The 60,948-nt window shown below is 37.1% G+C and overlaps 1 long non-coding RNA gene across 1 annotated transcript; it reads right to left on the minus strand.

The window, feature by feature from the left end:
- Positions 1–28,313: 28,313 nt before the first annotated feature.
- On the minus strand, positions 28,314–60,360 carry LOC149918126 (uncharacterized). The gene is made up of 4 exons (XR_016466400.1): positions 60,230–60,360; positions 50,803–50,891; positions 45,678–45,866; positions 28,314–28,612 (listed from the first exon to the last, which is right to left on the minus strand). It is a non-coding gene; the product is annotated as an uncharacterized LOC149918126 (long non-coding RNA).
- Positions 60,361–60,948: the final 588 nt, after the last annotated feature.

Below are 60,948 nucleotides of genomic sequence, written 5' to 3' on the forward strand. Positions count from 1 at the left end.
CACTGCATAAACAGAAGCTATTACAAGTCTGTATGGTTCTTGGAGCAGGGTTATGCTGAAAGCAGCACAAGAAAAATTTTTCACATTTGTGCAAGGTTCAAAGCAAACAAAGCTTTTTTGGTGACTTCAACAAATGGGACTGTCATATCCTCGGTTTACCCTGTAAATAAACAAAAAATAGAGAGGATCGCTGTATAAGGCTGCAGTTAAAGGATTGAAAACTGACAGCAGATACTGCCTCTCCTCCACATGCATACTCTTAACCATGCTTAGTGGTGGATACATTTCAATTTAACACATTCCTGTCTGCTTTGTGAATCGGTACCCAGGCTTGCATGGGGAAGCCATCAAGGCAAAGGATGAAGAAATAATCACTGGGCAAATCTGGCAGCAACATTACACGTTCTGAGAGAAGATACAGACCTAGAAACAGGTGGCAAGGATACAGACTCACAACAAAGTCTCCCTGTGTTGGTGGCAGTGGTCAGGGAAAGGTATTGAAAGGAACTGACTGCTGGCAGCTGCCAGAGATCTGGAGGCAGCAGTGGGCAGGAGGTTGCTTTGTCACCCCCCCCAAATTTGGCAGTAAGTGTGAAGGACTGGAGAAATAAAGCTGGGATTTATTGGGAGGGAGCAGATTTACTAGGAACTTGTGGGCAGGGGAGCGCTAACCTTCTGCTTCTCCTTGGAGCTGATCTGATCCTGGGGTGTGCAACTTCTCTTTTCCCTGCCTTTACTGCTGTCAGGATCTACACAATAGGCACCAGGCTGTGGCACTCTTTACTCTTTATTTCCTCCCTTCCCCCCAAGATATGCCAATGTAAACAACTGCCTACTTCTACCCAAACTGAAAGCCAGATCTGCCTCTAATCATGTTGGGTGACTGCTGACATGTGTAGAGTTTGATATTTTGATAATATTATATGTCCATGATACTGCTTCATTACAGTTATGTCCTTGGCTATAATTCTTTCAACAAGTCACTTTTGTACAGTCCTTTGAGTTACAGGAAGGCTTTGTAAGGCCACGCTTGCTGCAATGATCAGATTACAATTCAGAAGATTTGGAACTCATTGCTATTTCATATCCCTCCAAGAAAGAGCAAGAAATGCATTTATTTATCTCACATTTTCTTCCAGAGGAAATTGTATGTGTGTTTGAGGGAAAGGGAGAAGACTTTAAAAATATTTTTCCCCCCTGTCCAGCTTTACTTGTGGTTTGAAAGTATTACAGGTTTGTTACCATACCACGTTCTACTCCTCCATTTTATAGACCCAATTATTATTTCCCTAATCACTTAACTAGTCAGAGAGAAGATTGTTAGAAGATTACATGCAAACTACTGTGCTGATCAGCAGGCTGTACTATGAATCAGCAGGATTTTTCTCTCTGGGTCTAGAAAAATGGATGCTAGATTGTGATTTTAGTTTAATTTCCTCAAAATCTGTCTTGGGATTTGAACAGCTGGATCTTGTTCTTGTTTTTTGAATGATCAAAACCAGCAGCCAACTGTATCTTCCACAAAATATAAATTCTCTGCCTACGTCCTGTCTACGGTTCACAAAAGTTCTAGAGCGCTGCTAAAAATGAAAGCTTAGAGCTGCTTTGAAAATGCATTTTGTGATCTGCTAAATCTTTTAAAAAATTTCCCATGTTTTCTTAAAGTAACTTTTTCCTTCAGATTAATCAGAACTTCCCATTTGTTACATTAGATTTCCTTGTTACATGATATACATTGTGATGATGTTGAACAGCTTTCAATAATCCTATAAAAATTTAAAGTGATTTTAGAAATAGAGCATTTTGGCTTGAAAATATGCCCAGTATTTTTGAGATAGTAGCAGTATTCACAAAGTTGACCAATGTTTTCTAGAAATTTCTCCAGAGATTTCTAGAAGCAAACTTGTGCTTCTGTTGTGAATCCTAAAAATGGGAAACTATACCAGTAAAATATATTTCTGTTCTGCAGATGAGATAGGAGCGGAGTGCTCTTTCTGAAGATTCTAAGTCTAGTCTAAAACACAGTTTCTGTACGTGCACAAGTTTTTTTGTATATGCATGTTTATCTAGAAGAAAATGAGGAAGCGACTGATGTACCTTCAGTGTCCAGCATTTCTAGAAGATGAACATTTTGAGTTTGCTAGGGCATACATCTGATGACCTTATCATAATTCTGAGCAATTCTAGGATTCTAAATACCTGGTGTAGGGATCCTGCTTTGGCAGGGGGGTTGGACTCGATGATCTCTGGAGGTCCCTTCCAAACCCTACGATTCTGTGATTCTGTGATTCTGTGATTCTGAGCAACTCTTGTCCTATTGCATGTAATGAGAGATGTTGATGAACAAACTGACAGAAGAGCAACTGTGAGTACAGTGACTTAATCTCTATGGAGAATTGTGGGGTTTTTTGTTTGTTTTTTTTTTACATAATCTTATCATTAGACATCACCAGTAATCAAGACACTATTACAATCCTTTTAGAGGTGGGCATGATTATGCAGTTCTCAATTCATATGTATTCACTTTGTTATTGACATTTAGCCTTGTAATTCTGTAACACAGTGGAAAGTACACAAACAACAATGTAAGAGCAAACTCCCAGACTGCAGCGAGTGAGGATAGACTCAGGTGTAGCAGCCATAGACACAGAAATGAAATAATCTGCTTATCTTCAGAAGGGCTCAGATACACAGGCACCTCCAGCAAGATACCTTTGTCACCCCATCAACCCTTCAATGAGGTCTAGGAAGGAGTGGATCCTGGCTTCCCCCTTCTGGTCACTCAGGTACATTATATACACCTGTGCTCCCCTGGGTTGGCCCTACCTTCCCAGCAGATCCTCAATCACAGTTTCAAGCTGTGACTTAAGATTTTTGCAATAGCCTAGAAGTAGGGTTATTACAGTGTCTCCAGATGGTACGCTGTCTACCTAATACTTTTTTTTTTCAAAATGTTTAGTGTGGATGGTATTTCTCTTGGAGTAGGGTCTTTACTAGTCATACTCACACAAAATATAATTTATTTTATTATTTCAGCAGTATTTTGTATTATTTTGATTCCAAATCTAGCAGCCAAGTGGCATAACTCTCTGTGTTCCCTCTCAAAATGGTTTCTAAGCCTGAATGTTGCAATTGGAGTTATGTAGATTTTACATGGGCGTAATGCAAAAGCATACCTGAAGAGCATACAGCTGAGTTCAGCTTAGATCTTCATCATGCAGCTATGCAGATATGTTTTAAAGTTCATACCACTGTTTTCTAGGAGAATGGCAGGAACTTTCCCCAAGCATGCAGAGGTCTGAATTCCCATTATAGTTGATATAGTTGAAGTTCATGTCAGACCTAAAGCAAGTTTGACTTTTCTACAGTATCTTCAAAAGGAGCTCCCAAACATCTAAAATCAGATGAATGTCTCTTCTTTCTACCGTGCTACTATCATAAACCACTAAAAACTATGAATGTGTAGTTTTGAGTCAGAGCTTCAGACCTCTTATTTTGTGTATTAGCTCAATCTATCTCATTATCTTAATTTCTTGCTTTATGTAAAGGAGGAGAGAACTGAAAAGCCCAATGCTGACTCTGCAGCAGTAGGATCTTGGATGCAAAGTGAAAGACACAAGACTGAGAGCTTGAAATGAGAGCAGCTTTGTTCTTCCTCTTGCTAACCCCATTAGTGTTTAACCCATCGGAAAAAAGAATGACAGAAAAACCAGGCAGAGACTAGCACTACTGCTGTCTGGGTTCCTAGTGAGTACTCAAACGACCAAACTTTTTCTGAAAGTCTCTCTCCCATTTTGATTCTATCCAACTCATCTATCTGAATAAATTTCTCCAGCAGATGTTAAATCAAAACTTTTTCCTTGCAAGAAGCTTTGTTTTGTTTTGATGATTCAGCACAGTTTGAGAAACATTTCCAATCAGTATAGTTAGATAAACAAAGAATAAAATAGCGTTGGGAGAATACAATTTACATAGTAGTAACTTGGTTGATTACAATGTCAGCTGCTGTTCTTTCATATATGAAATTAAATAGTCACAATTCTTTTTTCACTTAGTGTTCCCAGTTTGAACACTAGAGATGGATCTTTTCTTTCTCAATGAACCTTTTATCCTTTTTCTGACATTTATTCTTTTTTTATTCAATTAACCCAGAAATAAAGCTTCTGGCAAAGCAAGTCAGCTGCTGTCTGCCGAAAAGAGACATACAAATCTTGTCACATAGCTTTTATTTTTATGGTCAGGAACCCTCAGGCCTGGTATTAAGGCAACTTAGGCTTGTGTGGAACTTTACTGTCTCCTGCACGATCTGAAATAAGATTACATGATGGAGAAGATCAATTTACTGAGGACATTTAAGCACAGAATATTAAGCTTTTTGTGCAATCGCATCTCCTCTCTAGTTGTGTGGCAGAAAAGCTAGCTACAAGATCCTTGACAAATTAGATATTACCACATCTAACTGTGTATATTTAAGCTTATCAAACTGAATCGTTGCATTGTAACCGTGCTCTTATGCAGACAAGGACTCCATTTAATAAATGCACTGCTATTTAATAGTAATTAATCACCCAACTAAAATGTCACATTAAGGTCAAAGAGACCAGAAGACAAAAAGAAGAGAACATTAAATTCAGCTGACAAACATAGGAAAGGAGAACATAGAGCCAAAGAAAGTTCTGGGACATTGGCACTGGTAAAACACTTGATCCAAAATTCTTAACTTTCTGTTCACTTGAGAAGGACTCACATTCACTTGGTTCAAAGCAAGGTCATTTTTGTAACTTTTAAATGAAATTTCCTCTTTGTGTGTGCAGTGACAGCCCATTGCAAGCTTGGAATTGGTGGTGCATTTCATAGACGTTACGTTCTCAATATTTGCAGTTTCCTTCCTCTCTGCTTCTCTCTCTCTTTTTTTCTTTTCTATTACGATCCTCTTCATTGGGGTAGAATTTTCCTCAACATATCCTAAAATAGAAACATTTTGGAAATCCAGCTTTTCTGAGGCAGAATGGAAGAAATTAATACAAAGGAGGGAAGAATAAAATACCATTTCCTGTTATGTACCTTCCTAATTTGAGAAGCAATTTAGAAATGCCTCTTAACATTAGCAAATAATGCCAAAGTTCAAAAGTATACTGCAGCAGTTTTTTGTTTTTTGTTTTTTGTTTTTTTTTTTTAAAAAAAGTGCTGTTGGAAATAGAACTAATATTGAGAAGCTTAGTCTTAGGGAATATTTAAAGTAAGATATTTCATGTTAGAATTGTGTAACACTTTAGCATTCAGCAACAACACCAAGGTAAAAGTTGTATAAGAGGATTATACATGGCCAGTTTTCTTCTCATAAACAGAAACTCTAAAATACGGGGCTCCATTTCAGTGTGAGTACATTTACCACCTGCAGAAGTAAAACTTTATGGAGTTCTTTGTCCACCGTTAATTTCAATTCTTCAATATAAGCATATGAGTAGGTTTTTATATGTGGCACTATATACCTAATTTACATTTTTTCCCACTTGTCCTTTTTCTTTCCCTTTCTTATATAAAATGCAGAAGCACACAAGCATTATCCACTTTTAAAGGCATATTTTGAAATGCCATGCACTAAATGTACTACTTTCTGTGCATGAAGAAATGAGCTAGTAAAATAGTGTCAAGCACGAAAATGTATTATTGTCAGCAGACATTACTGAATTCAGAACAAACTGCTTCTAAATAGCATTTATCATTTCTCCTTCCTGTTCCAGAGTTTTCAGTTTCACGTCCAAGAATTTTTGTATTAGTATTGTGAAAAGAGTAATTCTTCAAAAATTACTCTACTTTTGGCAAGATCTATCTTTATAACTTCTGCTTCAGTCCAAAGAATTTTGGCCTTTCTGAAGGTTAAATATTATCTTTCAAAATTGTGTAACTCTGGCTTTGTCAGGAAATGTGTCCATTTTCTAAAATAACCTTTTATTTCATTACCTTTTACAGGAAAAATTTTGAATTGGCCAAACAATTATAAATAATTTGTTCAAATATGATAGCCCAAACCCGTTATATTAAGTTATTTGGTGTTAATTTCTCACACTTGCCTACACAGTATGTGTTAACTTATACTGGTCATGGCTGTGACGCATTCAGGCAAATATTTTCAAACAAGAGACGGAACCTCAGTTTATAGTGCTGCTTACCATGCATGGATGTACATTTCAGTCCCAAATGAAGGTTTAACAATGGAAGATTTGAGTGATCTGATGTTAAAAACTGGATGAATTTTACAGGGACTATGAAAATGGTACCATTCTCTCTGATTTGTCAGTTTGTGATGTAGAATGTATGTGAATGTAGAACACATTTTTTTCTTCACAGTTCACTGTGATTTCTCTCAGCTTCTGTGGAAATCCTATAGACAAGTCTCTCTCTTACTCAGACCTGACAGTCCTCCAAAAAAAGCTCTCCTTCACATGTTTGGCAATATGAATTAAAAGATTATATTGTTTATTTCACGATCCAGTAATTTCCAAACTGTGATCTGCACTGCAGCCTAGCAGGCCATCTTTAGTAGTGCTGGGCAGACATAGTCTGCAGCAGACCCTGTGCTCAGGAGGGACTCCACTAGGGAATGCATCCTCTGTAACAGTGCAGCACCACAGCCTCTTCCAAACTGCATGACCCATAGCACCTAGCACATGAAAGGGTACTACATTAGACCTTGCACATAGATGAATGAGCAGATGGCAAAAAAAAAAAAATAATAATAATAGGGGACCTACTCTCATGAAACATATTGGTGGGAGAGAAATGAAGGTTACCTGGATATTCTACATGCTAGAGATTCACAGCACTGGGAGGTAACTTCTGAAAAATAATTCCACTTGTTGTGCATTTTAATTAAAAACAAACAACCAAAACAACCCCAACATGTGTAAGACTAAAATAGATAATTAAGTTTGTCCTTGAAGACTATTTTGTGCTTTATTTGAACTAAAGAGAATTTGGCTACACTGATAGCTCTAGCAGCAGGTTATTTGCCTTGTAGGCTATTTTGAGCAGCTACTGGAAAGCTAGCCATTTTATAAGTGTATTTCACAGGTTATAGCTCAGGAAGTTTGGAAACTTTGGACTGAAGTAGAATATTCACCAACATTTACAACTCTTCTGCTCCTCGGCATTCTTATGATGACCGCCTGCTGCGCTCTTCTTGCTTGATTCACACACCCTGTCTCCGGCTCTTTTTTGGCTTCATCTCTGGATCCTGCCAGTCCTTCCCACCCTATTTCCTGCCCTCACTCATCTTTCCAGCTCCTATAATCTCTAATTCTGCATCTCTAATTCTGCCTCCTACTTTTCCTGGCTTTGTTGGACAGGACAGAAGTTTTCCTCTGTCATGCCTTTGCCTAGGAGCACACTGAGAGGGGAAGAGCTTTGCTGTCACTTCTGTCCTTTCTGGAGCCCACTCTCTCGCTATCTGCTCCTTCAGGGAAAGCTTTGTTCAACTCCTTGTAGCTCTAAATTAAAACATGCCCTTCTGACAGACTTCTTAGGGAGTAACTAATTCTTTTATGTTCGCCCTGAGCTGAAGAAGTTTTGTGCTTTGGTTAAATACTGGTGTAAGTATATTCCTGTTGCTTGGTAACCTTGCCAAAACACTGTAAGCAAATGTTCCGATTGGATGCTTTTGCCCTTGCTCTCTTGGTTCTAGCGATTTTGTCTGTAACAAGTTTGTCTACTGGAAAAACAGAGAGAAGAGCCCTATCTAATTTATTATGAATATCTCCCTAAAATGTGCAAGTCTGAACCCGTCACAAGGAATAGATTTCTTTCTTTAAATTTCATATATTTTAAGAAATTTAGAGAAATTTTCTTAAAAAAAAAAAAAAAGAAATATCGAGCAAAAATCTCGTTATAAAATATATCTTTTTCTTTGGCCTAGATGTAGATAATACTGTGCTTCATTTTCTTGCATGACAGTGACATAGACAATGACATGGTGTCTTCACTTTCTCCTTATGATTTGCCTCTACTGTGAATAGCTTATCCATGGAACTGTTACCAGAAGCTGGGGCTTCCTAAACCCAAAAAGATATAGAGTTATTTGCTTTCTAAATGAAATAAAGCTTGACTTTCATCTTTCTACAACCAAATGCTACTGTGTCAGGAAAGAAAAAAATAATTTTAGAATTAATTCACATTTAGTTAACACGATAAACAACTCTTGAGCTAGTATCTGTCAAACCCACCTGCATTTGACACTTTTTGATAGTGACATAAACTATTACAGTTGCCTCACTTCAAATTCTTGGGAAGTTATCTGCCACAGTAGATCTCAGTGCAGAAATAAACTGAGATCCAAAGACTAATTTCATCTTCGCTAAGTGTTTGTAAGGGGAGATGATGTCAGTGCCTACCCGTAGCTATGAAAACCGGAGTACTTTGCTATCTGGATTCCCACCCTCCCCATCACCATGGCCTGATTTAATTGGTTCCTATTTTCTGAGCTGAGATTAATGCACGAATCTACCCATGATGTCATGAACTGGGACAAATGCTTCTGAAATGCCTATATGTTGTACAACCCACTCTTAATGCGGACTGCTGGTTTGCAAGGTAAGACCAAACCACTCTCTATGTCGTCTTCTCTAGAGGCTTTGGTGACAATGGAGCCCTTGGAAAATGTGACCTCACAATTTCTGCAGTAGGCCCTGTGTAACATTGGAGCAAATGTGCTGAAACTTGTGGATGCACTGCCACAGCTCACAGAGGTTCTTTCTTCTTGAGGCCTTTTTTCACCTCTTGAGCCCTCCCTTTACAACCCAGCCTTTCTGTGGGCTTTTGGTGCTCTCCAGCCTGGCCACGCAGGGTGCTTTTTGTTTGTTTTCTTTCCCAGATGCAGGCGACGCTCCCCCTCTTGGGGCAGTGCATGAGGGAGATGGATCACACTCAGGTAACCAGCAGTTCAAGGAAGCCCTTCACTGGGTTGTTTACACCAGCGCCTTTTAGAGCAGCCATTTAGCTCCTACCCAGGCCCGCCCCACTGACCAGCTGTAAGTGTAAAGGCCGCCAGCGGACCTGCGGGTCGCTGATAAATGAAACCCCCATTTGGCAGGCAAGGAAGCCAGGATGATAAGGATGTTGATTTATGTTTTATCTATCACTACATTTTCAGTAAAGCTGGGCAGCCAGCCTTAACGGAGTGGAGGCTGTTATCACCTCCCCTTAGCTCTTTAAGTGCGGCAGACTCTTTGGTTTCCCTTGCCCAGTCCTGCTCCGTTAATTGCGAGGGTAAACAGGACACGCGCTTCAGCCGCCCTCAGTGCAAAGCCAGTGGCTTTGGGCAAGGGCAGGGGATGGGCACAAAACAGCGTTAGTAGAAGTTCTCAATGTTTCCTAGGCTTGCTTCTATCTTTTAAAAGGTATTACATACTTTAAAGCAAATGTAATGGTTGGCTTAATTGGAGATGGCTTTGGTAGAGTGACTGTGGCTGCCATTTATGTCAGTAGTGAGTTTGCCCTTTAGCTCTGCGCGCCTCAGTTATGACTAGTCAGCGGAGGAAAAATCTGACAACATTAATTACCGGGGAAATAAAGGTTGTGAATTATATGCATGATTATGTACCATTTTCTCCTCATTTTGGAGGTGAGCATTATTTTTCTGAAAGCATTGTAAGTTTTACACATTATATTTAATAGCAAACACATTTTTTGCTCTGAGAAGAAATGCGTGCCTTTGGAGGCCAACAGAAGCGCCCACAGAGAAGAGAGTGGAAAGAACTGGGAGTAAAATGTAAGCACTGAAATAATAGAAGTATTCTGACACAACCAGAACATGGAAAATCTGAAATAAAAAGCCCTAAGCAAATCTTGTTACATCCCATGTAAAATGTTAAAAATACATTTCTCTCCCATCATAGACTTCTATCTCTTTTTCCTTTATCCCAGTTTTTGTCTCTTTCCCCAAATATTTCATCCTACCTTTCCAGTCTGTCATTATATTATTCCTAAACAAAACTAGTGAGAAAAAAAAGAAGCTAGTTCCTGCTTGAGGTCAGTGGGAACTCTGCCATTGACTTTAAATAGGTCCAGCAGTGGGCCCAGCAGAGCATTTTATAGCTTCCTTTATTTATCTTAGGTTTTATTTTGAGCAATGTGTCTTTTGTATGACTGCATTATTTCCACAGTGAGCACTGTAATAATGGCCTCGTATACATTATTATATACACACATACTGAATAAAGCATTATTGATAGTTATATTCTTTTAAACAAGACAATTTAGCAAGTATGGTACTAGGATGTTTATCTGATGCTGATTCAGTGCAGGATTAGTGTTTTGTAATTCTGTGGTTGGGGTTACTCCATACCTGTTATCAAGTACTGCTGATTACTGAGAAATAGGTGATTAGCAGGAAGACAGTAGAATAAACCATTAAGGTTTATTCAGGGAAGCCAAGGCTGAAGTCTCTTCAATATTGTTAATATGCATACATCCAATCTATTCTTCTTAATGTGACAGAAAGAGAGCAGTGGGCAACCACTCTCCAGACTGGAACATGACAGGAACCATCCCAATATGTTTGAATTTAGTATTGCCAACCTGGTAGGCCAAGGATAGTCATGTGCAGTTTGACAGAAACTTGGCTGCTATACAGACATGTAAGCAATAGAGAGTGCTAATCATTTGTTACACGATTCACCAGTGCTAATGGTGGAAGGTACTATTTCTGTTTCTCTTATTGATCAGTCTTGAATCTTGGATTCTTCTGAAAATCATGTCCAAGGAACCCCAAAAAGGCATTTCACACACTGAAATAATTTATTACTGTTACATATGCTTTGTATTCAAATCATGAATAGAATAACCAGCAACACAAATAAATTGAAAAGATAAAGGTAGTTTCGCTGCACAAGTGGATGCAGACATCAGTCTGATCCAACAACCTCTCTCAGTCTTGTAAAAAACTATGGTAGACTGCAAGCTGGATAAAAGCTTCAGCTCACACAGTTTGGCAATAAGGGTGGATCAAAGGCATATTTTTCTTTCAGTCCTACCGAGGGCTGCTCTGGATCTGCCATTCTTGAGACACACACTGGTCTGAGAGAGTGGCACCTCTTCTTTGAACCTAGTCAGAACAGCCAACTGAACTCATCTGTGTGTACTGCATCAACAAGACAAAGTTATGCTTGTACCCATTCTCTTTAGCTTGGCTAAAGTTAAAAATCAATTTTCTTTCCTGTTAGTACAGTTACATTACACTACTTATACAGGAGCACTGATACTGCTGAGTCTGTCTTCCACAATAAATTACAGCAGCTGTCTGGAGAACATGTAACATCTTTACTTCTGGTTGTCACAGAAAGAAATCTACTGATAGTTAAAACAGAAGCATTTATGGAAACCCATTGGTGAGCAGAGGCTGAGGAGGCTGGGGCTTCAAGCAAGTCACTCTGCTCTAAGCAGAGTCACACAGGCATTATGAGACAGTCAGGGTGAAGGCTGACTAATCAAAACATCCACAAAGGTATTGGTCACACTACTTGCACCCAATTATGTTTCTGAGGATGAAAACAAGACGTAGTCATTAGTTACCATAAAAATATTCTGTTGACAATGAATTAACACCCTAGTGAGCTCCAGGAAGGGACCACATACTCGAGAGGACATCCCTAATAGCAAAATAAGAACCTAGTCTGACTATAGCTGAGTAAGAAATTTTATGAATATCTTTGATTATTTTTTTTTTAGTTATTGATAAATTTTCCACAAACCACCATAGTTACTTTCCAAAATATTTGTTTTCCCAGGTTTTTGCTGAATACTTTTTTGCAAACATAACCTTGGTATTCATAAATAAATTTGTCTGAATGCATAGTTTCCTAGTAGTTTTATTATTTATTTTTGTGGAGGAATGAATGTGTCTCTTAGAATTTGAATCTTGTAATACATGTACAATCTGGAAATGTCATATGTTCTTGTACAAGTTTTAGGTTCTCTTTTTTTCCAAGCTTTCCTACCAGTAATCCAAACATTCATGAAAAGTGGATTGAGAAAGTGTCAATAACACCAAAATAAATTCAGTGTTTTCTTCAAGTGATTATCCAGGAACATTTTTGAGGCACATAGCCTATATAAATAAATAAATAAATAAAGATAACCAATCCTTCCCATCCTCTTATGAGTTCAGCTATTTTTTACATTGTATTCCATTGCACGTCCCCACACCCGCTTATTTGCCCAAGTACAGTTTGCTGCTAGCTGAATCCAGAGTGGCTGCCTTGCCCCAGAACAGCTGCTGATGCTCTATATTTGCAGCTTCCTCTCGGTCTCTGATACTCTGTAAAACTGTTTATATTCACCATAAAAGTATTTTCACTCTGTTTGCACAGTGACCACGTACCACAAACATTCCCTTTACCACTAACAATTGTGAAATGAAAATGTTTACAAACCTTTATTTAGTGCCTGTAGATGCATTACCTAATAAACTGTATAAATTTTCAGAAGTGTGTATGTGTATGCATACTTGGGTACGAAGAAAGTACTTGCTAATTTTTCAGCGTGGCAGAAAAATGGTGATGCACTTTTACTAGGGCTACTCTACAACTGCATGCATTTGATGTCTGCTGCCTGGTTTTATTACTCTTTGAACCTTATTTATGGCCTGTGGAAGAACTGACATGTGAATTAGGCAAACTATTTTTGAAGCTTTTTTTGAAGCTCTGGCCATATCTATTTGAGATCATGTGTTTTAGCCTCATCAAAGTGAACTTGCTGTTTCTTCTACCTCAGATCAGGTATTTGGCTTCATTCGTCTTGCACTGCTTTAACACTACTCATAAACTGTTTACACTTTTCTCCCTGCATTGTTGTAACCTAATGCATTCTGCAGGAGAACTTGTCCCACAGCTTTCATTATGCTGACACATTTGAAAACATTTTCTTTAATATTTGGTGTGCAAAGATGTGCCTTCAAAGGAACTCTGCTCCATAAAAGAGCATCAAAAAGTAGATATTAGTTCATTGAGTTAATTTCTGCTACTTCGATTCTGAGATGGACTTGTTTGCTGTTCTGTCTGTGGGTGACTGGTCTTTCTCAGACGAAACACAGGATGGCTAGGCAATACTTAGAAGCTTTCATCCATTCCTTTGCTACTTTCATTCAGTATCTCACACACAGTATGCATTTACAATGCCAAATCCCCTTTATCGCATGCTCAAAAACAGGCTGTGATGTGTTGCCAGCGGGAACAGTGTGTAAAGGGGTAAACTCTTGGAAAGGAAAGCTTTGCTACATAGAAATTATTCAGACCTGGCACCATAGGGATTTGTTCTTCAACTGGTCTGCTCTTGAGGCAGGGTTGGATTTAGGCTGGAAAAAGGGAGGTACCACATCTCTTTGAGTTCTGAGGATCAAGAAGTTGATTTTTTCCTGTTGCTTTGGGTAGCTTTTGAGCATGAAGTTTGGCTTAGAATATTTATTCCTTCTCTTGTGACCCTAAAGCCCTATCAACACAGTAGGCTAGATTTTTTGATGCCTAGGCCTTATTCCCAAATTTTGTGTATGTGGAAAAGGTTTTTTTTTGGTTTGGTTCTTTTTGTTCATATATTAGTGAAAAGTAATGCATATGTGGATTCTGTATTTTCACAATTTCTGATGATTTAAATTGAATGCATTTGGATTTTTTTTATTTTGTCTGTTTGCTAATTTATTTATGGGGACATAAGGGAGGCCTTCAGTTATATCTAGTGGTGCAGTTCCTTTTCCTGCTCTCATCAAGTGTATTAACCAGTACTACAGGGAGCTTTCTCATTACAGACAGGTTGCCTTCTGTATGACAAGTCTCACACTCCAAAAATTGGATCTAAAAACACACAAGCCAGTGATACTTATATATTTTTTCCTGGGGTTTCTTTAGTAGAACTGTCCTGAAAATTGCAAGCTTTTTGTCATAACAATTTCTGAGGCTACAATGTGTTTGTATTTCATATTGAAGCAAGAATAACATCTTTCAAAATGTTTATGAAGATTGTCTCCAAATCTCTTGGCTTGCCTGGCCATAGATAACTCATTTAAAGAGAAGCTGATTTCAGTCTTTCTTAACAGTGAGGATGTTTCTCTTTGAAGTACTAAAGGCATTGCACCTGCTCTTATTCCCACTTTTATAGTGCACAGATAGGTAACATGATACTACTAAGCAGCATTTTTCCAGTGTTCACGCTGCAGCATGTACTTCTCTATTATCACAGATAGAAGATAGGCTTCAGTGCACAGAGGAGCAGGGTTTGCATTTTTTTTAGTTTGTCTTTGGGAAAGCAGCCAGAGCTACCTCATGCACCCTAAATTTAGAGGGGCCTCTGCTTGTCCAAAGCAGTTCAGGATATCTGATACTATAAAAAGTGTGATAGAGATAGTTTTATTGCTTAAGCATCCCCATCCATAGCTATAGGAATAACGAACTTTTCCTTGAAACCTGTAGACTGCATATGTTTTAGATTAGTTTCATTTGTGTTTTTGTAGGCTTTATGAGTTTTTTTAAATAATTTTCCTGTTTTCTGAGTAAATTACATGAAACATCTGCCCTAAATTTAATCTATGAACCTCATAAAGGGAAAAGGCAGACGTTTTATGACTGATATTATAAAATTTAGATAATTATCTTGTTTGTTTTAGCAGTTTCTATTTTGGTCTCTGTACAGTATTCTTCCATTAAAAAACAATTTTTATCTGGTGTACTGGTCGAGGGGAACAGCCAACGATCACGTAAAACGTGTATTATAATGCTCATGTTAATCAGTAATACTCTATGTATTTTTAACTGTGCTATATTTACTGTATAAGCATAAGTCTAATTTCAAGTCTGTTATATTCTTCTTAGAAGAAAAAAGAAACAAATGTCTCTACATACACAGCATATAATTCTGCTAACCTTCACTAGCAATAGCACTTATGAAAGTGCAAGTGGCGTATACAAAATGTATCTAGAGCAGATAATATAAGGCATATTAATGGTAGCCTTTTTTACTTCCATCTGCATCAATGCACTGAAGTTCTGCCATCTTGTATCTGCTTAGTATAGAAATCTTTTTAATGGAAGATGGAAATATATTCTAGGGAAACATTATCATATGCATGGCTGTTCTTATGCTCTTTACTAGAGATCTGCCACTGTCTGCTGTACTAGTTTAAACCTTCGGCATGCCCTGATGTGGTTATCCTGGCTCCTTACGTGGTTACTCTAGCTTTTTTTATTGTCAAACACAGCTCATTCCATTAACATTGCCAGATACAACCAAGTATTGGAGTTAAGATCCAAAACTGATGACAAAACATTTTACTTAGGAAAAGATGCTGATGATTTAGCTTCAAACAGAAAGTCTTTGGGGTTCTGTTGACAGTAGGCTTCTGTGAGTATAAGCAGGAAACAAACCTTGATAGAGTTGTAAGTCATCCTCCTCCTCTTACACAGGATCACAACCTTTCAAAGCTCATATGGTTTGGATGTTTTAACTGCCTTGATCTGTTTTCAGATGATAGTTGCTTCATAAGCCCTTCTCAGGACTTCTTTGAACTTTTCTAAGTAGGCTATCACTTTTATCTTTTTGCTTGTTCACCTTTTTTCCTATTTCTACAGTTCTTTTCTCAACCCCCAAGAAAATAACTACAAAAGTTATTTTGGACTCCTATTTTGTTGGGCCATGGGTCATCTTGTGCTTTGGGATACTGTTATGATCAGTAGGCCCAACACACATTTCACTGAAGTACTGTCTACACTTGGAAAGACCGGTCATTTCTGGCTTTAGAAAGGCTCACACGATCTTTAAAAAGCAGGTAAAATGTAAATGAAAAACAAATACCTGGCAAAAAAAAAAAAAAGAAAAAAACAGCAAATTTGTGTCAGAAATGTGAAATCAGTGCATTTTCCTGAGGACTTTGTATATTTCAGAGGAGCTCAAAGGAAGGTAAGAGAAGCATGCACACTATTCTTCAATTCAGGGAGTCTGCATTCTTTTCCAGTACGTATCTATGAATAGAGAATTCATTCATTTGGAACTTGCTAAGTGGTGCCAGAAGGGAACAGAAAATAATAGCAGTGCTTAAGCTTTGACTGTATGAATGATATACAATTTGTGTCCAGAATCTATTGTAGTTTATTGAAACTTGCATTAAGATAGCTTTTCCAGATTTTTTGTGTTAATCTAAAGACAATGACAGCTCCAGGGTTATGAACTAGTTAAAATTCCACTAATTTTACCTTATTGGTAGAATATTCTATAGCAGACTCTCCTACTTCATGTTCTCATGCTAGCAGTAAGGAATAACTGAATAACACTCAGCAAGTATCTAAACATTTTTTCTTGTGTTCTCCTTGAGGGTTCTTGATTTTCACAGATTCATTTTTAATATGGATTTACTGAATTATTTTTTTTTCTCTTGATCATTCCATGTTTTAAATTCTTGGGTTTGTTAGCTTCTCTTTGTTATCTTTGTCATTACTCCTGCTCTCCAGTTGGATAAACACAATTTTTAACCACCTCCCTGATCAGTAAGTTTAAATGGAAGAGACACTACAGACCAAGCAGAGAGGTCTATGACCCCATCTGGATTTCAGGCTCTCACTACAAGCTGATACCACAGCTTCACAATGAATTTAAAACATGTAAACCAATGATGTCAGTGAGAGATGCAGTCCTGCTCTCCCTACTTCTCAGGCATTTTCTGTCTGTCACCCTGACACCCACACCCTCATGGTCACACAAGCATCTGCACAAAACCTGTGCCAGTTTCTCCTGCAACCTTCCACACTACTTGCTGCTGTAGTAGATATGTAGCGGAGCCATGAGAGAAGCAACCTGCAGGGACATGGGGACTTTACTTTTCAACATCAGTGGCAGTCCATTATCTTAAGCTGATCTTGAGATTGCAGTCAGAGTAACAGTCATAAGAAAATGTAGCTGCCTGCCTCAGAATGTGGCAACTTGCAAATTTCCTCCATTACATTAATCTCTGGTAGGTGGCTTTGATATTTACCTCCTCCAAAGAACAGAGGAATGGTTGGTCATATGGTGTCTGATTTTCAGGGAAGCTGTGCTCCAAATTGTCACTGCCTACTTCCCAGTCAAGTTAGGATCCCTGAGAAAATGGTCTTTCCTGTGTTTTGCAGTGAAAGAATCATTCTTGTCTGCGATCTGTGTACAGGCAGTAAAAGTGCTGCTAACTGCATATTGAAAATAGGATCTCAGAAGCCAGAGAAGGAGCAAGAGTTTAAATAAAATGCCAGAAGATTCTGAGGCTTCTGTTTTGTTGCAGTATGAATGAAGCCAGAAGGCATACACTTTGTTATCCTGCTGTCTGAGCATCTGTGCAGCCCCCTGCCATCCCCATCAGGGACAGGAAAAACATTTTCAGGAGAGGTAACTGAGTACCCCTATTCTACAAATGTGTAAGTCTGGTATAAGCCGATTTAGAGTGCAAAACTAAAATATTTTCTCCTTTATACACTTTCCATCATTCCATTTTATTGAGTATTTGTAATGCCAGAAAGGATTGCCAAGCTTTCATCTGCTTAACTTACATGCTGATTGATGAGCTTGATAATATGTGTAGTTTAATGATATTTACACTGTTTGTCCAGCTAGGTATATTAAAAGAATGTTGAGAAAATAGTAGACGTGCTAAAATCCTACAGTAACAGCTCATACTTTAGTGGCGTTTCGTTGTGAACAAAGTCATTTTTCAGCCGAGTCATAAAGTAGCCTAAAAACAAGTGTGGCACTGTTTCCTTCAAATGAGACTGTTGCCATGTGACCACCATTCATCTGACATCATTACTGACATAGCTTTCGTTAGTATGATATCTGATTAAGGCTTCCAGCCATGGTGGAGCCAGACTAAGTAGTCTGAGCGAGGTGGCTGAAGAAAGTTAATGTGTCAATGTTACTATTGGTGAGAGTGTCTGCCCAAAGTTTCCTTTGGAGAACCAGGATGGAAATGATTCTTGATCTTTCTAATGGGAATCTTCTGAAAATATTTGAAGATCTGGTAGTAATTAAAGATGTGCTGAACTCCAATGGGAGATGCAATCTATTTAGCAAACCCTTTCTGTGAAAGGAAATGGGAATATGACTAAGAACTCAAAAATCAAATGAAAATAAAATTCACGAGCAAGAGAAATGTAACAGATCACATATTTACAGAAACTAATTATTTAAATTGCTGTCTTATACACGCCTAAACGCCTAGTTTATGTGTAAATAAAGAATAATCTTTGTTTAGGTCTAGATCTGCAATTCACATATGTAAAAAAGTCTTGAAATTCTCATTACCTTTGAAACAAAGAGTTTTCATTAGTCACTGTAATATATGCATGTAGTATTCATCTGATATCAGATAAGACTCAGTACTTCTGAATTATCTTTCAAATTCACAATAATTGGTAGTGTTGCTAATAATTAAAAAACAAACAAATTCTGATTAGCCTGCTAAATTAAAAAGAAGCAAAAATACAGTTTTCTTTGTGCAATGGAATGACCAAAAAAGTTATTTTGGCAATTTTATTTCTGGAATCTCCCATTTTGTTTGGTTTTGTATAAAGGACTTCTGCTACTATTGTTTACATTTTCCTTTTTAAACAGGAATACAGTAGGTTATTTTTCATGCAGAGATGTTATAAAGCTTGATGTGTCTGCTATGCTTCAAACTGATACAGGACTAAGATCCATCCTATACTAGTGGGACTAAGACCATAACTAAGACCTTCAGAGAGCTAGAAGCATTAACTTCTCACACCTGATGCTAAACAACTTCAAGCAAATTGGGAGCGTACTTCATATTGTGAAAGGTGACAGACTAGTAAAAACTACAGCAGGATATAAGATTTCAATTGCCTATCTGCTTTTGGAAAATGTAACTTTAAATGTCAAGGAGTTAAGGATTTGGCATGGGGAAGATGTGACACTAAATAGTAGTTTACATATTGCTTGAAGAAAAGTTTTCAGGTCAAAGAAATGTTTATTTCTAATGCTAAATGAAGTTGTGACTATAGCATCTGAACACTTTGCCCAGTTAACCAGAAGTCAGCAATTGAAGAGGTGTATTGCATTTATGTAGCACTTTTTTCTTAAAAGCACACCATTGGCACCCTCCAGTGATACAGGCCATTAAAAATCCAAAAGAGTAAACTCCAAAGGTTATAGCTTCAAATGATGCCGTTCAAACGAGACCTTTGTTTCCCTAAACAAATAAACATGAAGAATAGATTACAGATCAAAGAAATACTCAAATCTTCATGGCGTGGATTGCTCACCCACATTCAAAATGTTTAGTTGTTTAACAATTTAAAGTGACTTAATTATGTATAAATTGGGCTGTGGCCAACCAATGGGAAATACTAAGGTTTTATGCAGGATTAAATTAGTATGATTTGGATACTATTTCTCTAATAAACCCAGTGGAATGGATAGACTTCAGCACTGACCTACCACTCATTTCCTCAAGGAAGAATAGTAGAGTCTGCCCTTCTATCTTCAGATAGATTGTGAAAAAAAATTGTTTCAGCACAAAGGTCTAATAATAAAATCACTTTCAAATTTCTAGGAAAATGACATGTTAACATACTACAGCTTTTTCAGAGATTACTCATATATGTCTATTATTCTTTCCCTTTAATTAGGGGAGGTTGTAAAGGGATGGATTCATTTGACATTAGACTCAGCAACACATTACTTAGATGAAATTGCACTTAAGAGTGCTGTGGACTGGATCTGAGTAGCTTAGCTGATAAGGCACTGGTTTGTCATCTACAAGACAACAGTTCAAGACTTCTCTGATTTCTTAAGTCAAATTAATTTAGTTATGTCAGCTATGCTGCCATAAGATGATAATCCAAGCCACATGGATTCCAGACATACTTCTACCTTCTTTGGCCTGACTGTGTTAGAAACACTGGGGGTAGTAGTTAGAATTCATTTGAGGTATAATGAGGAAACTGGAAAAACTGAATTGCATGAATTATAGAACATGTGTGTGTGTGTGTGTGTGTGTATATATATATATATATATATATATATATATATATATATATATATATATATATATATATATATATATATATATATATATATATATATATATATATATATATTGGATTTAACTGGTCTAGGAATTTTTCCTCTAAAATCCATTAGGATCCAGAGTGAGATACTTAAAGCCTACTTGAGCAGTGGTCGGATCTAGGATCTATTTATGCAATCTACTTAAATAAACAAATAAAACACCTCACTGACTTCTGTATGGTGATCTAGCATTCTTTACTATCATGACATAGAGGAGTTGGCCACTTTGTGTGTTTCTAGGATCAGCCAGCATCTTGCAAAACATTCCTCTGAAGACATTCAGTCTCCTCTACAAAACATTCTCTCCTAGGGTGCCTCTTTCCTCTATGAATTTCCACTGAACTCACTGTGACAGTAAATCTTTTCAGGAGAGATATGAGGATAACAGACTAAATGCTTACAGAGAAAACACAAACATTCTTCTGAAAAAGTGACTCACTCAGTAAGAGATAAAGGGACTGGAATTTTCCTATGGAAATGTCTTATTAACTTATGTTTTCTGTTGGTATGTCTGTCAGACAACCAGTCATTCTCTCTACTTCCTCAATAACTTCCATTTCAGTCTTTTTTTTTTTTTGCAGGGTGAGACATATGTAAGAGATGTAAAATACTTTCCAGTTTTGTCAAAGTAGGTAGCTAAGTAAAGAAACAATGGTCCCACTGATAGAAACAATTCTCAGTACATGCTCCTCCACTCTCTAAAGAATTCTTCTGAAGATTCAAAGTACAACTCACATACCAACTGCATTGCTAGAATTGTGCATAGACTGCCATCCTGAAGTAAGTATACTGAACAGTGTCTAGGAGAGTATGTTGACAAACGAGCATGAAAGAATGAAATTATTCTGATTCTGGAATGGACAGCCCAGACTTGTGTAGTGTTGCACAGAGATATGGAAATCCTGGTAACACTCAGCAATATTAAACCTGGAAATAAAGCTAAAACAACATACAACTTCTCTTAGCACTAAAATAAGGAGGTATAAGCCTTTTGCAAAATAGAAATAAAATCTGGAAATTATGTTGACTGTAGGGATTCTGCCAGTTTAGTCTACTCTAAGTACAATAAATGTAAGCTCAGCTTTAAAGGCAAAAGATCTGAAAAATGCATCATTTTCATGTTATTTCTAAGAAACCTTGACAACTGTGGAGGCATGTAAGCAAAATTCTTATTCACTATTAAAAAATATGCTGAACGTTGTCTTCTCATATACTGATATCTCACACAATTTACTTAACTAGTAGAATCGCTTCAATTTTTGCAATAGCCTCAGTGATGATCAAGTTTCTCAGGAATGATCGTCCACAATCCATCAGAGCTAGTAAAACTTTTACATTTATCATACAGCAAATAATCTGGTAAGCAGCCAAGCCTTCATTTTCCACTAAATAATACTAAAAGAATCCAATTCCTGGAATCTGATGCAAATGTGTTTTCTGTGAACTGTTCTGTATCCATACACAGTTCAGAAGAAGACATCAGAGGAGTTATTTAATGAGTAAAATATTGTTGTTTCTCCCCCTCTCTTTACTTGAGTTCTACATATCAAGTTTTCCAGGACACATATGTTCTCTTTAATGACTTGAAATACTTTCCTAATGATTAAGTTCTCTTTAGTTGTAATAAGCTCTTCAATACCCTTTATAAGCCAATGTAATATATGCAACTGATGTTAGGCTATAAACATCCATTTTAGGCCACTAAAATCAGTACTTGAAAAGCTGCTTGAGTTGTTCATACCAACTTTGCTTAACATCTTATGTGGACATCCTTAAAAACCACATACCATAACTCAATAAAGCCAGCTGGCATACAGTACTGCTGTCCACGCTGCCCAGCTGCATAGAATTGAAGAGTTCAAGTTATTCAGCTGATTTTCTACAATACTTACACAGAGTATTTTTGCCTTGAAATTTAGAAGGCACTTCTTCAATTTCTAAGAACTGAGGACTAATTACTCTAGGTAACATGAAAATAATTCTTCCTTATTTGTACTGTGTAATGCTGTAACACAACAGAAAGTGCAGCAGCAACAGCAGAGCAGCAAAGCCCTAGGCTACAGCAAGTGAGGACATGCTTGAAATACAACAACCACAGACACAGAAACAATGGAAAGCATCTACTTACCTTTGGAAGGCCTCAGGCACACAGGAATCACCAGCAAGCCACCCTCACCTCCACTGTCAACCCTTAAATGATGTCTGGAAAGGGGTGGATCCTGGCTCTACCCCTTCTGGTCACTCAGGTACATTGCATACACCTGAGTACCCCTGGGTTGGCCCTGCCTTCCCACTTGGTCCTCAATCAGTTTCAAACTGTGTCTTCTGCTACAGTAGTGACTTCAGTTTCTTGTATTCTTCCACAGATCTAAAACTTCCAGGTTCAAAATATGGGGTCATTTCTTAGAGTTCAGCAGAAGGCTACTCTACGATGTTTTACATCTCAAATACTTCAGACAAGTGACAAGTGCTCGGTAAAGGCCAACTTGGCCAAAGAGAAATAATGGCATGATGACGTTCCATCTCCTGTGTGGTTTCTGTGGCAAGACAATCAGACTCACTTCCTAAAGTGCATAATTGTTCCTTAACAAAGTTATCAGTTGTACTGCATATGGAAGTTGGCATGGACTGCTGTCCTCTGTGCTCTTTGATGACTAGGATACAGTAGGTCCTAAGACACTGGGCATCACTGCAAAACTAGGCATCCACAGTGAAGGCACACTACTATCTTTCTCTGTCATCTTCCCACTGCTGCTGACAAGGCACACTAATTTGTATGTTGCAAGAGAGCTTCTTTTTACTCATACACCACTTTATTAAATAAGTTGGAGCATTTACTCTAAAATTATGTTGTAACTTGTATAGTTTTCAGTTTGTTCCAAGTGTTGTGAAGAAGAGATAGTAATGACATGGAGAAGGTGAATGTCTCAACATGAAGACTTTGTTGGGCTGTGCATCACCTTGCATCCTTCCCAAAGCATTTTACCTCTTGTACATATTTGTTTCTGAAGGTAGTGGGAGAACCTATCAGGACTTCGGCAGACAGCTGTGGTACAGGAATTGCAAACTGATCCTGTAGTCCAAGTGACCAAACTTGCCCAGGTTCACTTTTAATCCTCCGTGTTCATGACTCAGTGCTCCTTGAGCACCCTACCAACTCTTTGTTGCAGTAATTCTTTTCATCCTCTAAGTATGCCAAGAAACACACCCAAGTTTCCACCTTTGCCAGGAATAGGGGCAATTTGTCATCTTAAGTATCTTCTCCCTTTTTTTCCTTGGATAGCCATCTTTCTATTTCTTCTTCTATCTTTACTCTGGATCCCTGATTTCAAACTTACTTGTAAAATTCTTCCTATTTCCATTAAGTTTGCCTTCTCTGTATTCTGAGCTTAGGCCTCTGGAAATTTTTTTTTTTTTTTTGTAGCTTCTAAGCCATTATTTACTCACACGTAATTAATCTGATGCCTTTGAAGTATGCAGACAGTAGAAAGAGGCAGCAGTAATATTAAATAGTCTGGAGAACCTAACTATTCTCTAAGCAAGGTTTTTCTTGTGCTTTAAATGGTATGCAAATCAAAGCAGTTGTGCCTGTGGGTTCCTGGAACATCTTGACACTTATCAGCTGAAACTTATCAAGCTGTCATCTTATAAAAGGAGCAACTGGGCCTAGAGTTCAGTTTTGCTTCACCATCAAGAAGCTAATAGTCTGATATAAAAAATAGCATTGATGTGGAAGTTTTATGAAGGTTGATTTTATAATTCTCTTATATGACCCAAACAATTTTTTTCAGACAGTTCAGGTATTTACTTTATCAAACTCCAGAACAGAATGGTTCTTTGTCTCTTATTGGTGCTTCCAAGTTGTTTGGATAAATTGGGTGCTATGTACCTACAAATGAAAGAATGATGCTTGTTACATCAAAAGAAAGTAGAATTCTGGACTTGCTTGGTGTTTTGTTTACTATATCACAACTGGAGGTCTTTGGAGGATCTCTGTATTGTGGTGATTTCGTGAATTTCAGAGGACACTATGATTACAGGACTCTACACAGATTACTTCATCCTCTTCTTTGCTTAATTATGCTAACACAAATCCAATGGACACCTGGAATCTCAAAGAAAGATGGAATAGATATGGCAAATATTCAGAGGAAGGGAACAGACTGAAAGGAAAGGCTGTTAGAAAGAAAAAAAAAAGGGGGAAAGAAACAGAATGGGAGAGACACAACATGAAGGAGACTGTTAAAACTGTAACTAGCATGGAGAAGGTGAAAGGACATAAATTGTTCACTGTTTCTTTGAATATTAGAAATAAGGAACATCAAAGCAGACAGTAGAAGTTATTTGTGCAGTTGGGTACCTTAGCTGTGGAACTCCTTGACAAAGGATGCTAGATATCCTAAAAATTTACATTGTTTAAAGTAAGGTTTGCCATGTTCACATAGGAACAAACTATTCAGTACAGCTGGGTATACATAAATGATTTCTGGACCAGGAAAGCCCTTTGCTTTGAAGTATTGATTGTAGTAAAAATATATCGCATTGCTACTTTGGTTTTTCTTATTCTCTTAGACATACCACTTTTAGACAGCAGGTACTTAACTACAAGTATCACAAGTAATGTATACAGTACTATTTTCATGTGCTTCATCATTTCACAGAATTGTCTAAGAGATGATTTGTGGTCATTCTAACAACTATGTATCTACCCACTGATTTAAAAAGAAATGTATTGCACTGCAGACATTGCAATACGGAGGCTGAAAGCAAGAAAAATTTTGTACAGACAACTGACTGTCCTCTTGTTTGCCACATTTCAAGAGCTTCAGTAAAACTATGTACATTATAAGCTATCTTGAATGGTACTCCTGATTTGAGGACTTTTTGAATTAAGGTAAAAATGTGACCTTGCCCAAGAAAGGCAGAATGTTGACTGCAACTAAAAGATGAATTTGAGGACTATCCAAATACAGCTGCTGGGAGGGTATTGCTATAGCCGAATTTGGCAAGATTTATTATCAGGATTCTGCTAAGGTAAATGGTCTTTTCCATCAGGATTTTAATCTCTGCTCCTGAATATCTTGATCATTGAGTAAAATTTTCCCTAGAATTTAGAGTGTGGTTATTTCTCATTTTTCTGCTCTGTTTAATTTTGTTTTCATGAGCACTGTTAGATAAAGTGAAGCCTGGGAGAAATGGTGGGTTTCATCTACAGTAACTTTAATTTTCATTTTGGTCTTTCACATTTTGATTCCTGTTAGGTTTACAACTAACAGTAAAAAACCTAAAAATTCCTAATTGTAAAAAAACCCTTTTTTCCACATACTCTTTCTTGATAGTTCTGTTTAGGAAGAAATAAAAATCAAAGGAATGCTACCAAAAATGCTACAAAAAAAAACAACACAAAACAACCCACCAAAAAAACCCACCCCAAACCAGAACATAATATACAAAGGAGTGTTGGGATAAAGAGAGTTGTCTTTACTAACAAATTAAATACACACACTGATAACAAATCTGTGCATTTATACTTTTAACTGATTTTCTATTCTTCATTTATGCTTCATTGTCCAGTTCTGGGTTTCTTAGTTCAAAAAAGACAGGAATCTCCTAGAGGGAGTCCAGTGGAGGGACAAAAACATGATAAAGATCCTGGAGCATCTCCCACATGAGAAAGGCTGAGTGACCTGAGTCTGTTCAGCCTGAGGAAAAGACGACTGAGGGGGGATCTGATAAACATTTATAAATGTCTGAAGGCAGGTGGGAGGCAAATGGATGAGGCCAGGCTCTTCTCAGTGGTGCATAGAAATAGGAGTAATGGCCTGAAACTTGTACATAGGAAATTCTGTACTAACACACAAAAGAACTTATTTTCTATAAGAGTGATGGAACAGTGGAAAAAGTTGCCCAGGGAGGTCACAGAGTCTCCTTCTATGGAGATATTCAGGATCCATTGCTTGTAGTACTTTTCCTTATTCCTGAGACAAAAAAGAAACCAAACCAAGCAAAACCAACACACACACACAAAAAAAACCCAGAATATGTTCTTTCCTCATTCGCAACCTATTTTGAATTTGGACCAGAATGGGTGGGAAATTTGTGTGCCAGCTCAATGATTTAGTTAGGCGTAGGCCCTGTTGCTTACTAGTAATCCCTGTGTAATTTGGCACAAGCCTGAGGTAGGTCTGCATGTAGACTGAGAAAGTGAAATTGGCAGAAATACAGGTCAAGAGATGGAAGAAGAATGTGCAATTGTCTCTAGTGATCACAATTAATTTTCAGAATGATGCTGAGGAGAAAGATGCAGTGACAAGGCAAGGCAAGCCCTCACAGGGTGAACAAAGTCTCAAAAAGCCTGTCAGTTTTGGGAGGCTAAAATCGTAGGAGCAGTATCAGGCCATTTCAAGTCTATGTCATAAACTGTCAATAAAGAGCTCTTGTGTGAAGCAGACCTTATGTTTTCTATGCCTATGTTTGTTTTTCACCAGCACCCCATCAATTCACAGTGCTGGGTTAATAAAAATCCACACAAGTCTCAAGGTGTTTCCTTTAAACTTCTTTGGAGGTTATGTAGATGTACAATAATGCGTGGCTGACTGAGCACTTGGACCCCTAGTGGTCTGGATTTTACACTGCGGTGCATTTTAAGCCAAATTGCACGTATCTGGCATGATTATACTGTAAGGCTGTATTTTTAAATTAGTTTGTCTGAACAAAAATGTTGCATATAACATAAATCCAAGGAAACTGTCACAAGGAAAAGACCTGAATCACCTTGGCCACACTGCCAGTGTATCTAATCCGTTTTATCACTGCTTAACAAAGACTAACCCTCAAGTCTGGTTAAAGAGAAGATGAAGCTCTTTTGTCTGATCTTCTTGGCCCTTGGTTCATTTTTATTCAACTTTTTAAAAGGGTATCTATGACCTTTACTCTCATTTTGTCTTCTTGAATATCTTCCGGCTGTCTTCAGATTCCATGATGTTTTACAATGTTGTATTTGGGTTGAAAATTCATATTAATAGCAAGGTTGAAAGAAACAAAGAGTAATATCTTGGAATTGCAGCAGCTATTCATCAAGTTTAATTGCTATCAGGTCTACTTAAAAGATAGCTGATTTACCTACGCTGATTTAGATAGTAAAGGAGTATTTTATGGAAAACACCAGAAGGAGACAATTATTTTAGCAGGTGCACAGATATTTATGGTTGAAATAATTTCTAAGCTAATTAGCTGTGTTCCCATATTTTGTTTTGTTATGTTTTTCAAAACATTCAGTAAAGAAAGGATCAAGGTTTTCCATAGCTTTTGTGATAAGAATGAAAATTCCTAGAAAAAAAAATTTACATCAGTTAATTTTATTCAGGATTTCTATGTCAGTTAGAATATTTTGTACATAAATGGCAGAAAGCCAGATTGATGCTAGTTTTCTTGGTGGTGGTAGTGAGTTGTTTTTTTTTTTTTTTTAAACATCTCATTACGTTAAGATACAGGTAGAAAAACTTAACAATATTTGATCAGCTGTCTGTCAGCTCCACAGAGCTTTTTCATGTTTTATCTCCAATACTAGTCAAATAAGGTCAAATTTATATATATATGTAAAAGAAAGCTCAAGAAGAGTGTCAGGAAGTGAGATAAGGAAAGACTTTTTTATATTTGAAAATATAGTGTTATCTTAAAGTTCATTGATCATTTAAGAATAAAGGCCAGCTCTGAAAAGAACAACAAATATTTTATTTTGTAAAGGAAGAAAATATGAATGTTACATTTTTTTCAGTATAGGAGCTGTTTTCTATGGCTGTCATTCCATCACCTTTGAGAAATGCTGTGTTTATGTATATATATGTGTGTGTGTGTATATATATATGTATGTATGTATATACTGAATTGTCTTACCTTTGTGACAAAGTGTAGTTAATGAAAAAGAATTGGACATGAAGTTCTTGAAGAGACTTTTTGCAGTGGACAATCGATCTCAGTATTGTATTCACAACATATTTTGTAGGAGAAGCCTTAATAAATCAGGAAAAGATAATGATTGAGAAAATACTCTAGACCTCTTTAACCATTTCCCACATACTGTCATAATACATAGGTTGCTCTGAAAGTAATTCTTCCTATTTTTTTTCATAGAAATTACAACAGAAACAAAGAGAACAACAGCATTATTTGACAGAGTGAATTCTTAGCTACAAAACACTGTTTTTCAACATAGTCACCACCATTAGCTGTGCATTTTTGCCAGTGATGATCAAGAGCCTGCATGCCATGCTCATACAAATCTGCATGACCACCCAAAAGGTGGCTTGTCTTTCACCTTGCTTTCACCACTACTGAACTACACCACCCACCACCTCACTTGTGCTCACATCCACTGTTTGGTCTCCATGACCATTCAGAAAGCATCGGTGAATATCACTGAGTGCAACTTTCTCTGCGTGGAAGAATTCAGTGTCACACCTTTGCTTCATGTACACTTCCATGACAGGTGCCTTTTGTCAGACTGCTCCTCTGCTGCCATCTGTCACAGAGAAACAACATGTAATGGGATACTGGAAGGAAGATTCAACCTCTACTGCCATACCACCAACATCCACCTCCAACATCATTGTCCAATATAATAAAATAGGAGGCACTTCTTTCAGAGCAGCCCTGATACATTTATTCTAGAGACAAATATAACACTTTTTGAACCTCCTAAGCAACAATGTTAGACCCTGATCTTAAAAAATTAACTCAATGTCACCAATCCAAGCGTTACAGTTCGGTACTCATGTTACTGGGAATAATACATATAAAAACATAAAAGTGAGATAACAGAAGTATGGTTAGTGAAATATCTGAATCATATGTGAACCATTGAATGCACTCCCAAGCCTCTCATCCTGATTAATAAAGAATTTCCACAGCTGCACACAGAGCTGACAACAAAACCTTAAACCACTCGTAGCTCACCTGTTGTTTTTATTATAAGTTCAAGTGCATGCCTAACCAACTGAAATGTTCTACATTTTTTACACTGTTGTATGTACTCTTACTTCAGCTGAACTTTGGCAAATTTAATTCAGTGAAATAAAATCAGCAAAACTAAACTCAGAATGGTAAAATAGAACTCAGCAGTTGTAAGTTTCCTTTAAAATCTACTGTTCAACTTGGACGTCAAATTTAGCATACAGTTTAATTATGAAGTTTTGCATGAATCCATGCTAAAGTGCACAAGTACAATTCAGTTCTAAAAAACTCTCTATATAATCATTCTTTCAACTTTAATTTAGTCTGGACACCAGTTGGAGACACCAAGGTTCTGCAGATAGTGTAGGCTCAGTAAGTTGGGAGAGAAAATCATTAACTCATAACCATGAAAGATTTTTTAAATTAAAAACTTATATATATATATATTCCCATTCCTTTATATACTAAGATTCTCACAGAGGTGTGGTCATTTTGGAAGATATCTTAAAACAATTTAGTTAATTTGATAGGGAAATTTTATGAATCACTGAACAGCAGTGATTTCTTCAGAATATTACTTGGCTGCAGAGTTGTTCTGAGATATTTCTGTGTGTTAGTTGCTGAAACATCCTTTTAATCTCCTTAAGCTTTTCCTTGCACGCAGTCTAGTGTTAGGATAAGCAAAACATGCATTAATGTAAGCCAGTGGATACAGAAACAGAACCTACAAAATGTTTTCTAGATGAATACTGACCAGTGAGGTTGATTCTCTTTGAGGTCTTAGTATCAGTGATGAGCTCCTCATGACCTCAGGTGCATAGTGTACACTAGCTACTTATAAATGTATATTCTCATCTGAATAGCAAGGCAGTTCTTGGGATTTAACTGTTTTTGTTTTTGGTTTTTTTTTTTCACAGCTCTTCAGTCTTTTCTGATCGATCTTTATTCAGATTTTGTATTTCTTTCAGTGTTAATGAACTCAGTGCTAAAATACACAATGCAGTATATCAGTCAGATGAGTCTACAGAATTCTTGGTCATCAATAAACAGTCCTTGAGAAATAGTGTCTCAAAATAGAAGACATCCTATAATGTCTGCTTAGGACCTAATTAAGAGGTATACATAGCTAAAAGTACATAGCATTTTGTAATTCCTTTTTGCACATTTATATTGCTTCCAGATTGTCTTCTTCTGTAGGCTTTTATTGTCCTGTAGAAATTGTTGCATTTTTACTTGTCCTGATTAAGTTAATGCACTCTCTTGTGGTTCTAGTTGAATTGCTTCCATTCCAGAAAAATATTCTGGAAACGTTTGCTACCACCTCACAGTAAATAATTCTTGCAGTTTGAGCCTTTTTCTGTGAATTTTTCATATGCTTTCAGGAAATATCTTTTCTTTTAAACGAAAGATTATGGAAATGGATTGACAAAAATAAAACTGACCTAGAGCTTTATGCAAAATTAAATCAAATGTTGTAGCTTGCTAAAATTTGATTTTAAATAATCTGCAAATTGAATATGTTAATCTTGGTAGAAAAAAAATACCATCTTTGAGATTCTTACACAGAAAGTTGCAAGGGTGCTCTACATGGTCTACAACAGCCTGAACTATTCTGCAGTTGGACTCAATGATCGTTGTAGATCCCTTGCAACTGAACTACTCTATTCTGCCCTACAGCCTTATTCTGGGGATGCTGGATTTGGTTCAGACAAGTATCCAGACTTTTAGATGCTTATTTAATTGAACCTCTAAACCCTTTGAGGCTTGCCCATCTCCAATTTAAATATCCCCTCTGGTATCCCCTCTGGAGGAAAGTTATCCAGCTGTAAGCTTTACAAAAGCACACCTGGCAAAACAACATCTGCCTGACAATGACTTAGTGAGCCTCAGTAAAGGCTGACATATGTGCACATACAATTGGACCTCATAGCAACAAAGCATTTTACATATTAGTGTACACTGGGGAGTCCTGACTCCTGACAGAAAAGTATGATGGCTTTTACACTTTAAATTACAATGAAGCTTTATCTACAGATGGTGCAAGGTACAACATGTGCTGCCATACAGCTGGCAGGTAATGGAGGTCATTTTCATAACTGCCTCTCTCTGATTTCCAGCATTTATTTTGATGCAGTTGTTGCAATCTGAGGTTAGCATTTTTGGTGGGAGTCAGTTCCAGCTGTTGATACTGTGCTGGCTCAAAGCCTGCAAGCTCCAGTTCCGATGCAGATGCTTCTACTGACGCATCAAGATTATGAAATATAATTCCCTCTCCTCTATTACAGTATCTCTTTCCAAAGGTGTGGAGCACAGTTTATTGTGGTTCAGGCAGCTAGAGGAGACAGACAGTGAGTAAGTTACCAAAGTTGCTCTGAGATTAGTCAGCTGGAGAGCTTGCCAAGCCATGGGGGTGTGCCAAATGGACAGGCTTTGAAGATAGGGAAAGTAAATCTTACATGCTCAGGTTCTTGAACACTAACAAAGAGGCTTTAATTCTGAAGGGAAAAGGACTGATACATTGCCTGCTTTCTTACACTGACCTTTTTTTTTTAAGATTATAACAAATATTCCAGGAAATATTCATAGTTGGCCAAACTCTGGAAGCAGGATATGGGCCAAGAGACCAGCATCAAAGTGAGGGTGGGATAGAAGTAAACTTACCTCCATCAGGCCAAGCATCAGCACTACACTGTCTGCTTCAGAGCTGCGGAAACCCCCTAAGGCAAGTTTGCTTTTTTTCCTACCCCAAGGTAGGAAGCAGTATATTCATCTGCATATTCAGCCACAATCTCAACCTGCCCAAAAGCTTTATGCTTGTGGAATTAAGGAGAGAGATGTGCATCACAGAGCTCTGCTGAGTTGTATAGGACCAGCACTACTTTTGGGCAAGCAGGCAGCACTTAAAATCTGAGCCATCTCCTCCAAAGCGTCTCTTGTAACATTTGGTGGTGTGGCAACATGCTGCCTCTCAGCCCACTGCCATACTCCAGATTTTTCCAAAAGCATAGGAAGGTTGTGGGATGAGGTGTAACCAGTTGTGACCCAAGCTAGACTGTTAGCAGCACTGCAGCAATGAGGCTCATCAAGAGGTAAAACTACAGTGAACAGCAAAGGTATTACTTTTAATGCTGTGCACTACTTGCTCTCCCCTCTTTTCTATGTTCACAGTAAAACATAGTTATAGACACTTCATATTTTGAAATCATGTATTTTCCTGGAAATTGATATAAGTATTGATTAGATGAAGGCTAACATCTGCATCTAGATCTGGAATCAAATAGCCTCCTGGGATCTGACCTCAAGGACCAAATCTTTAAATGAGAATTTAGGCAGTGTATTATAGCAACACAACTGGCTTATTGGAAGGTTTGTATAACACCTACCAAACTGAATTTCCATCAGGTTACAGTATTTACATACTTCAATGGCTTACCTTTTATTCCATTTAACTATATTTTGTTTAACTCTCCCTCTGCTGACAAATATTCAGTTTCCAATCTTTTCTTTTTTTTTTTTTACATTTTTTAAACTTCAATAGAAATTGAAGTAAAACATGTTCTCTAAATTATTAGACTTCTAGAAATATTAGAAATAAATGAATTGCTTCAGATTCATATCCCAGTATTAAAGAGAGTAAATTTGATGCAAGCATAGAGGAAGGGCTTAGGCAAAAGTAGAGCTAATCTGCTTCAGTGGGAAGGTCCAAAGCTGACTGAATAGCTAGCTGAAATAATTCAGAAATTAAAAAAAGTTTGAAATATTGGCCTCTTCATTCATTCATAGGTGAAGTTTTAAATGACTGTCTGCTCAACCTTTTGAAGGCCAATAACTGTTAAATAATTGTATTAAAACAGTTAACAGAAAGGATGCTGGAAAAAGTCAGAGGAAAAGTGAGGCTAATGGACTGAGATTGATCATTTAATTCACAGGGTTTATCCTGTTTTTGTTCAGCTCATAGGGAGGGAAACAAGAGGATATTTGCTTCAGACTTGGACTATAAACTGAATTGGTTATACAGGACTATGCCAGTTAAGCATATGTATTTGTTACGCTCAACTGTGCATTTAAATTTAAATATCAAACACCAGTATAACATTTTAAAGGAGGAATACTGGTAAATCTAGCCCCCAGAATGTTTTAATTAAGGTTATTTTAAATAGCATTTACAAAGTTTATATTTTTAAAATGTTTCCTGCATGTTGACTGCTAGATGTTTTTCAGATATTTCCTTTAATGTTGAGGTCTAATCCTGTGTTTTACTCTGTGAAATACTATGAAACAGCAGAACCCCAGGCTCTGTTTCAGCAAGGAGTTAAGGTGAGGTGCAGGAAAAAAAAAAGACTGTAATAGCTGTGCAGTTTTGTGTGCATTCTCATCACCTCTCTACCATTTCAGCCATACCATAGATATTTTTGGATGCTATCACAGCATCTGTGGAACAGTATTCCAGCTTTTCTCAGACTTCCCCATTTCTGGAAGCCTGCCTCTGCCTTAGCTCCAACCACAAACATCCACAAAATAGGAATCCATTCTCCCTCTAGGAGATCAGTACAAGATTATCCAGAGATGAGACCAGAATACCTCTTATTTTCTTATCTCCATCTTTGAACCTCTGGAATTACGAAGTAAGGCATTCATTAGTTCAAAGTAACACATTGATGCTACTGTGAAATAACCTTTTCTGAGGTCACACAGAATTGTGTGCTAATGCCTTTTCCAAATTTACTAAGGTCTTCTGTAAAGGTATGCCTGAGCTGCAAATCTAGAAAAATAAAACATACTTTGTTTAATCACAAAAAAGTCCACAAGAATGGAATGAATATGTTTCCTGGTCTGTCTGAAATGTATCAAGTTGCTTGATGACAATTGACATTCTTGTCACTTTCAGATGTCACTAGCCATTACTTGCTGCTGTGCTACTTTAAATTTGAAGTTCCAAAGGAGCCCTTGCTTTGCTCTTTCTTTCTTGGTTACAAAAGTCTTCCTAATGTGCTGTCTAAGGACTTGGAAAAGCATTCTCAATACGCAAAATTCAGTACTTCACATTTGGAAGGAGGGAAGGAGATCTTCAAGATCCTGTCAGAATGTTGTATGTCTGCATATATCTGATTACTGCTGTGTATAAACTCAAATCTACTATTCAGAACATCACTAGATGCTTGTCTTTAAGTGTTGGGATTCTTATATCTCACATTGGTTTTGCAGAATTCCCCACTAAGTTGTCTTATGCAGCTCATTAGAATACATACTTCATTAAGTATACATGTATGTACATGTAACATGCTTGTGTGCACCCATATAAAATGTTTTTAAAAAAATTGTATCATTACCACCAAACTGTATTCCATGACTCAATTACTCTAATTACAGGATTTGCTGCAGCGTATATTACAGGCTTACTACAAGAATACAGAGTGTAACAAATGAGTGCAAATTAACAAAATAGAAATATGGGGACACTGAAAACACTAATTGTAGGCTTGTAGACCTAAGAAACAGGAAGCAGTTAAGCCTGCACATCCATCTAATTACTGGACCATATTTTTCAAGAGACATGTTTCTTGTGTTCTAATCTTTTCTTATGTTGCAAGTTGTTTTTATTCTTGTTTGTATAATTTGTATAATTTGCTTGTTCTGATTCTGTTAAAAAAGACAATTTTTCTGAATTTAAAGAAAAAAACCAAACTAGTTAAGCTGATCATTCCATGTTATTCAAATGAAATATGAAAGTCACAAAAGTAAGACACATTATTATAACTGTTTTTATCATTACACAAGGACAAAATTTACATGGCTCTTCTTGTACAAGGCACAAGAAATCAATCAGTGTATCCATTATCATGATACTGAGAAGTATATTAGCATACACATATTAGGATACATCATTTTCATTCCTTGAGATGAGAGTCCAAAAGGGGACACTAAAAAGGGGGATTATTTTCCATTATTTTCCTATGCAATTAACTGTGATTTTCCTTTCTGCAGGATGACATTACATAGCCAAGAGTTGATACAGTCTATTTTTTCCTTTAAAGAACTTTCTCTATGTAGGATATTTTGAGTAGTCAAGGATAAGATAACAAGAATAAAGGCAAGTTGCACCTATGCAACTGCTAACTTCTAAATAATAATGTAAACACAATTTTTCTCATAGATATGTTATTCTGTAACAGTCTGACAGATTTATTTCCTTCTTCTCCAGTATACCAGTGCTGAATTTATTAAAGGAATAATTACTATTAAAACTAGTTGGTGTAGGGAGGAAATACCCAAGATGGAAAATTATTCACAATATAATCAATAACTTCATGTAGAAGCAAATTTTAAGATAAGAAAGGTTACTATAAAGACTACTAAAATTATCATATTATTCAGATATTTTTTTTTCTTTTTCGGCAATTAACAATTTTTCCAAGGAATTCAGTAAATTAGTGTAGATGCAACAGACCAGCAGAGTGAGATTACAGATGGATATGTATGGATGCTTGTGGGAAAAAAAAAAAAAAAGTCGTCTCCTCTTTGTTTTAAACTTCTTTTTCTATGGAAGTTTTTCTTCATTTCTATGACAATAGAAAAGAAAATAGTATTTAATTACTTTATTTAAAACCTTTACATGATTTTTTTTGGCTTTAACTTGGGCAATGTCAGAGGGGTGGCTAATCTAGGATTAGGAAGATTATGACACTTGGTAGCATGGCAAACACAGATTTATTGTTTGTTCACTGAAAAACAAACAAATGACCTATAGATTTTCAAATTTCTTTTCCCTACTGAACATTTTACATGCAGTTGCTAAAACTAACCAAGTACATAAGTGAGAGAAAATGCACTTTATATCGTATCATCTCAGTAATACATGCTTAGACAAGGATGAATGTAAGTTCCATCTTAAGTGGGTGGGGAGCTGTAGGTTCATGAATTAATTACGCAGCAGGATGAGAGGAAATAAAATACCATGATAGCAGGGAAACAATTCTCTTCATAGGTCTAGGAAATCAGTGCTTAATTTATATTATCAGCAAGGCATTTGATACTGTCTCCCATGACATCCTTATAACAAAGCTGAGGAAGTGCAGGATAGATGAGTGGACAGTGAGGTGAGTTGAGAACTGGCTGACTGGCAGAGCACAGAGGGTCATCATTGGTAGTGCAGAGTCCAGTTGGAGACCTGTAACTAGCAGGGTCCCTCAGGGGTTGGTGCTGGATCTGGTCTTGTTCAGCATCTTCATCAATGACCTTGATGAGGGGATAGTGTCCACCTTCAGCAAGTTCGCTGATGATACAAAGTTGGAAGGATTGGCTGACACGCTGAAGGCTGTGCTGCCATTCAGCGAGACCTGGACAGGCTGGAGAGCTGGGCAGTAAGAAACCAGATGAGGTTTAACAAAAGCAAGTGTAGAGTATTGCACCTAGGGAGGAATAATTGCATGCAGTGGTACAGGTTGGGGGATGACCTGCTGGAGAGGAGCTCTGCAGAGAGGGACCTGGGTGTCCTGGTGGACGACAGGTTGGCCATGAGCCAGCAGTGTGCCCTTGTGGCCAAAAAGGCCAATGGCATTCTGGGGTGCATTAAAAAGAGTGTGGCCAGCAGGTTGAGGGAGGAGATCCTCCCCCTCTACTCTGCCCTGGTAAGGCCTCATCTAGAGTACTGTGTCCAGTTCTGGGCTCCTCAGTACAAAAAAGACAGGGATCTCTTGGAAAGAGTCCAGCGGAGGGCCACAAAGATGGTGAAGGGCCTGGAGCATCTCCCCTATGAAGGAAGGCTGAATGAACTGGGTCTGTTTAGCCTTGAGAAGAAGAGAAGACTGAGAGGGGACCTAAGATGCGGGGGGCAGAGTGGCAAGGCCAGACTCTTTTCAGCAGTGTGTGGAGACAGGACAAGGGGAAATGGCCAGAAACTGGAGCATAGGAAGTTCCGCACAAATGTGCACAAGAACTTCTTTACGGTGAGGGTGATGGGGCACTGGAACAGGCTGCCCAGGGAGGTTGTGGAGTCTTCTTCTCTAGAGATACTCAAGACCCACCTGGACAACTACTTGTGTGACCTGGTGTAGGGAGGGGGGTTGGACTCAATGATCTCTGGAGATCCCTTCCAACCCCTACGATACTGTGACATCAAAATAAATACAGTTTCTAAAAAGTGGAGATTCATAGAACTGACATGCAGTTCTATAAATCTGTAACTGATAGCAAGATGTGTTAAGAGGAGATCTTCCCAGTGTATCCTTCTCATCTTTTTCCTCATCTTTATCCCAGAAATTCAGTAGCATATTGCCCAGATAAAAGTAAAGACTACTGGCTTCAGAATAATACAGCTTCTTGATTTGTCTTCCAGGTTGACCATTATGAAACGCTGCTCCTGGGAGGTCATAAAAATCCTGTTTCCGTGGGACTTCAAAATAATTGCCCGAAGTACATTTCAGTCAGCCAAAATATGAAATTTACCCTAAGCCCCCTGGGAAATGGGAAAAACTGCTACCCTATCCTACTTGTTAATGGTATTAGGTGAACACTATTGAAAGAAGATGGCACAGGATACAGAATCATGTGTTTCTTCCATGAACAAGCATCTTTTGATGCTTATTTTTCTTAATTCCAGCCCCTGGGTAACAGAATATGGTAGAACATATTTAATGTTGGAAGCTTTCCATATTTACTTGCCATAACTGCCCGGAGAGACTCATTAATGCTTTAAAGCTTCCTATTAAGTGGAAACCTCAGTATTTTCTTTTTAATAAAATAAACTGAAAGGTGAAAATATTTTGTGTTTGTTTTTTAATTATGAATGACTGTCTCAAAAAATTGCTCCTAATTTGTTGGATTACTTTAGTTTTATGTCCTTTCATAGGCATGTAAATGAATAATGGAAAAGGTGCAATAAAAGCAAACAATAATTATTCATATTGACCTGAGGCATTTAATGAAACAGAAGAGAGTCTAAAGAAACAGATTTCCTATAGCACTACTTTTCTAAGTATACTAAGGTAATTAGCTTTAAGAGGAGATAATTTCAGTTCACTGAGGTTGCTCTTTTAAGTCTTTCTGGGAAATTTGGATTTTCCATTGATAGTAGTTTTAACATGTCACACTGGAGCCAGAGCAAATTAAAGTGAAGAGCTGCACAGTCTAAACAAACAGTCCTTCCCATTATCAGAAGCCTGACAACATAACAGCATAAACTATAGCCACATACCCACAAGTAATGCAGGAACAATTAACAAAATAATAACACTGCAATCCATAAACAGTATCTGATAGCTTTGACTGACTAACATTTTAAGCTGTCTTATTTTCTAATATAACATGCTACTTTCTTACTGATCTTAAGGAAATAAGAAATATTCCCTCTGTTCTACAATCTTCTTTCTTGATTAAATGGTGACATAGCAGCCCAGAGCAATTCCTCATGAAAATAGCTTACCAAGTCCTCAAAATGTCACTAAACTAAACTACAGAAAACCTTCACTTGTCTTTCCATCTTGAAAGATAGTTAGGATTTTTGTGGCCAGGGGTCTTTTAGCAATTTGTTTCACATACTGAGAATTCCTATTTTAAACAATAATTTATACATCCATATTTTTTTTCATACTGACATGTTCTCTTGTCACCTATTATTTTTTCTCTGGAACCTCAACATCCATTCTTTATCTTTTTCTGTACTATTCTGGATGCACCCCATATTCACTGCTACGCTCCTTCTCTTCCTCACTCAGTCAGGGCTGGGGATACACCTGGGTCTTTACCCAGCTCCAGCTGAGACTTAGTCACAGGTGGCCATGTGCCCATCACCCCACAGTGAGTGAGGGGATGAGGCCATCTCAGCAAAAGGTGATGAAGAGCCAGAGGGTGATACATACTTCAGAGTGTCCAAATGAATTCTTTAGCTGCTGGAGGTAGTCTCTGCCGCTGACACCCTGAGTGACAATATCATGCTTTATGCCTCCCTACTCTGCTTTGGTTACCCCTCCAACAGCGCCTTCACCTCAACATCAGCTACAGCCAGGATGGGAAAAAGCCATTCCGTTATCTTTTTTTCAAGTGTGTGTTATTGCAGACCTTTTGAAGTTTAAAGATATGCTTTTTTCCCTTACATCTCTGACTAAGTTGAAAATAAATGGTAAAATTGATGGCAATGCCTCTCACACATCTCATGTACCTATAGAAAAGAAGTGCTTGAAAAAGACAGTGCCTCAGTGAGTTCCCTTGCAGGATGGCAAGCAGAGAAGTATATGAAGATGACTTTAGCACACAGAGTGAGCACATGCATCTCAACTCAGTCATTTACCCAGCTACCCTAACACTGCAGACAGAAAAGAATATTAGATCTCTTTAAGTAACACCTTGTCCTCTCCCAGCCTCAGTGTTAAAAATTTAGACCAAAGACTGAGAACTATGCAGACAAAGTACAGTAAATGAATTTTGAGTGCAGGACGTCAATACTGTTCTTAAAACTGTCTGGCACAGCATGGAGGAGCCTAATAATATTGGTTCATGTTTTTTTTATTTTTTTTGCTGTTATTGGTTGCGATTTTTTTCCTTCCCTCTAAGGTACCATCACTATGGAGGCAGAATTTAGAATTTTTCATTAATGTGTTTTTAATCATTAATTCTTACTTACAGATGTTAAGGATATATTTTCTTGTGTTTTCAATTTGAATTATTTTTCCTCCTTTCTGCATCACATCAGTAAGAAACCTGAACCCACAAGCTGTTATTTGTGTTTTCTAAGGAAAACAGCATTTCAAAAAGATAAGAGATGGTGGTTCTCTTACAATCCCTAAAATGAAGAAAGCTCATCAGTAGTTTTCCCTCTATAAAAAAAAAAAAAAGTAAGTAAAATTAAGCTAAAAGTTAGTTGTGTATTGTTAATGTTCCATTCTAATTATGGCAGTAATTGTAAGAAGATGCAATTAAAATATTAAAAGCCTAAGTGAATTAGGAGCCCACATGGCATTTTAGAATGACCTGAGTATTAGGAACAAACATTTTACCCAGACTCCTACAATCAAGACCAGATGCTGTTCTAAATACTACACTGTAATCCAACCATATTTTTATTGGATACAGTACAGGAATTACAGGGTGAAATTCCATGGTTTCTGTTATGTAAGAAGTCAGACTACATGATGGTACAATCCCTTATGTCACTAAAATGCCTGAATAACTGAAGATGTCTTCCCATCTTATTTGCTCAAATTTCATTTTCCTGGTTATTGCGGCATCATAATCCCACTCAATCTCCAGCCACTGGAAGAATTTTCTAGGGAAAACTTTGCAGAGAAAACCTGAATTTTTTTTAATGTAATAATTGGAAAAACATAATAATAATAAAAAATCCCCAAGCCCTCAAAACCTTGTGTGGCATTTTCAGCTTGCTTTATATGTTTATTTAACTACAGAACAAACTGAAGGGAAAAAAAAGTGTATCTCCATTTTGCATTCAAGGAAAAGAAAGCATATCTCCATTTTGCATTCACTTTAAAGCTATTATGATAAGGGAATACACTGAGGAATGCATGCTGGGTTCATATCTTAATCATCACCTTTATCAGAAAAAAAAAATGGAATACAGATAAACAGTGGAATCTATTTCTGAAATAGGACTTTCCATTACTTTGCAAATTATATTGTCCACTGAAGAAACAGAAGTGGATTTTTTTTTTTTTTTAATATTACATTCACTTTGCATGAGATTCAGAGATTCTCTTCAGCTTTGAAAAATCTCTTTTTTCATTGGTTAGCATTATAAAAGCATGTCATTCAAAAGAGTGCACTAAGTGTTAAAACTCCTGAAGAATCAAGTGCCATTACAGTCGCTTCATATTTAAACTCCATTCAACTATAAATGGCTCTTTGAGTTTCAAATGACTTTGCTTTTCATGTTAGGCAAGATCATTTGAATAAAAAAAAACTGGAGATCACCTCTGACAAATTCAACCCTCAAGAACTGGAGAAAAACCCAACCCAAACCACCACCTCAAACAAAAACAAAAATCAAATCCAAAACAACTGAAACAAAATAACCCGTAGCAATCAGCGTCAGTGGGAAATGGAACAAAACCATAGGTATAGTTTGACCTCACCGTTGTTTTCCTTCGGATTAAGACATTAGAAAACTCGAGTTCCCTCTGCTGGCTAAGTAATAAATCTGTAGCCACAGAACGGCGCTGACGTTCCCACGGATGCTTACATGCAAGCAAGTAGCTTGGAAGAAAAAGCCACGTTGACTCACATAGGGAAAAAGCACTCACAAAGGGAAAAAACACAAATATAAGAAAGTGCAAAAGTAGTTGGGGAAACGTTTCAGGCAACTCAAGGAGTACTACAAAAAGAATATGACATTTAATGTTTACCTTTTAAAGGTTTTCTTCTTATATAAATATACATTTATTTGTACGCTTAGCCTCTGTGTAAGGATGTTGGGATTTCTGTGCTGTCAACTGACTGCAAGTGTGCTTCTGCTATTCCTCTTATAGCTGAGATTGGGATTTGCTGCTGCTAAGCAGTGGAATAACTAGCAAACCGTTTTCACATTTAAAAATATGTCTAAACATTTCTTTGGAGTGGAGCATTTCCTTCTGTTGCAGAGACACAGGAGATCACTTTTAAGCAGAAACTGGTGAAGTTAAAACTTAGTTTTACCTGTTTAAAATAATGTGTATTTGGTACCTTACAGTTCACAAGGTTAAAGAGGTAAATGGTTTCATGTATACCGTAGCTCCCCGCTAAAAGGAGGACAGTGATGATGAGCCAGCCACTTTTGCAGAGGTGGGAAGTAACTAGTTAGCATAGTTAATCTTTTGAGACACATCGTGGCATTAAGTGGATTCTTTTCATTCAGCTCAAGGCACAACAGCTGGATTCTGTCATCCCTGACTGGGGCGGTCTTGTTAGTGTAGGATGACCTCTGGAGCACTAACACAGATAATACTGGCACCTCTCTCTGCTCTAATCAACTACCAGTCTGAGCAATTCTACAGGAGATGGGGGCATTAAGGCCATATTATTCTAAACAAAATTCAGTGATGGTAGCAGAGTATTGTGACAGCAAAAGACAGATTCTACCTTTCCCACCAAAGGTTTTTAATGCTAAATTTAGACAACGGTCTGTAAAAACAACACAGTACCATATTTTCTCCTTTTTCTTAAAGTTATGTCTTGCAAAACTGGACTGTTTGTGTCAAGTATGTCTAAGCTAAAACTCTCACAATTTTACTGCCATATATAAAGCTGTTCATTGCAAACACACGTAGTTAATGTGGTCTCTCCATCTCTTTCCACATACATTAGGGCTGGCACAAAAACAAGGATTTCTGAACATTTAGCTGGAATGCAGAAGACTCAGGTTCAAGTTACCACTCAATTCTAGAGCAAGACATTGAACTAGAGCCTCCTAAATCTGAACTGAAGAGCCCTGTGAATGAACCAGGGCTAATTTTGGTGATTGAAGTCCTGAATTTTGAAATTTTTCAAAGAAGCTTCATCAGAAAATGACCAGTTTTCATGGTATGCATGAGTTTTCAGTAAAAATATTTCCTGTTGTAAAGTTTTCAATCATAGCTAATATAACATGCTGTGGATAAAGCAATAGACAACAAAGCTCTCAGTAGCTATGAAACAGCAAAACAAATGTAAATAACAACAAAAAGGGATGTATATGCCACATAGGCAATGCTCTACCAAGTTGTTCAGGATCTCTCACAGGCATTTGGTGTACCTCTACTTCACGTACACAGATGTGCCATTAATAACAGTGTATGCACAACATATGTAGTATAAGATACTAATGTTACAGTTAACAGCAAGTCTGTTTATCCTCACATATGATTGATTAGAAAATAACCAAACAGTCAACTTAGCTATAGAAGCAGTTATATGAAATTCTATGATACAGGCTTGCAGATGTAAAACGTTCATAGCTTGAATACTTTGGTATACTCTGACTTCTCTAGCTGTTACAAATGCTTTCTGGGTCACTGGGACAGTGGAGCATTGCTACAGAGTCCTGTGCCTGAACAAGAGAGAGGTATTGGCTTCAGTTGCATTTGAGGGTGAACATCCCTGAAGTTCAGCTTCTACTGTAGAAATCATATAAGTAAATGTCTGCCTCCAAGGCAAGAGCACTTACATTTATTTTATTGATGATGGATAGAAAAAGGATATTATTTATCCAACCATAGAATCATAGAATCACAAGGTTGGAAATGACCTGCAAGATCATCTAGTCCAACTGTCTTCTCATTACCTTTGCTACCACAAGCTACTAAACCATCTTGTAGCTCCTCATCCAGGTGCCTCTTGAACACTGCCAGGGACAGCGACTCCACCACCTCCCTTGGCAGGCCATTCCAATGCCTCACCACTTTCTGAGAGAAAAGGTTTTTCCTCATGTCCAAACTAAACCTCCTCTGGTACAACTTGCGGCTATTTCCCTGGGTCCTGTTTGTTGCCTGGGAGAAGAGGCCACACCCCTCTTCATCACAACCGCCCTTCAGGAAGTTGTAGAGTGCAGTGAGATCTCCCCTGAGCCTCCAAAAATAAATATGTAGAGTACAAATGCCTAAAGTTAGGTGAGAAACCCCAACGTTGATTTGCCTATCAAGTAAAAGAAGCAAAGTCATCTGAAAAACTTGGGGTGCTTACTTGTCTGCAGTCTATCATGTCAAAAACAGAAATAAAATCCAGTTCTCCAGAGTGGCATCACTTAATTGGTATAAGCATTGTGTTCCACCCTCTGTTGACAGTTTAACTATGACAACACCAGTTTGATTTACTGGGGCTGTGACTGTCTATTGGAAGGGAAATACACTGATGTGAGAGGCAGAAGTACAGAGAGTCCAGGCAATTAAAAACTGTGACATAATGAACACAGCCGTGCAAGTCAGAAGCACTATTTCTTTTACATGAAGACAGTGTAGAAGTAGTGGTGTTTTGTAATTTCTTAAGGTTTTAAAAAAGCATAGAAATTGAAATACCAATCCTCAAGAACAGCAGCTGAACACTTTTGGTAACATAGCATAATCCTGTGATCCTCAAATCAATGACAGAAAATGGGGAGTAGGTATCATTCTGTTCGTAAACCACTAACAGGTTTTTTTAGGCTATAGATTTTGTGGCATTCAGTAGACAGAAAAATAATGTTAACTCAGTTTTCCAGCAGAACAATTTTTTAGGGGGTTAAAATTAAATAAATAGGGACAATGTAATCCTGATGCAACTTTCAGCAATAAATGTATACAAATGTTCACAAAGACTGTACAATTACTTATTTCAGCTAAAAAAAAAAAAAAAGAAAAGAAAAATCATGGGAATGACCACTAACTTGTTGCTTTGGCCAGTTAGCAGGGCTTCAGCTTCTGTTCCTTATCTACTTGATATAGTCCAGTAATATGCATATATGATATACGTAATCCTGATCTTCTGTACCTTGTAGAAGTTACTCTGCTGCAAGGAAATTCTTGTTCTCCTTTTCGTCCTTCCCAAATAAATGCTTAAAGTGCAAAAGCAAATGATATAAGCTTCAAGATCATGACAAAGCAAGTTTCGCATCCTTTCGTCTCTCACTTAGGTCAGGTTCCAGTCCCAGATCCCAGGCCATGTGGACTAGTGACTGGGGACCTTTTTGCCACCACCTTCCCTAATGTCAACCATCTTTTTCTACTTGTGATCACCTCTGCTGTGTCTAGTCCTTCTCATATGAACTTCCTCAAAGTGGTTTCTTCTCACCACTGTGCCCTCAAACCCTTTCAATTCATTTTCCTGATTGAATGCTATCAGTAGGGGGAGTGTCAACAGCACAGGAGTCTTACACAGGGGTTACAGGTCTTCATGGAAGAGACAGACCTACTAGGTCGGGTAGAAATTTGGCAAAGTTATACATACGAAAGACACAGTCACACTGGAAAGCGTAGACTCATATGAAAGACAGAGAGCTCTTTGTGAAATGGAAAGAAACACATCTAAACCTATATTTGAGTTACCATAAAAATAACACCAAAACTATCATATGATTGGGCTTGAGATCTCTGCCTTATTATTACTAATTTATTTTAAATAGCAACTTTTTATTGCATACTTTTTTCATTATTTACTAGAGAGTTAGTCCACTGCTGGTGAGTTATATTGCAAATGAATTACGTTGAGATTGACCAAATAAAACATAAATCAATTTTGAGTACTCTGGTATTGAAATAAAATAGCCTGGGTAATCTGCACCGTCTGAACATTCTGTATCCCTAGATGATTCTTCCCTCCAGTGAGTCATTGTCTTCTGGTAAATGTTGATTACACTCTATGTATATTTGTGAAAAGTTCAGCACAGCTAGGCTATTGCAATTAGTCCAAGCCTCAATATATTATCAGCATATGCTTAAGGAAAAACATGCATTCAAGATAGTAACTGAAGAATCCTGATGCTATTGTATATAACACAATATATGAATGATTACATACAATTTTCTTGCAATATTTCCATATACAAAAAGGAATAAAATATAGAAATACACACACACAAAAACTTACAGCAGTGCAATAGAAAATGCAATAACAGCAGAGCAGCAAAGTCCCAGGCTACAGCAAGTAAGGATTTGCTCAAACACAACAACAATAAGCACAGACATAAAGAAGCTGCTTACCTTCAGAAGGCCTCAGGTGTACAGGAATCTCTACTGCCAGCCCTTAAACGAGGTCTGGTAAGGGGTCGATGGTGGCTCCAGCCCTTCCAATCACTCAGGTACATTGCATGCACATGAGCTCCCCTGAGTTTGCCCCGCCTTCTCACCAGGTGCTCAATCACTGATTCAAGATGTGACTTAGCATTTCTACTACGAATACGAACACCAAAAACAAAACAAAACATCCCCCCAAAAGACAAAAAAGCGAAGTTTACAATTAGGTTGTTGAAGTCATATAGAGAGAATGTCTGAACTGCCCAAAGACAAGGTTAGATAAAAACAAGTTAATGACCAAACCAAATCTGGTTATTCAGGAGAACTAAACACTAGATAAAATTATAATTTAAGAATCTCCAACAAAAATAGAATTTAAGAGCTCTAAGTATTCTGAAGTAATGCTACCTGGGTGCATAAGTTTTTGCTTGTTAACATTCATAGACCTGACTCTCTTGTCTGAAGCGAATAATATGTGGCTACTTAGGAATCAGAGATAAAATGTCCTTATCACTGAGCTCCTGGAGGTCCTGATGCTGGAGATAGCTTTCAGAATGAGTTTTAAGTCATGCCAGTGATACTGCATTCAGACATTGTCGTTATTTTCAGAGGAAAATATGATGCTGGCATATATGGTGATCACAGTGGTGCACTTTTTATTAGTACCCCATGGTTAGGGCACCTTTCTAGGTTTAATTTCTTCTGTTCCTTGTGTGTCTTTCTATTTATCACACCCAGAAGAAGTCCTGGTTCAACAAAGGAAACAGAATGGTCCACATTAGTACTAAAACCAAGGGATGATCAGTAGGGAACCTTGTCCGAACAGGAGGGAGTAGAGGCCTGATGTCTTGTCACTGACTCTAAAACTGTTTCTGTATTTCCTTGTTATCTGAAAAATGAAACCATTAGGTCTGTTTACAGGTATGGCTCCCAGATAGCATTTTCCTTTTCAGCTTTTACTGAGTCATCTTTTGCCTTCATTTCAGCAATATACTAAGGCACTTACCTAAACATTAAGAATAAATAACAAAATTGCTACCAGTGAGAACAATCCTGTATCTAAAACTAGGAGTGTACTGTCCTACTCTAAGTGATTAAGACCTGTATGTTTGTGATATTCCATGCTTGTGATCTGAGTCTTGATGTGTAACAAGTAATGAGTAGCAGGATCCCAATATTTCATTACAAATTTTATCACTGTTGTGCACCTGATATTGTGGCAAGGGTCATGCTTAATTTTACATTGTATTTGAATTTCATTTTCACCTTTCTGCTTAAAAAAGGTTGACGTGCACAAGAAAATCAATTCACAAGTTATTTTCTGAATATTATACATTATTCCAGAAACCCCTCGAGGCTTCCTCTGCAAAGAGAGAAAAAGTGGATCTTGCTGTGCAAAGGTAGGAGTTGTGAGCCTTTAAACTCCTGCCTTGGAAAAGTGCAGGGGAGGGTAGAGGATGGTGTTGGTAAATATAGCTGGCACCAGGCTTGCTGCTTCCTCTAAAGAGAAGGGAAGATGCTTCTTGGTCCCTGCAGCTGGAAATAAACAGGGCTCCCAGTGCATCAGCATCCCAGGGCATCAGCAGTGAAGCTGGTGAGACAGTGATTTTTCACTGTCTGCTGATGTAGGTTGATGTCTTTTGTGTATTTATATCGCTCCCTATCTAGATACTTATTTTACCACATAATCAGAGTGTGCCACTATTATTTTTTATTTTCAAACATTTCATTTTATAAATACGGAAATACTTTTTCTTGCAGAAGAGCAGACTGGCGTAAGATCACACAGGAAAACTGTGGTAATGCAGTTCCTTGAACTCATTTCTTCTAAGCAGACCCCTAGCAAGCTAATCGTCCTTCTCTGTATGTCTTTCTGGTAGCAAATATCATAAAACTGAATGTTTGTTTTTCTTCTTGATTGTTCTTCTACAACATACATATACCTTAGCTTCTACAGACAGTGTGGGAACTTTTTTTTTTTAACCACTAATTCAATTGGTATATATAGTATTCCTATGTTTAAAAATGCCTTTGAAGACTCATCCAAAGTTCAATGAAACCAATGACATCTTTATTTAATTTCAATGGAATATATATCAGGATGTGGAAAAAAAGGAGATGTGGTCCTGCTTCTGCACTGAGATCTAAAACAGGAACCCTTGAAGGCATAGGAGATAATTTGCTCCTGGAATTAACAGAAGCAAATGGGATTCTCAAGAGTTCACAAAAAATGGCTGTTTAATACTTTGAGAAGCAGTGTCTCTGAAAACACTTCTCTCTGAAACAATATCTATTTGAACAACATTTTAACGTACAGATGTCTTCTCTGAGATTTTTTCCCCCAGATTTCCTTCTATTCTGGATTCAGCAAGACCAGAGAGAAAATATGTCTCACCATTTAAAATAGGTCGAAGGACACTGTAAAGCAAGTGAAAATAACTGTCTGTGTTTTGCTTTACAGAGCAATGGATTCATTGGGCCAATGGCTATAATTCATTTTAAAAAGGTTGTTCTCAAGTTTCACAAGGTTATAGCTGTATTGACTTAATACAGTCAAAAAAATGTTCTGAAGAGCCCTGACAGGTTTGTTGCTAATTATAGGAACACTGTCTCTCACTTTTGAAACAGCATGACTTATTACAACTGGAATATCTTCATGGGTTGAGTAAATTTCCACAGGATTTTTTGTTTGTTTTTTGTTTTTGTTTTTAAGGGAAATAGAGGAAAAAAACTGTGCTTTAAAACAATACTAACATGAAAAATTAGCATTTGCCAGTATGTTATTGTTAACAGACTTGATTGTTTTCTAAAAAAACCCTACAATGATGCTTCTTTACTTTTTTTTTTTAATCTAAGAAAATGTATTTTTTTGAAAAAATATTCTTAAATAAAAACAAAAATTTGATAGTCTCCATTCAAATTCTGTTTGCTTGTGTTTTTAATATGCTTTGTTTTTTAAAATTGTTTAAAATTCTATTTACTGTAAATTATAATGCAAGAAATCAGCTTTGACACAAAGTCTTTTGATTTGACCTGAAACAGTTATTTCAAGGGAAGGGAGAAAAATGTGCACCACCCTGAGAGTGAATACATGATGGGCAACATTGAAGTATGCTCACTAAAACCACAAACCTTTCAGCTGCTGGCAGTAGTTCACTCCTGATAAATACAAGATGACTCCATTGCACCATAAGTGCAATCATGCTGTGAGACTGTGGAACCAACTTTGAATTGCAGAACACTTAAATGTAAGTGAGACATTTGCTGGTGAGATGTGATCGGATAGAACTGTTTTATTTTTCTTGCAAGGTTTCGATACCATCTGAAGTCAGTCCTGTTGCAAATTTACCTCTGGTTGAACTGCTCTCTACTTTCCCTGTGAATTTGTATCTGAAGACAGCAGAAGTTGTTACTTAGAGAAAGAAAGGTAATTTCTGGTAAGCTACAGACTTATCTGAAGCATTTTGTGCTGTCTTCAGAACAAAAGTCCAAACTTCAACATCTTTCTAGACCATTAAGCCTTTTGAATATTTTTCAGCTTTCTCAATTACCAATCCATCTCAGCAATAATTCTAGGGTTACTGAGGAAATACCCCTTTGAGAAGAGTACTAGGAAAATCCATTTCAGTGATTATTTTATAAGGAATAATGACCACTTTGTTTCATTAGTGACTTTCTGTTTCTAATCAGACATTTATTTTTCACATTCACCAAACAAGGATGTACAGCATATGTTAAGGGAAATGTGTGTGTACCATATGGCTGAGAAGAATAAATTCTGTATAAAACAGAGAGGGTGAATGAGGAAGAGTAAGGTAATATAATAGATAATGAATTCAGCCACATCATATGATTTTATTGTTATGGGGATGCAAAGACTAAGGAGTGGTATGGAGTGCATATGGATTTTAAACTCAGGAGACAGAGTTTTACTAAAAGACGCCCTTTTGGTCTCAGCCTGATCAGATGGCTCTGTAGTCATGAAGTGAAAAAGACTGAAAGCTTAATTCTTGTATGTAGCTGACTGGCTAACTCCAGCTTCAGCAGAAGTAAAGCCCAATAGATGCAGACACGTGAAACAAAAAAAAAAACCAACCCTGAGTAAGTCCTGTGATGTGATAAGTTTGGGGTAGGTATTCTGTGTTGCAGAACAGCACTTTAATAATTTCTAAGTACCAAAATCATGTGCTTTGGCTTGCATTTAAAAACAAAGGCTCCAAAATCAATCAAAAGATTGATAGAAATTGGCTCAGCTTCAGAAAATGAATTTTCTGATCAGACTTGGAATCAGGAAGCATCTCAAGCTGAAATCTCTAGAATGAATTGTTGAGAAACAACTTTTGATGTCCTAACCAAACACTGCCATTTTTAAGAGATATTCTGGGAGGGGGAAGCCTGTTGAATATTAACATGAAATACAGATGGTACATTTTGAGCCATAATTTAATATAAATTGTTACCTGATAGTAGACTTTTTGTTATTCTTTGGAATTTGGATGATTCTATATCAAAATCCCACCTTAATTAACTCTCCAGCTCTGGTATTGATAGTGAAATCTGCAGTTGTCTGTGTAATTGTCTTAATTGTTATGGATAAAAAACTGAAATGCTCAGAATGTGAACTGGCACTGAGTTATCAACCTTACTCTACACATGGCCTCATCTTACTAATGCCACCTTTCACAGGAGTGCTAATGTTGAAAGAAAAAGAAACTGAATGTTCCTGCTTTTACTTTCAGCATTTGCATTATACATTTATGGTTGTACATCACATCCTGTCTATAATCCTGTTTACATAGATTATGACTTCTGATTGTTGCAACTGTCAGTGGTTTAATATTAATGTCTAAAAATGTGCTCATTAGAATCATAACTTGTGTCTCTCCCTTGAGGAGTGTATTATCATGTTGGCAATATCAATCATTTTTAATTAAAGCAAGTAACATTTTCCCCAACCCACCCCACAGTTTTACAGTTTAAAGAAAGTTACTGAGAATTTCCTCTTCTTAACATATTACGGTCAGGTAGAAATACACAAGAACATTCTTGTATAAATCCATAGTCTTCTTTCAAACTTCTGTTTTAAGCATACCTGGTAGATTTATTGCTTGTCTGTGCTTCAGTAGTCTGACTCCCTGTGGTGATTTCCCAAAGTCTGCAGGCAGGAATACACCCCTCCTGCTGCAAAAGATTATGACATCATGGATGTTAAAAAGAGAATGAATGATGTGGTTAGCCATGCATTCAATATATTACTAGAGAGGGGGTTATATGGAAACATGGCCTTTCTGTCAGATAGAATGAATGAGATATATAATTTGTTTTGTCCTTCTCTTAAAAGAACAAGGGAAAGGAGATAATCTGTCTTAATAAGGGCATGCTTAGAGTATCAACCAACTAGAAAGTAATATATTTTTAAACATCCATATGTGATCCCTTTATTAAATTAGGATGTTGAGCTAAATTTAAAGTATCAATATATAAATCAGTCAGTCAGTTAAATTAGCCAATTTTATACTGATAAATGGGAGTTAATAAAGCAATTACTTCTTTCTGAACCATAAGGCTCTGGTTTCCAAATCAGTTGTATGAGTTATGGATTACTGACATAATTTACAAGTTTTCATTTGTGTGACTTATATCCTTGATTTTTTAGGAATTAGTCCTTTATTGTATTAAAGGCACAACAAAACAGCATTTGCGTAACATTAAGGATGGAGCAAAGCAACAAAATTCAAGGTCGATTTATGGTGATGCAGAGTTCTTAACTCTAGTTGCTGTTGTTTTTAACATAGAGAGAGTTAAGGACAGAATTGTTGCCTTAATATTGAAGGTCATGACTTTTCAATGTGTGTGTCATGACCTATGTTCCATACCTATAGGGTTTTGCCTTTTTTGCTCTCATTTTTATAAGCACACACCAGTAGCAGCAGTTCTGCACCTATGTTGGCCATTTGTTATGAAAGAGGTGGTATTAAAACTTGTCAGTGTATTGCCACATAACCTTCACATTTTCTATTTTTATGAGGCTCAGCTTTGTATAGGTTGACGCCATTGGGGGGTTGGAAATGGTTACAACGTGAACAAGGTCAAGATTATATAGGATGTGTCGTAAATAAATTCTCATTTTAATTTTTCACACGCTTTTCTCCTTGTAATGCTTACTGCCTGGTATTTATCCTTTTCTTCTCAGCCAGAAGTAACCCACCTCTTGGGCCACACAAATCCTGAGTACTTGCACAAACTAACTTAAGTCAGGTTGAATTTCGGAAAAAATCCTATTAGTAATTTGCAAGGCAGTTCTGAAATCCAAGAAACAAGTTGTAGTTTGCAGATTAAACTTTTTGCTATCCTCTCCTGTGTTAGGAAAGTTCAGTTAGGAACACAAAAACACAGACAGTAGCAGCCATTATGAAAGACAGTAACAAGAATGTCTCAGGAAGACTTCACAATGCTTACTGATGGCATTTGTGTAGTTCAGTTCATTAGGTGTTGCAAAAACAACAACAAAAAAATCTCAAATGAATGAAATAGTATTGAAATTGTGGCTTTTCCCACTAAATAGACACTTGTTGGAAAGTGACAAGAGGCTTTTTGAGAAATCAAAACTGGTTGATAGAGACTGAGACATTTCTGGTTAAAATAGGGAATGGATAAGAATGTAGACAAAAAAAATCAGACAGATGTTAGCATGTTCAAGGAGTACTGCCAGGGAAAAAAAAAAAACAACAACAAAATAAAATGCAACACAAGAAGATTTATATGACCAAGAGTAGGATTCATTTGAGATCTAGCCCAAATGTCAGATTCATTTTACAGACTGTCAGAGTTAACAGAGTGAAAGAGTTACTTTAGTCACCTTATCTCCTATGCTCTGGATCTAGCACTTTGCATGGGGAGAACCATTAGAAAGACTGGCTTCAATCTCCCCAGCATAACTCCCTTCAAATATCAACAGCTGGTAGATGGGAATAGGTAAGGTTGTCAGTACCTCTATTTCCTAATGACAATTCTATTGTGAAATATAAAGTCACTACAAAGGACTTTTTTTCATTAAAAAAAAAGAACTTTTAATAAAATGAATTACAGTTTTTCCCTCTGAAATGCACTGATATACTTTAAAATGCTTACATTGATATTCATATACACCAGTACACGTACAGTGCATTTTATATGAGGCCTCCTATTTTATTATATTGGACCACGATATCAGAGGTGCATGTTGGTGGTGTGGCAGTGTAGGGTGAACCTTTCCAGTCCATGGAGTGGTGACAAGCTCATAGACCCGGGCTTCAAACACGAATGAGCCAAAAAGTAACTAATGACAGAGTTATTCAGGTGATGAACTTTCTGGTATGTGTTGGAGACGAAATATAATTTTCAGCTGTCAAATTTTTAAAGTATGACTTGGAGGAAATATCAAAATGGATTTTCTGTATTTTTACCAAAATTTACCCTTGAATTCTATGTAATTGGTTAAAATCTATAAGGCAAAATTATAGCATTTTGTTCTAGCATTAATGTTATAATAAGACAGTTAACGTCTGCCATTTATGTTGGTGTTATCAATTATCCGAACCCCTGTTTGCCTAACTGAAAATAACTGGATTTAAGTGAAACATAAACTTACTAAATGTTATTGAATAGGATATGAGCTCAGTAAAATACTAAAGCCTCTTAATAAACTTAATTTAAAGGGCCAATACTTGATAGACCTAGCAGGAACTGGAAAAACTGACTAAACTCTTCCAGTGATTACACAAGAGTAACCCAACTGATTCCATTAGCATACTTTTCTTTTTTGCCCCAACTAAAACAAATATATAAATAATTTTTTTTTTAATGGAATTTTGATTTCATTTTTCCTTTCAGTAACCTCTAATTTTGTGGGACTTTAGATAATAAAACTTCCCTAATACAATTTAATGATAGCAACCTTACAGGATGCTGAAGAAAGGCTATTTGTTTACAGTACATAGAGTAATGCCAGATCTGGCTGGTGTGCAGGCAAGATTTCTCAAACTTTTGATCTGCAAGCTCTGCTTTCCAGAATGTCAAGATCCATGTTGAAAAGGGAATCTGGTGTGCAGAGTTTATTCATCCCATCACCGCAATTTTAAAGCAGAACAGAAGACTGAAAGAGATGATTAAAGGTATGGCATAAATATTGTATGGGCCATACAGACTTTTGGGCTGAGTCAGACTGGCTGTTATACTGCCAGGATCATGGATTGCATTTGATGGGTTTAACTGTCAGGGAGTTAAGGAAAGGAAAATTCCCATCAGTTACGAGTGACTTTTTTTGCACTGTCCCCCTAAACTGTCAAGTACTGAAGGTCTTCCTATTATTCTCCTGGGGCTTCCTTCCTTTTCCCCATTTCTTCTCACATACACACATTTTAGCAATCTTTTTAGGAGGATAGAGCAAAAGGAAGGACCCAAATTCCACTGTGTTTAATATTGATGTTCTACATGGCAAAGTCTGTGCTTCATAGAGAGAAATTTTCCTTTTAAGAGGCAAAATTGAAGCAGATGATTGATACTTAGTCTCTTCAAACCCTGAAAGTTTTCCTTGAATGAAAACTGATCTTTGAAGGAGTAATCTGCCAAGTTAAAAATAAAAAAATATGAAGGAAATGCATATAATGCACTGCTCAATTATTTCCCACTGTGTAATGTGAAGCCACCAGCATGTTTCACATATTCAAGTGCAAGAATAAATGTAAAAACGCATATCTTCACAGAGTATCTCCTTCCATGGTAGAATTGTGGTATCTATACAATTACAAAAGATCTACCTCTTGTGAGAATATTGAAAATATGTTTGTTTTTAGAAGTTATAAATTGCTGCTGTTCAGATGATCTAAAGTACAAGCTACATCAGTACAAAACTACATGAGGCTGGTGAAGTATTTAAACAGGAAAAATAATCAGAAAAGTAAGATTGCAGTCACTCTCTAATTATGATCCTGATTTATAATGCAAAGGCAAAACTCATTTTGGACCTCCAGGTAATGACAACAGTCAGGCACAGTATTCAAATACTTTTTGCTTTGTGAACTTCTATGTTCATCTCTGCATCCAACTAAAAACTACATTTTCAAAACAAATTGGTTTGAATTAGATTAATTAATAATATTTATCTCTATTCTACTTAGCATAGAGGATGGTGGTTCTACTTACGATGGCCATGATAGTTAATGTAAGCAAAACTAAAATAGTTTTGGCTTTGAAAAAAAAGAAGTTGGACCAACTTCAGGCTTCGTGTGCTTAACATTCTCCAAAATGTTGCAGATGGGTTGAATGGAAGGCTGAGTTTGATAAATGGCTTTGGCTCTGAAGCCACAATGCAATACTTGTAAATTCTTTTGAGATGATTAGCCTGGTAGTTTAGCATCTATCATTTGAGATAGACTAGCATTACTATGGATACAAGTAACTCATTGCTCACCCATGCTATTACTCTTCCTCTGGTATAGCTGGTATTGCTGATACTCAGTTGCTCATCCTGACAGATTTGATGAAATATTTTTTTTATTAAAAGAAGGAAAAAGGAACCTTAATTTAAGGGATTAAATACTTAACTCCCTTATACACTTTAAAGGATGAAATCAAGGGTGATTTCTTATTTATTTACTTATAGTTTTTATTTATATCTGAGGTTTTATTCTTAGCTCTTATGCACTAAACGGGAAGACCTGTGTAAAAACTTCATAGTCTGTAAAGAGGTAATGGAAAATAACCTTGTAAACTCATTCATTTTTTGGCTCAACATGAGACATTTTTGTAATGTTAAAACCAATGCAAGCCATTTTGGATGGTTTTATTAACTTCCCTCTCCCCAGAGGAGTTTTAGTACCTCTGTCTTTGGCTCTGCCGTCAGCGGTGTTGCACAGCTGAAAGGGCTGGCATCCTCACCCTGCAGGGAGTCACTGGCTGATGTAAACAGATGCCCTTCCCTTGGAAGAAACACTTTTGGGCATTGGATTTTACATGCCATGCAGGTGTTGGGGAGATGCAGGAGCTCGGAGGGATTCTCATTTTGCAAGCTAGTGGTGGACCCTCAGGTCTCATTCCCATCATCATTACTGAATCTCCTCTCTCAGGGGAAGATTTACATTCTCTTGACATGGAAGAGTTAAACAAGGGGGAAAAGGACTTTTACACAGCCCTGTAAAAGTCATGTTTTGCTGGCAAACAGCAGCAAACTTGCTAGGCTTTCTTCATTAGAGCCTCACCATTTAAGCCATCAGCGTCATTTTGTGAGGACATCAAACATGTGTACACCAGATGCCTGCAATGCAGAGCAGCACTAAGGACCTGACTCAACTTAACAATAATCTGTGGACAGCGGGTGTGAACCTGAGCTGGGCCAACACCTCATCAGACTGCATGGCTAATTGATTTCAAAATTAGAGTTGGTATTTCTGAACAATAATCTTAAAAGGCAGCAATAAAATACATCAGAATCCTTTGAGCTAGCCAAGCTTTCATCCAAATGGCTTATTACAAAGAGCTGGCACACCTGAACTTTGGCATAGACAAATAAATCCCAAAACAGTAAATGGAAACCACATTTGGCACTGGAGGTTTGTCAAGAGAAGTTTGTAGTCATCAGGAAACAAGATCTTGGATTTTTTTTCCTTAGTGGCAGGAAATCATTCACTGAATGTATTTTACTACAACTGCTGTGATTTATGTAATGAAAATGTAGGTAGTGTTGAGAAGAATACTCTTTCTTTTTTTTTTTTTTTTTTTTTTTTTTTTTTTGCATTTCACAATCTTCAGGATCCCAGGAGCTCTAAAAAGCACAGCAAGGGTTACAGTTATCCCAACAGTGATAACCGAATTGCATGTGTGTCGGCCTCCCTCTTTGAACTTTGAACTGCTAGTTTGTGGCATCATGGTCCAAAAGGATTTAGATCTGACTTTTGTTTGGCTACAATAAATTATACCCAAGTATCTGAGCAATGCCTGGAATCTTATCTTGAGGACAGGATGAGGCATCTCACTTAAGGGATGGTATAAATTTGGAATACAATCTTTCCAGGGAATAATTTCAGACCAGGTAGAAAAGATTTTTTTGTTTACTATAGGTTGAATTAGAATAAACTCTGGAATATTTAAGTAAGCTCATTAATTTATTAGTACAATATGGCATGGAAAAAAAGGCTCTCTGAAGGGCAAAAAGACAGGATTAAAGAAATTTGTGATGTCAGTGGTTGATCGGTGAAGTACCTTAAATCCATTTGGACTGCTTGGCTCTTGCAATTGCTTGTAAATAGCTTTATACATTTGATTTAATGAATTAAAAAATGTGTAACAGTCTAGAAGCAAATGCAGCTTTTATTATCAGTTGATCTGATTGAAATGTTACCTACTCCTGTGTTACTAGCTTTGTGTTTAAAATCAGTGGTAAGTTCTATCACTGACAGTCTCCTGGCTTGAGTTTGTGACAACTGAGATAGTTCTGTTCATGGTTTTGAATTATTTTGATCTATACTATTTATATTTGTATTGTTATGATATTAAGCTCAGCTCAAAAAGTGCATCTTTTTGATATGTATTACATCTTCACTAACAGTCCTGAGACAACTATGAGTACAGATACCTTACTTTGTCAATGGATATAAGCAGCCTTTTAGATGCACGTCTAACAGATGTGCTAAGATCAGCTTTAGACAACTCAAAATCATTTTTTCTTCCTTCAGTTTATGTCTAATTTCAATTTTCAAGCATGGCCTGATTCTCATCTCCTTATAAAGTGATTTTCCAGATGTATCCTGGATTTTCCATGGATTATTGGTACAAAAAAAAAAAAAAAAAAAAAAAAAAAGAAAAAGGTCTGTGATATGGAGACTATCCCATTATTCAGGGCTTCATTCAGTCATACATGTTTAAAACAAGTCCAGTTCTGTTAACTGCTATTCTGTAGTGTAGTGAGAGGATAATCAGACCTTGAAGATTCCTCATGCCTTTCTGAAAAATTTTACTATCCACAGTGTTGCATCTCTTGATCTTGTCAGTATACTATTGTGCCTCCAAAGGGCCAGGCATGTGAGAGCTCCTACTCATGCTCCTACTCACACTCCACTCATGGCTACTTTAGCGCTGATCAGTTTTAGAAAGGTTATGTTTTTCAAGCACACAGTTTTGGTGTATGTGGAGCAGTTCACATTTTGACCCATTAGCTACAAATTTTGTTCTTCTCAGTATTTTAGTCAAGTAAAATGCACTGAAATAATGAAATGAAATTCTGACCAGATCTTGATACAATAACTTAGGTTTCTCATAGACATGCACGCCATTTTAGCATTCATTTATTTAAGTGTTGATGTTCATCTGCTTACTCGTCTAAAATAAGGTATAAGCTAGCCTAAAGGTGCAACATACAAATAAAGACCGAGGGGACAGATTCTGGCCTCTTTTACATCTATTCAACTTGACTGACTTCAGCAGAGTTTGCACAGGTGCAGATGAGGGAAAATTTGCCTCTAAATTTTTACTCTTTTGATAATGACATTTTCTTTAGTTCCTGCAGTAAAATATAAAGGATTTGTTTGTGTAAAATTGAAGAAGAGAATAATTTGTGACCTAATTCCAGCACATGGCTCCTCATAGCTTCTTCCTGCTTCTACATGTATTCATATGCAAAGCAAAAGAATACATCAAAGTGACACAAACGGCATAACAAAAGCTGTCTACAAAGTCCTGCACCAGCTGGTACTCTTATATGTTTTAGATTAGAGTCCAGAGAGTACTAAGACTGGACCACCGCAGGAGAAACAGCTAGGGGACATTGAATGTTCCCATGCACAGTGTTATACAAACAGCTGTATCAAATTAATTTAGGCTTATCCACTGTGAAAATTCACAGGGTTTAATGGCTTTTCTTACCTGTGAAAGGGTGGTCTAGTCATAGGACTTCTGTATAGAGTCTGAAGCAGAGTTTCAGACTTTTGTGTGCTAGTGTTAAAGGTCAAAATATATAGTAGTAGACAAACAGGTGGGAGTTAAGATACAGCATAGAGAAAAATACAGCAGGAGCATGAATTATGCAGTTTTTATTCATTTTTTGAGTAACAAAATGTGTCTCAGAAACTACTAAATCAGTTTTCAAAATGAAATTTTTGCTAGGGAGTTTTCTCTGATACAAAAAGGAAGTGGATCCATGCTGTATTTTGCAGGATTATTTTATTTTAGGGAAAGATAACTATATATGTGTGATAGGTCTGTACCCCTGTGTAGTTTAAAAGCTTTTCCACCATATTACATTTCCCTCTTAGACTGCTTTATGTGAAGATAGTTCATTACCAGAAGGCTCTATATTTTCTCAAAATACAGTTCACAGCATATCTTCCTTTGTTGTTAAAGTGTTAAATAGCATTATGCTGTATTTATGCAGAAAACAGCAGAAGTGAGCAGAGAGCATTGTGGACCTATCCATTTACAAAATCAAAGCCTGCTTCTACCAAGTAGTTTTAAGAATACACTCCAAATACACTGATAGTCCCATTATCTGCCATGCATAAGGAGCAGTAATCAGTGGGTTTCCTAGTTCTAATGCTGTAGTTAAAATACTTTGGATTAGGGTTTGTTTGTTTGTTTTATCCTTGCCTTAGTCTTTGATAACAATGCCACAAACAAGAATACACTTGTCTTCTATATGGAGATGGATGAACTGGCTGCCTCCAGAACAAGTCCAGGAATTCCAAGAGATAACATGAAGGAAATAAAAAAGTAGCTGGAATTTTTACAGAGTTTTTTCTACACTGTTAGTATCTCCGTATAGCAGACACCCAACCTGGGGCTTCCTTGCTGAAAGATTAGTGGGTGCCTTGGTGTTCTGAGTGGGTGCCCCCAGAAATGTAGTGTTTTAATGTGGCCTGCATCAGCCAAAAGCAATCTGTGCTGTGGTGTAGTGTTACTGCTTTATCTGTAGTGATAAGGCAACAGTCTTCCTGCAGCAAGTAGACAGTTGCCTTATCATTATAGCTAAAGTAAAACTCATGCCAGCAATGCCTAAAGCTTGGTAAGTAGTAAGCTTTATCTTTTTTTTATACATATTCTTTGTCAGTGTAGCTGACAAAAGCTTTGGTTTTGATTTCAGTTTAAGTAATCTGATCATCAGCCTGTCAATACAAAAACTAGAGGTGAGTCAGAAGGACAATGAAGTAGTTTCAACAAAATAATTTGAGTAAACTCTTAATTACATTAGAGAATATGCAGAAAACTCTAAATGTGTTATACTGTCGAAGAATAAAGATTTGAGGATTGTAAAGCATTAAAATTTAATATAATTCCAAAAGCAACTTCAATATTTAAACCATAGCTGTGTATGGAATGTTCTTAATGTGGTACACAATAATTAATTTATAATGATCCTGATATTGATTCCTAAAGACAGCACTACATGACAGGCTCTGCCACTATTGCTGTAATACAGGAAATTTTGGAGAAAGGAGATTTATAGGTTTCTTAAGCAGGGAAGAAAAGAAATCTGAGTTCTACAACATTACCTGCACTGTAGATCAATATAGACTGCTTTCACTGCAGCAGATCATTGAGGTTACGTGATTGCCCTCCAGGGAGAGAATGGAAGACCTCTGAAAATGTGTTGCCCAAAACTTCAGCAAGCTGGATTATAGGATCATTTTTCAGGCTTAGCCCTCACAAAGTTACACACTGAAAAAAAAAAAAATCCATTAAAAAAACCAACAACAATAAAGAAAAAGGACAAGAAGTCCTGAGAGCAGTTATGGAGAATGTATTTTGTAATATTCAAAATAAACATTATGTTGGGATGAAGGGTTTTTTTTTTTTTCTTTTTTCTCAGATGGTTTTTTATTTTTAATTATATGGGCAGTTTCAGAATATATAATCTACAAGGTGCTGCCTGGCAAAGACAGTGATGATACAATATCTATTCTTCCAGTGTTACTCCAGTCTGCCTGATTGGCTCTGCTAGCCCAGACTTAGTGCTGATGGGATTCTGACAGACAAGGAAAGTGAAACCTCTCTGCATCACCAGCTACATATAAGTGTCAGATTGTGGCCTGACCTCTCAAAACAATGTCAGCAACCTTCTGGTATAAAGAAAAGCATACACCATACAGAAAGGCAATGTATTAACAACAGCGCTAATAAATTTTACTTGGATCACAAGGACTAAATCATCAAACTGTGAAGTAGAATTTAGATGCTCAAAAATTAACTGTTTATGTTCTACCAAACATTC

The sequence above is a fragment of the Phasianus colchicus genome, chromosome 4, assembly GCF_987193195.1.
Source record: "Phasianus colchicus chromosome 4, bPhaCol1.hap1.1, whole genome shotgun sequence".
Taxonomy (NCBI): Eukaryota; Metazoa; Chordata; class Aves; order Galliformes; family Phasianidae; genus Phasianus; species Phasianus colchicus.